The sequence below is a fragment of the Peromyscus eremicus genome, chromosome 5 (genome assembly GCF_949786415.1).
Source record: "Peromyscus eremicus chromosome 5, PerEre_H2_v1, whole genome shotgun sequence".
NCBI classification, from domain to species: Eukaryota; Metazoa; Chordata; class Mammalia; order Rodentia; family Cricetidae; genus Peromyscus; species Peromyscus eremicus.
In genome coordinates, this window is record NC_081420.1 from 79,695,506 (window position 1) to 79,767,594 (window position 72,089).

The following is a 72,089-nucleotide window of genomic DNA, read 5'->3' on the forward strand; positions in this document are numbered from 1 at the left end:
GCCTCTAAGCTCCAGGCTCACGCAGAAAAGAAGCCAGCATGCCCACCCCTCTGCCAGGCATGGGCTAGCTCTCTGCCAGGCACTAGCTCCGTTCCACATTTGTTTCTCCATTTTCCTTGGGGAACACGGGCACTGAGTACTAAGAACAGAAGGAGGAGTGGGATGAAGCCATGCTCAGCCCACCTGCCTCAGTGGACTGTAGAATTCTGGGTTGAGGCTTTCGCTTGTCAACAGGGCTGGGCTTAGAAAACCACGGCAAGCGTTCTCCCTTTCCTCTCTTATCCTCTGTTCTCTCTGTCCCTTTCACCCCCTCTTTCCCTCTCCCCTCCCTTTCCTCAGTTTTCAAGATAGTGTACAAGGTCATGGGTTTCACGATGGAATTTTCACACACACACACGTCATGTACTTTGCACCCCCACCCCTGCACGCCCCCTGCCCTGCCCACTCCTGTTGGTCTGCCTTTCTCCTAAATAATGCCCCTTCTGCCTTCATGTCACACAGACACCACACCCCTTTCTGTTTCTTCCTCCCGTCTCATGGCCTCCTTTATAAGATTGTCTACACACACACACACACACACACACACACACACACACACACAAAATGTAGGGCACAGCACTGTTATTAATATATATGTGTAGATATATTTGTGTCAGAAACAGGAAAGAAGGGAGAAAGGGTTTCTCTCTATATATGTAATATATATATATATATGTGTGTGTGTGTGTGTGTGTGTATATATATATATATATATATATGAGGTGAGGAAGAAGATATGGTATCTATCTTTCTGAGTCTGGCTTATTTTTCATAACATAATCTTTCTTCCTCATTCTTTTGTTCTCTCATTCATTCTTTTTTCCCTAGTGGACATTGGCTTTTGTCAGGCCTGCATTACAGTGGGGTTCTAAATATAGAAGTGAGATATCGATCCCTTGTCTCCACTCCTGCACGCTCTGTTTTTTTTCCACACCACAGCCATGACCCAGGCCCAGGTCAGGAAGAGGCCCAGGGAACGGCCCTGCCCTGCAGGGCTCAGCCGAGAGCTCTCTTACAAAAGCATCTGGCAATTCTGAGAACGAGAAGGAAGGTCTGGGACGGACTTTTCCCAGGAAAGATGAGTGCAAGCCACCCTGCCAATTTCGTCCTTCCCACCCACGGAGTTGGTCAGCACTGGTTCATTTGGGTACCACAGGCATGCAGAAGAGCCCGGGTGGCCAGCAGGCAGTGGCTGGGGGACGCTCCTTGCTACCTAGCAGGCATTAGGATCTCAGACCGAAACAGCAAGAACAGCAGCAGGGGAGCCAAGGCCTTGTGGGTCCCAGGCAGAAAGTGAGTGACACATGCTGGTGACAGGGCCAACAAACACTAGCCCAAACTGAGCAGGAGGAACAGGGTTCACAAGAGCATGTGGTCTCGGGTTCCCAGAGGCTTGTCCTTCAGAAGAGACTATCTATTGTGGTGGCCAAGCCGGGCAGATGTCCTTTAACGGATTTTTAAAAAGTTAACATCACCGATATTTGGACAAGCTGACATCTACAGACTCCTGATAGGGTTCCTTGGAAGAACCTAAAAGTCACCTCTGTGGGATTCCTGCCAATGTTCATGACTAAATCTAAGCAGGAAGAAATATCAGCAAAACTGAACAGAAAGACAAACTAGAAAACTTCAAAAGGTCAAAGTCAAGAGAGACAGAGAAGGGCAAGGACACTGTTTCAGACTGAAGAGATATAATGGAAATGAAGTGGATCCCGTAGCTCCAAAAGGCAGAAAGTCAAGAGCACCCCAGTATGGGCTGTGGAGGAGGTAACGGTGCCATATGAAGATTATATTCCTTTGACAATTGTCCTGTGGCTAGGTATAAGAATGCACTCTGCTCTCAGGAAGAAGAATAGCTGTGACTGGCAAAGATACATGATGCCTCACTCAGTCTTCAGTGATTCAAGGGGGAAAACCATCTGTCAATCATCTACATATCATATCATACCATATCATATCATATCATATCATATCATATCAATCTATCATCTATCTATCTATCTATCTATCTATCTATCTATCTATCTATCTATCTATCTATCTGGTCTACCTACCTAACATCTACCATTCTATCTTCTGCCTACCTATTAACCTATCTCCTTTCTGTATCTATTAAGAAAAAGAATGATACAATAAATGAGGCAAAATGCAAAAAAAAAAAATTGACATATGCGATAAACTATGTGAAGTGTCTCAGTTCTATAAAAACTGTTTTTGGCATGACTAGGGATTGAACCTATAGCCTCATGCATTCGAAGTAAGCACTTCACCACTGTGCTATGTCCCCAGCCAGTAATGAACGGACTGATGGATAAACAGACAGACAGGCGGATAGTCTTGCAACCATCTTGGTACTTGAAAATATTTAAAACTAAAATTAGTAGTGTTTTTCTAATATGAAAATCTAATGGAACAAGGACAATAGTTATACTATCTTCTTCAAGAGTCAAACCTCGTCATAATACTCAGGAAGTTGAGGCAGGAATATTGTGAGTTCCCATCTGGCCTGAGCTCCCTGTGGACCTTATCTCCAGACCAATAAGTAAACCCCACCCAATTTTGGAAGGTGGCATCGAGATTGTAGCAGCCCTTAGTGAGGGGGAACTCTCTACTTTTCTTAGTTACATCATTGTTGGATGAAATAAATGAGAGAAGCGATAGGTCCCACCCCATTTGAGAGTGCCCGAGAAAGGCATTTGTACTGAGAAGCAGCAGCCAGCCTAGGAGATTCCATAACGACTTTCCTCGTTTGTAGAACACTCTTGAAAATACCAAAATACTTACAGAGAAAATATCAGTTGTTGCCAGAGGCAGGGTGGTTATGGTGTGACCACAAGCTGAGAGAGTGTAAGGGTGGACGACGCAGGGTGTCCTCTGTCCTGACTGAGGGAGAGGATAAGGGATCTAGACCTCAGTTCTAATTCAGAGATCTGAACCCAAAATGTCAGTTGTGCTGAATGTAATTTTAAAATTAAAATTAAATGAAGAGAAAGGAAACATATCAGTTATGCTTTACCTGAAAAAAACTTAAACGTATTTGCTAAACAGGCACAAGATTTGAGTCAATTACGGAGCAAGGGTCAGGCTCTCTAACAAAGGTCCATCCATCTTCTGTCCTGTTGCTTTGGGTAATCTGGAGGAAACACTCACAATTTAACAACTTCCTTGACACCCAGATGTCTATAGTCACCTAGCAGCTTGCCCGAGGACAGGATCCTGCTCTGTGTGGGGGTGTTCCTCTGGCCTAGGAAGTCTTCCTGCAGAGGAGGGTCTCTGGGTATAGATTGGAGGATGCCTCAGATGGTAGAGGTGGGGAAAAAGAGGTTTGTATGAGAAGGCCCAGCTGGCCATTGCCAGAGTCTCTTGGGGAAAGAGAACAGATTGAACGAACATGCATTATGAAGAGGGTTTCTCAAACTGGCTTACCTGATATGGCTGCATACCTCAACAATGACTGCACACTGGAGAGGCTGAGAATCTGGTAACTGTCAGTGAAGGCCTGGAGGATTCCTGGAGGGCTGCTGGTCTTCAACCCAAGATGGAGTTAGGGGCTAGGGGGTGGAAGAGGCTGCATTCTGATGTCAGAGACAGATAGATGTATTTACCAACGAGAAGCAGACAGACAAGCAAATAGCCCTGTTTTTCCCTTCAGACCCCTTTGTATGGGGACCTCTGCCTGCAGGTGTTGCCCATTCTGGAGAGGGTCTTCTCTTCCAGTTAAGGCTTCTTGGCCATGCCCTCACGGACACAGCCAGAGATGTGCCTCTTATGTGATTGCAGATCCAATCAAGTTCAATCAAGTTGACAGTACTGACCATCACAATCAGTGTCACTTGACGGAAGTATCGTAATGAACTGAGCACACTCTGGGAATGGCCCTTACCTTTCTGGGGTTGGAGAATTGATCTTGTGGTGGAGAGAACATTGAGAAGTTCTTTTAGGACCTCTTTGTACAGTCAAGAGCTGACACCCTTTCTTAGAATTGCCTACTATCTTCCAGGATGTATGGTCAACAAGGGGCCCTTGATAATGATTCTATTTACTTATTTCCTCTGCATTTCTCAGGTACCTTCAATGTGTCAGATGTCTACAGCAGGCAATGGATATACAATGATAAATAACGATGTGTGTTGCTCAGAGCAACCCCTAACCTCCCAGAGATTATTCTGTAGCGTGGAGACTGAGATGGGCAGGTGACGGCCATTCCAGACACCGTGGCAATGATTTTCCCCCGTTGTGAGTTAACAAGTCAGATTAGCTGCAATCAGTCACTCTCCTGTGAATCGCTCGGCAAAATGCATTACTCTTCACTCTGACTATGGTGAGGGAACATCATAAAACCTTACGATTCAACCACAGACGGGAAGTTCTGATGAGAAACTGCCTCTGTGGGATTCTAGCCTTTATCCCGACATTAACAAGGAGCTGCAGGACCTAATGGGAGGTGACTTGTAGAGTCACCCCCGCTGAGTATTTCTATATCCTACTTTCGCTCAACGCTCCACCCTTGCTGTCTTAGGGTGTCCAACACAGTACCTCTAGCAAGCTAGCAGACCAGGAGCAAAGTCTTGGTCTTGTGCATGTCCCATGTCCTCCCCGCCTCTCTAGCGGGCACTTTGTGGCTTTGTAAATGGCGCTGCAGAGAATCACACTTAGACTTCATTCAGTTACTTTTCTCATCACTTTGACCAAATGCCTGACAAGGTGTAGCTTAAGGAAGGAAGGGCTTATTTTGTCTCACGGTTTGGGGGGACAGTCCCCCGTGGAAGCAGAACATGCTGGGGAATCCATATCCTGTTGGTCGGGGCTGGAGGCTGCTGGCTAACATCTCAGCAGGTCAGGAAGCAGAGGAAGGGAATGCTGGCCCAAAGGCTTTCCTATTTCTTTTGTTTAGTTGCACCCCTAACCTGTGAGATGGCACCACTCAAGCTCAGGGTGAGTCTCCCCCATGGTTGATCCTCCAGGGGATTAACAGACTTGCTCAGAAATGTGTCTTCCAGGTGACTCTAAATTTAGTGAGGTTGGCAGTGAAGGTTAACCGTCACAATGCCTGTGAGAACGGGGTCAGAAAGAGTGTTGTGGAGAGGAAACAGAATAAAACAGAGAAAGGGGTGGTGGGAGGCACGTGCCGCTCAGAATTGGAAGCTTCTTTAAGAGTCCCCTGATTTCTAATTGTTCATAAGCTGGTGAAAGAACTATACAACAGAAACGGGGAGAGGGTGTTCTAATTTGGTAACCACTTGTTGTCTCTGTTTTCTTTACATCCAACTGGGTTTTCTCCATCATAAATGTGATGTTTGGGCCAGAGAAACCCTGAATATTCTAGATTCATTGACTTCTGGGGTAAGAATCTCCCTGAATTTCTCTACTGTTCACTTTGTAATTTGTTTTACCGTTCTCTTCGACAGTTAAAAGAATTTGTGAAAATTACTAATGCAAGAGGCGACTTTCCATAAACATCCTATCATGTATGTTTCCTATTAGGGTTTCTGACATTCCTCATGTTTTCAAAGGTAATTGGAAATGCTGGAGACGATTTAAGGGTCATTATTGTGTTAGCTGAGAGAAGAACTAATGATGACTTAGCTACTGGGCTATTGAGCTGATCACAGAACCCATTAGCTCAATTAAGTAAATCAAATAGGAAAAACATTCTGACTCCAAGAGCCACCCACCGCTGCGTATTGCTTGCCTGAGAGCCTTGTGTTTCGTGGGACATTCAGATCGTTCATTCTGTGCGGAAGACAATGGTCCGGCATTCGATTGCATAGACCACTGACACAGGCTCACTGATAAGCTCCAGGTCATGTGAAACAGCAATGTTAAGAAACTAGCAAGACCAGAAGCTGCTGTGTGAAGCTGAGGCTTTACTGGAGTAGGCTTTTCTACTACAGAGGCCGGGCTGGGAAAGCAGCATGTGGAGTCTCCTCAGTCTTGAGTCCCGTGCAGCCTGGTTCGTGAGGAAGCAAGGGCATGCACCGACACAAGTATTTTTGATCCAGTTCTGGGTTTCAGCATTCAGTTAGGGAACAGCACTTAAGCTTTCAGAGACTAAGCCCTTTAGAAAATGCTGAGGTTAACTCGCAGTTTTATGCTACGCACGTTGGCAGTTCCCAAGTTGATGGAGGTGTCTTGTGGAGGGAAGGGAGTACCGCAGCTCGTGTTATTAATATTTATTGTATAGTGATTCAACTTGGACCATGCTGTGGCCAGAGAGAGCTGGTGCATTGGATAAATGTTTAATTTTGATAGAATAGTGACTACTTCATCCAATAATATAAAAAAAAAAATCCAGGAGCTGATGTCATCGGTGCTGGTGAGTGTGGAGCAAGTGGCTTTTCTGCGTAGTCAGCACTGCATATCTTCATGGTGTGGACCCTTCCCTCAAGGCTGAAATCACAGTTCAAATGTGGTGGCTTTGTCTGGCTGCAGGAAATCCAACACCAGGCTGCTTTAGTGAGCTGGTATACTCCGGTCTCCGGCATTACTGGATGTGACCGAAACTAAACATTAAAGAAAAAAGTGGAATTGGACTTTAAGAAATTAATCCTTAAATTGTTTACTGAAATGTCTTCTTTGTTGTTAATGCTCATTTCAAGTTGGAATGGGGTGTATGGTGGCCTTTTTGGAACGTCCTTGGGAAGAAGCCCTCAGAAAACAGTAGGGTTCCAGAGGTTTCTGCTAGTCAGCTGCCTCTCCTCTGCTAGACGCTCAGGGGGAAAGAGTGAGTGGTCAGGTCAGCTGGTCCTCCTGGGACTCCTGTGGAATAAGCAGGCTCTGGACACAAGTCCTCTTGTCCCTGCTCTTCAGTGCACAGTGGAGCAGTCCCCTCCAAAATTCAATCCAGTGACAATCATTGAAGGTGCTGAAGCTGGGATCCAAAATGCCCCCAAACCCCTGTGCGCAGGCCTCCCTAGCTTGACACGATTAGAGGGTGGTAGGATTTTTAAGAGGTGGGACCTAGTGAGGGTCTCCTAAGGTCATTTAGGGTGTATTCTTAAAGGCAACTGTAGCACTTGGGTTCCCTGCCTGAGGAGTGTGTATGCATGTGTTATATGGGCGCGCGCCCATATGTGTGTGTGTGTGTGTGTGTGTGTGTGTGTGTGTGTGTGTGCGCGCGCGCGCGCGTGCGCGCGCGCGCACACACGGGCGCACACGGACACCAAAAGGTTAATGGTGGCTTAGAATTCACCAATTCATTAAGACTATCTGGCCATTGAATTCCAGGGGCTCCGACTATTTCTGCCTCCCCAGTGCTAGGACTATACACACTTACTACCATGTCAAGCTTTGTATGTGAGTCCTCGGGATCTGAACTCAAGTCTTCATGCTAGTACAGCCAATAGTTGATTGACTGAGCCACCTCCCCAGCCCTCTCCTCCCCTTCTGAATTCTCATCCTGGCCATGAAATAGGAGGTTTTGCTCAGCTGCATGCTTCCTAAACAGTGTGTCCACCACAGGGCTACAGTCAATGGCCCAACCAACAGTGGACCGGAATCTCTGCAGTCAAGCTAGGGTTAACCTTTCTGACTTATAAATGGGTTATCTCAGGCATTCTCAGGTAGCACAATTGGTAGTTGCCTGTGGGTCCTTTAAACACACAGGACAACTATGGAATAGAAGAGGAGTAGCTGCTCACATGTTCCCCCAGGCATCCTGCTGACTCTTCAGGCAGGGAGGGGTGGATTAGCTTTCTCTGAAGTCATCTTTTCCTTCTGGCTCGAACATCCCCTCTGTGTAGCCCGCCCAGTGCTCTTGCTAATCCTGCCTTCCTTCTAGTCTAAAAAGCTACTTGTTTCTCCACCTCCACGTTCACCTGTGTCACTGTGGCCAGATGTACAGTCTGGCACATTCATGCCGAGACAGTCATTGCTGGAAAGAACACAGAATACTGAATCAGAAAATTCACAGAGGATTTAATCCTCATCTAATAATGCCATGAAAGGAGCCAGGCTTGCTTGCCCTGTTAGCTATATCCTACAACTCATTGGTTTTGAATCCATATCTACTTAAACATCAACTTCTGTGCACAGGGCACAGTATCTGCTGAGCGGACAGATGAGTAGATAGATGGCTAAAGTTCTACCACACCCGTGGACCAGCTGGCTTCCAGCTCAGTTTTCAGCCTCCAGAGCTAAGATCCATTTCCCTACTGCCCTGCTTTTCTTTGGGTTCTCTGTTGATTTCCAGAGATGGCAGGTAGCTTCTTGCACCATTGAAGGGATTTTGGCAGGAAATTCTCGCTCTTTACCTGTCAACTACCTTCCAGGATCTTATGCCTGGGGAGAATGAGTGTCAGAAACGCACCTTACAATTGCTGACAGTTGGTAGAGCAGCACGTGAGCTGGAGTGGGAGCATTTGTCCCCATTTCTGCACTCTGATCTGAGGCTCATCGAGCAGCTGCACGGGGACTGGAGATTGGCAGTGCACGTTTGTGGAGGGGGCACATGAGGGGATTGTACCGACTGCAGCAGGTGAGCTCTGAACTTGTCTGCCCTGCAGGTGGCTTCTCTCCAGCAACCTTTTAACTATTTGTGATGCTGGAGGCCCCAGCAAGTGCGCTCCTTCACCGTGTGCACAAGGCCAGCACTCCAGGACTGAATTGTGGGGAACTTCATGTTTATTTTTCAGTAAATGTTAACTTGCAACTCAAAATTGGCATCCCAGAGACCTTCTGTGCTATTTTTTTTAATCATAAAAATGGTATGGAGGCTATAATTCTAGTATTCTCTCTCTCTTCCTACCTACCTACCTACACACACACACACACACACACACACACACACACACACACACACACAATCCACTATATTGTGAAGAACTTGCAAATTAAAACAAAAACAAAAACACCACAAGGCTAGATTGAAGTAGTCAACTCTAAGGAGTCTTGCCCAGATCCAAAGTCTATACATCTCAACAACTTTCATACAGTTAGAACAGCCCCATTCTGAAGCCACGGGACCTTTACATTATCAGCTACATATTCATGCACCTATCTACCACAGAAACAAAAGTGGAAAACAATTTGTCTTATACCCTTTTTCCTGACTCAAGGGTCTGTCCTTCCTCATCAGCTAGTATGGTCCTTTCTTATTCTCCTTTCTGCATTGTAGACTATATCCACACATACATTTTATACATATGTAGATGCATACATTGCTGGTTAGGATCTGTGTCTGAGAATGTTTCCTTTCTAAGTTTGGGTGACCTCACTTAGTGTACATTCTAAGTCCATCTGTTTTCCTGCAAGTTTTGTGATTTCATTTTTCTTTAGAGTTGTAGAGCATTCCATTTTATGTTTGTACCAGATTATCATTATCTATTTATCTGTTTATGAAAAACTAAATTGGTTCCTTTCTTAGTCAGGGTTTCTATTGCTGTGAAGAGACACTATGACCACAGTAACTCTTATCAAGGAAAACAAAGGTTTAGTCCATTATTATCATGGCAGAAAGCATGGCAGCACACAGGCAGACATGGTGGTAGGAAAGTAGCTGTGAGTTCTACACCTGGGTCAGCAGGCAGCAGGAAAAAAGAATGACACCTGGCCAGACTTGAGCATCTGAAACCTCAGAGCCCACCCTCAGTGACATACTTTCTCCAACAAGGCTACACCTCCTCCAATAAGACCACACCTTCTAGTAGATTAACATCTTTGGCAGAGGAAATTTTCAGACAGCCTAGTATTGACTGTGTTGCTTGGTTATTAGTGGCCATGATTATGCAGATCTATAATGTAAAGGAGCAAGGTGAGCAAGGAAAAATATAAAATGTACAGTTTGAGGAGAAAAGGGGCACCAGGAAGTATAAACAGATTAAAGAAAAGCCTGATACTAAATGGAATAAAGGGAATGGTGACCTCAGAGCAAGACCCAACCCAGGTGAGCTTCCAACTTGTGAAAAGGAATTAGAAAAGTGAAAAGGAATTAAAGATGAGCTTAGGGCTGGACATGGTGGTATACAACTTTAATCCTGGCACTCAAAGCAGAAGCTGGTGGATCTCTGAGTTCAAGACCAGCCTGGTCTACATAGCGAGTTCCAGGAGAGCCAAGTTTAAGCCATGAAGGAGACCACTGAAAACAGAAAGCAAGTGAAAATATAATTGAACAAAGGGGACCATGTTCCAGCTCTAGCAAGCAGCAGAACTTGGCAGCTTCACCATGTAAAGCTTTAGAGTCAAGCATAGAAAAAAGGAGTTATAGAATCTCCCTCTGTTATTAAGGGAAGCTGCTGAGGACAAGCATATGTCAGAGGTATCCCTCCATGGAGGTCTAGAGAGGCCACTGTGTGAAGCCATGAAACTTGCATTGTCTTGGAGACCCCAAAATGTTGGAGATGCCAGAGCTGTGCAAGATATCTGCTGAGAAGTGCTGGTATCATGCAATAGAACCAGCCCAAGAGAAAGAAGTGTGTTGCAGTCAACAAAGCTGAAAGGAGATGGAGATCTGAAGAGTGCTTTGACATCATACATGGAGATGCAGAGTTTGGAGTTTGCTCAGCTGGTTTTTGGTCTTGCTTTTGTCCAGTATTTCCTCATTATGTTCCATTTACTCCCTTTTGGAATGGTAATCCCCATAGCATTATATGTTGATAGTGTGGAGTCTTCTTTTTTATTTTGATTTTACAGGGGATTACAGTAAAGAATTTCCATGAGTCTCAGAAGAGACTTTGAACTTTTAAACAGTGCTGAAACAATGATAGACTATGGGACTTTTGACGTTGGACTAAATGTATTTCTGCATTATGATATTGCTACAAGTTTATGGGGACCAATGAATTGAACACAATGATTTGGAAGAAAATGGTCCCAAAGGCCCATGGAGAGTGGCACTACTAGGAGGCGTGGCCTTGTTAGAGTAGGTGTGGCCTTGTTGGAGGAAGTGTGTCACTGGGGGTAGACTTTGAGGTTTCAAATGCTCAAGCCAGGCTCAGTGTCACTCTCTCTTCCTGCTGCCTGCTGATACAGACATAGAACTCTCAGCCACCTCTCTGGCACCATGTCTAACTGTGTGCCGCTATGCTTCCTGCCCTAATGATAATGGACTAAACCTCTGAACTGTAAGCCAGCCCTAATTAAATGCTTTCCTTTGTAAGAGTTGCCATTGTCATGGCATCTATTCACAGCAATAAAACACTAAGATAGCGGAGTAAAGCATTCTTGGTTCATAGTTACTTACTTTCAGAGCCCAAAATATTTCATTCCATACTTCCCTGGCTTTTTTGGTTGATGATGAAAATCTGGAATGATTTTGATATTTCTAACTTTGTATGCAAGGCCCCTGACTTCTGGCTTCTGAATTCTGTGGTATCAGAGATCACAGTGTGTCCAGGTTTCCCGTGGAAGCAGAGAATACATTGTGATCAGGCCTCTAGTCCCAGTAGCCTCAGAGGTCAGTGCAGGGCCCAAGGTTTGGCTCCAGTGACCTCTAAGATAAATGTGGATGTGTGGTTCTGACATTTGGGGCCCCAGAGGTCACTGCTGCAGGGTTGCAAGTCTGCATTGCTGTGGTCCCAGAAGTTACTTAAGGCCTGAATCTCAAATCAGAGACCAGACCTTAAATATCACATAGTCTGGGTATTATGCCCTTTTTGAATTTACAAAATCCAGGCAGTGACTGGAGTTTTGACTCCGTCTGTTTCTCTGATGCTTACTGTGCAGTACCACCTTTGGTCCTATCAGCATGGCAGTGGGGGATCATCTCATTGATTCCCCTTGCCAATCACCCCCAAGTTTTACTAGTCCCCTCCTAGCTGTCCTTCTAGGAAATGTCATAGGAAACATTCAAATAGGCTCAGAAAGGGGGGAAATAAAAACTCACTCTAACAGATATATGAAACACAACCCAGAATATGACATAGCCACCACACTTGACCTGTTGCCAACCAATCAACTCCCCTAGAAGGGAACCTGAAATGACAGAGATAGCTGATGTGTCTGAGGAAGAAACCAGGGTGTCACTTTTTAAAAGATTTAATGATCATATAGATTCCAAAATCTGAAATCTTATAAAGATTGGGAAATTCAAATAAGCAGACCTCTAGTAGATTCTTCAAAGGGAATGTAACAGAAATTTGAAAATGAAAGTCCAGAATATGGAGGAAAAACACACCAAGAAGATTGAAAAGGGACCAAACAGAAACACTTAAAATGAAGTATTTGAACAATCAAATAAAAAACTGGAACAACAGCATTATTAGCAAACAACACCATGCAGAAGAATGAATTCCAAGGGTGGAGGACAAAGTCAAGATGATAATTTAAACAGACATATATGTAAGCAAAAATTAAGGAACATGAATGATATTTCCAAAGATCTAAGATGTATTCAAGAGGTTAAACCTGAGAATTCATAGTGTAGAAGAAGGAATCAAATCGAACAGACAGACCACTTAATGGAATTATAGCAAAAAAACAAACAAACAAAAACAACAACAACAACAACAACAAAAAACCCCAAAAAACATAAAACCTCTGCAAACCTAGAGAAAGAAGTAAATGTCCAAAAACAAGATGTATACAGAACTCCAAGTGGCCATGACAAGGAAAGCTCTCTGTGACTGAGCACCACCAGGGTCTCAAAAACGCCAAAAATGAATGTCTTAGTTACTTTGCTATTGTTGTGCTTATTTTGAGTTTATGAATTTGGAGATAACAGTCTATCACCATCATGGTAGGGAAGCAGGGCTGCCGGCAAGTATGGAGGCTGGAACCGAGAGCTTACCTCTTTATCTATAGACAGAATGCAAAGAGTGCACTAGGAAGAGAATGTGGTTTTTAAAACCTCACCACCTTGCTCCCAGTGATGTACTTCATTTGGCAAGGCCACGCATCCAGCTCCTGGGGACTGGGGACTAATACCCAAGACTATGGGCAACATCTCATTCCAACTACACAGCATAGAAACAGTTCAAAAGGCAGCCCGAGAGAAATTCCAGCTTGGGTTTTGTCTGGTTAGTCTGGGGATGTGTCCGGTGTGTTCAGTGCTTCTTAACCCTATACCTATTTCTCTCTTGGTTCATTTTTCTCATTCAATACCCATCCCAGGTCCCATGTTTCTCTAAGTAAAACAAGGGAAGGATCTCAGGAAGTTGTAGAGCTAATAATCTACTGAACATATTAAATACATTCTACCCAGGATCTTAGGAGGATATATTTCCACAATAAAAACGGTTTAAAAAATTATCCACGTCAAAAGGACAATTTATTTATAATTATCAAGTCTGAGCTAGTCATTAGCCTGTACTTTTAATCAGTGTGTGTATTTACTTTAATTGGGGTTGTAACTCCAGGACAGACACGGGTTTTCTGCTCTTCACATGACTAGAGGAAAGTAGAAACTTCACAGATTTCTATTTCCTACAATTAAAACAAAAAATAAGAATTGACAGAAGATGTGACATTCAGATTTCCTAAGACATTGTGGAGAGGAACGTCTGTCTCTAATCACACAGACTGGCAAGGGATGAAAATTTCAGTCAGTTGATATTTTTGCCTTTCATTATTTATGAGCTAAGCTAGCTCATCTTCCTCCCTTTCATTATTTACATGACATCTAATGGCTGGTCTGATTGACTTTCAACATTTGCGGGGGTTGCTTCTGGCTGGATGTAGCAGAACTGGTGTCTACCACAGTCCTGCTTCATCAGCAGGACCTTTATGTTTTATAGGGACTAGCATTTCAAAAGGCATTTTTTCCCCACCCGACTGTGGTGGCTCACACCTGTAATTCCCGTGCTCAGGAAGGTGCGGAAGGCGGAGCTCTATGAGTTGCAGGACACTTGGACTATATGTTGAGTTCTGAGCCAGCCTTGGTTACAGAGTGATACCCTGCTTTGAAATTTTTAAGTCAATTTCTGTTTTCCCCAGTTTAATTCTCTGCTTGCTCCCATAGAAAGTGTGAATGAGCTCATTTACCACCACCAACATTATCTATGATGAGAAAATGAAATAAATGAGAAACCATATGACTTAATTCAATTTCTATGTTGTGAAATACATGTAATTGTATTGTGTGTGTGCCTGGGTGAGTATGTATGTGCACCACATATGTATAGCAGCCACTCGGAGGTCAGAAGAGATCTTAAATCCCTGGAACCGGAGTTATGGATGATCTTGAGCAGCCATATGGGTGGTAGGAAGTGAACCCAGGTCCTCCGAAAGAGCAGCAAGTGTTCTTAACCTCTGAGCCATCTTTCTAGCCCCTATATTGTGTTTTAAGAAGATATGCTCATCATTGATTTTACCATTATTTTCCTTATAACCTGGACTCTAAATACAAGAGAAGGATTTGGGTGAAAAAGATTTTATTTGAGCTTGGCGTGGTGGCACACGCCTTTGATGTCCGCACTTGGGAGGTAGCGGCAGGCAGGTCTCTGTGAGTTTGAGACCAACCTGGTCTACATAACAAGTTGCAGGACAGACAAGGCCAAGTGAGACCTTGTCTCAAAACAAAATGACTTTATCTGATAAGAACTAAAGAAAAAACGGTCATAATGACACATACTGTCTACTGCCTGGCTGGTCTCAAAAGTCATAGCACAGAAGCTAGCGGAGGTGCATTCCAGTAACCTCACCTTGTTCCTGGAATCCACTCAAAAGGGAAGATAACTACACGCATAACAACTTGAGGGTTACTTATGAGCCTGTCACAAACTCAGAAAGGGACGGGGATGGCAACAAACAGAAATAGCTTTCCTAGGGACACCCAATAGTTTGGCTGCCACCCTCATCTGTAAGGACAATTTATGCAGCTCAAGGACAGTGATTGGTGTCGGCTCTACCTTCCATGCCAACGGAACCCAAGTGTCCATGTGTCTTTTTTTTCATGAGTCCTATATGGGGAAGTTGCAGCATTCTGGGCACTACACACACCACACACCCTGTGTAAGTTATTGGGGTGTCACCGTACAGAGCAACTGATGGCAGAACCTAAGGGCAGACGGGCTCTTCTTGGCTCATGGTTTCCTAGGGTCTTGGTCTATCTCAGTGGACCAGGCAGGGCAGAATGAGATGGGCTATAGAGCTGAGAGCATGTAAGGGACAGTGACTATAGATGTGGCAGTTGACCAGGGAGCAGAGGCCACACTACAATCCTCAAGGACCCACCACCAGTGACTTGCTTCCCCTAGCTGGACTCCACTGCCTCCTAAAATTTTACTACTAGCTGGGGACCAGCATCCACAACACCAGCCTGCAGGGGACAGTTCAGATTTAAACCATGACATAGCTATCAGCACATTTTCTTGTTCTCAGAGCAGAGTAAATGACTAATTAAGACAATTATCCCCTCCACCTACCCATAAGAAACTCAGTATGTGAACAGAGTTTTCTTGAGACTGGTTCAGAAACTGTACCACCATGGAATTCTAGCCTTTACCCCAACATTAGTGACTCACTGTGGGGCCTAATAGGAGTCAACAGAAAGAAGATAAAGCAGAAAATAACCAAGTCAAAAGCTTTAAAAATAACAACTACGCTTTTAATGTTTCATCGGGCAGTAACCACAGTATGTTAAAGCTGAAACAGATATTAGAGGCCATAAAATAAGACCTGGAGAAAGGGGAGTCACATGAAAGCCCTGAAGTTGGAATCGGATGCGGCAGATGAAATGTTTCAGGAGCACGGAGGGTGCTGTGGCAGCTAAGATGACATTCATAGGCCATTTCCCTGAATGCCAAGTTCTGAGTGCAGGGCAGGGTTCTCCATGTTCCTGGGCTGCAAAAACCACTTGTATTTAATGCTTAGGTGTCTCTAACATAACCAGAGATGCTGACCAACCAATTACAAAAAATAAATTTGAATCAAACAAAATAAATGTGTATACATAGAAATACAAAATTTTTCTATATAAATACATACAAATGTACATATGTGTGAGTCAGTGTTCTCTAGAGTAACAGAACTGACAGACCTGTGTATTTGTTGTATGTATATAATATATTTTCCATATATATATATATATATGGAATTTATATATATATGGGATTTATTAGAGTGGCTTACAGGCTGTGGTCTGAGTAGTCCAACAGTAGATGTCCTTCAGCAGAAAGGTCAAGGGCCCAGCGGTTGTTTTGTCCATACAACTGATGTCTCAGCAGTCCCAATCTGGTGCTGGAGTCCCAGGCAAGTCCTAGAGGGCTGTGGATCCTCGTCTATGTCATAATTCTGTAGAAGTGGGTTCTAACACCAGTGAAGGGATCCCTCAGCATCAGGATAAATGAACTTGCCAGAAAGATTGAGGACAAACTGGCCAAGAGCAAAAGCTTCTTTTTTTTTTATATATCCTTTTATGTGGCTGCCACCAGATTTCGGGTGCTCTTCCCACCTGAAATGATCCACGCAGGAAGCTCTTTCACAGCAGGCCCAGCTCCGTGGGTTTTGGTTGATTCCACAGGTGGTCAAGGGGACAACCATGGTCAGCTATCACAGTGTGAAAACATTGGGATGAGGAAAGGAGATTTTTTTATTCTACTCTGACTATGAAATGTGTGTTTTTATAACCGAAAAACAAAAGTATAAACATAATAAAAACACTATTAAAATGGAAAACAGTACTTCTCTTGAGGAAATGCTGTGATATTTATTTATAGACCTCCTCTACCGCTGGAATGGCTTTGGGTTAATACCTAGTATGAAGAAAACACAGAAGCAATTCGAAAGAAGAGCAAGGCACATGCATTTCTGCAATCCCAGAAATGAATATCTTCAGGACTACATCATTTCTGAGCAAAATTAGATGCATATTGAGGTGTCCTCAAAGCAGCAAAGCCTGGAAATGTCTGTCACAGGAACTGACACAAAACAAAACACACACAGGGGACATTTTCTTTCTTTCTTTTAGAAAGAGGTAACTCTGAGTAGAGAAGTTCTCTTGGGTAGGCTGCCCAGGAGCGTTCTTTACTTATGGATCATGTGTTGATGACTTGCTGAGATCCCTCCAGAAGAACCAAAATGGCCTCTTTCAGTTAAGTTAGGGTAAGCGGTCAGAAGGCATCCAGTGTCTTGCTCTTGTTTTGTTCCTAGTGGGACTCTGAGGTGAGGACAGCCTTTCTATGGTTGGTAATAAAGCTGAGAGTTTAAAACTTATGGAGCAAAGCAACTGGGCCAGAGAATTTTAAAAAGGGGGTATCTGAATTGAAAAGGAGGAAATCAAATCACTTCTGCTTACAGATGAACTAGTCACACACATACAAACACACACACACATATACATTCACACAAACTCACACAGACATACACACACACACACACACACACACACACACACACACACACACCTAGATGCCTTCCCAAAACTATTAGACTTAGTAAAATAACTCAGTAGCGTTGCAAGAGACAAGGTCAATGTACAAAGATCAGTAGTATTTTGTACACCAATAACTCGTCAAAAGGAAATCAAGAAAGGGATCCTATCTATGATATCTATAAAAATAAATAGGAGTAAGTTTAATGAATTTGGTAAGATAACTCTAAAATAAACACTATAGACATTGATGGAAAATTTCAGCAGGATTCACACACATACACACACACAATTGGAAGACATCTCATGTTTATATACTATAAACTCTTGCTAAAGTGTGCACAACCTACAGGGCTAATGGCAGTCTCTGTCAGTACACCAATGATATTCATTAAAACTGAAGAAATAAATCCCATCCCTATAAGATTCACAGCCACAAAAGACCCCGAAGAACCAAGGCTTTTGGAACAAAATGTGGCAAGCATGCAGGAGAGCTACTGCAGCATGCTTCTGTGCATACAGAGGAACCCTGCACTGTAATGAGCACAAACCAGACAACATACAAGAGGAAACTGGCTCAGGCATTGGGAACAGTGCAAGCCTTACCATCCCTGAGATAAACAAACTTTTACTCACACCAGCCTTCTGCTTTGTTTCCTATCACAGCAGAGCTCAGGCAAAGGTGACAATCATGGTGACTTTCCTGCAGAAACAGATGCCTGGGAACTAAGTTCAGGGCACTTGTGGACACAGTCTATAAGCCAGGATGCCAGAGGAGGAGGCTTACAGTAGAATGAGTCTTCATGAGGTCCGCTGGTCACAAACTGAGGATGGACCAGCAGTGGAGAGGAAGTGGGATTGACTTGCTAGAAGCTGGGCTGTGTTGAGAGATAATGGAGCCTCGACTCAGCAAGAATGAAGGACCTGGTTAACACTTTGACATTCAGTACCAGAAAATTCTCCCTGAGGTTTAGTCGATATGTGTGCTAAAACAAAGAAATCACATCTGTAGAAATTTAGTGTGATTAGCTAGTGAGTGACAATCTACACTATTCACAGGACAACAGCAGAAGCCTTGGACTCTCAGGGATGCCATTCATGCTGGCGAAGACACAAGAAAAATCATTAGACATGGGCGGAGGAAAGCCCACAGAAATCTATCACACATGGTTAAGACAATAAACAGACAAACAAACGAATAGATAATGGATATCCAGGCAGGCTAGATACACAATATTAAAGAAGGTCTAGTAAATATATTCAGAAATTAATGGCTACTGTGGTACATGCAGGTAGGAAATGATGAAGAGGAAGAGGAAAGATTATGAGTTCAGTGCCAGACTGGATTATCACTCTCTCTCTCTCTCTCTTTCTCTCTCTCTCTCTCTCTCTCTCTCTCTCTCTCTCTTTCTCTCTCTCTCTCTCACACACACACACACACACACACACACACTCATATATACAGTCACACTTCAAATTTTTTTAAAGAATATTGTTTCTGTAATGAAATATTAGGGAATCTTAGCAAGAAATGGGGGTGGGGAACTGGGTGAGGTGGTCCATGTCTGTAATCCCAGAACAGCAGGCAAGAGCAGGAGAGATATAAGGTCAAGGCTAGCCTAGGCTATGTAGTGAGATCCTGTCTCAAAAATAAATAAATAAAAAATAAAAAAGGAAGAAGGAAAGGGAAGAGGCAAGGATCCAAGGATTCCTAAACAAAAGACTACAATAACCTAGTTTGTAAAAAGTCCTCAGAGGGACTTAATAGATTGAAAATGGAGAGTCAGAGAAAAGGACTGGGGACAGAATGATCCAATTTTGTCAGAGAGGACAAAGGTAAATAGAAACACAGTCCTCAGAAACATGCAGCATAGTGTAAAATATCTAATTTTTATGTAATTGGAAATCCAGGCAAAGAGATGAATACACTAAGAAATGATAGCTCAACCATTCATGGATTTGATGGACAGTCATGTCTACCTCCAGGAGGCCCACATGAATCACATGAGAGAAAAATGTAGAGAAACCCAGTGAGCCCCATGGTAGGGTGAACATCTGAAACACAAAGATAAATACATAAGTCCAAAGCCTACATGCAAGGTGATGCAACATAAGTGACAGCTTCTCAGCTGAAATAATAGAGTCCAGAAGACAGTAGAATAAAAAAAAATGAAATGCTAGAAACAAAGCAAAACATTATGTCAACGCACAATTGGACATGAATTAAAAACACTCCACCAAACCAAGACTGAAGCAAAGACTTTTTCAGATGAATGAAGCCTAGGAAATTACGTCAGCAGAGTTGAATTGTAAGAGCAAATAATAGAGATGTTCTTGAGCCAAAAGGACAGTATGCCACATAGAGGGGGAGGTCATGGGAAAGAATGCAGTCCACTAAGAATGGGAAATGGAGACATAAGGAGCTTTGTTTCTTTCCGCTTCTAAGATCCTACAGGACAGCTACTAGTTTAAACTTGAAGTGATGTCTTTTATTTATGTGTATACATCTCTGAGTGTGTGTGCATATGTGTGCAAATACCCACAGAGGCCAGAAGTGGTCAGATTCTCTGGATCTGGAGTTATGAGCCGTTGTAAGCTGCTGCCATACTGAGAACGGAACTCAGGTTCTCTGGAAGAGCAGCAAGCACTCTTCACCACAGAGCCGTCCTCCAGGCCTTGGAAATAATATTGTGAGTTAAACATCAAATCCGTATGTAGGCATAATATGTGAGCCTCAGGACCATGGCAGAGAGCAGGTGGGACCACACTGCTGTGCATGTGCTTGTACACCGGGAAATATGAAGGCACAGGTGCACTGTGTGAATTGGAGAGTCAGAAACAGAAGCAGGAGGTGGGAAAACATTGACTCAGTACAGACTTGGAATTGAACACTGCTTTCACTGTTTTGCAAAGTCAGCCCGTCAAATGGTAGCATCATCCTGTGTGTAGTTACAGAAAGAGTTCTTGCCACGTAGGTTTTTTTCTGGTGCTCAGTTTTCACTAAGACACGTCTCTGAGTAATGTCCTGATGTTATATTTGTGTTGGCAAAGAAATCCCTGATCTAAAACAGTGTGCTTCGGGTACTGCTTAGATCAGTGTGCCATTCTCAAGAAGACAAATTAAAATAAAAATTGAGTCACTCAATTCTTCAAAAATGGACTTTGGTAAATTTAGGCTATTCTGTTACGTCTTATATTCATCACTAGAAAAAGGCAGTTACAGCCGTCAGTACATTAAATTCAAGTGATCTAAGTGTACAAATAAAAAATTTGAGATTTTTAGAATAAATGTTTAAAATGTAAGATTCAATTTATGCTACTATATAAAGGAGACATCTTTTAGCTGGATAAGATGGAGACAACGTTGGGACTAAAAGAATGGGAAAAGTGAATATAAAAAATGGCAAGCATGGCTGTATTAATGCACAACACAGTTGATGCCAGGAAACAGAGTATTATAAAAGGAGATAATTGGTATGGGCTTAAAAACCTAATTCATTGAGAATATATAACATCCCCACATGCATTGGACTTAATACAGTCTCAAAACACAGGAAGTAAAGTCCCACATCAGAGGAATTCTACATTCACTGTTGGGAGAATTCTAGAACATTCTTTTTAGCAAGTATTAAGTCATACATGGCCTGAACATTGTCAACCAATATGACTTCACTGACATGCGTAGAACATGAAAACCCTCTTCAGAATGCACATTCTTTTCAACTATGAGTGGTTGACAATAAAGCATATATTGTCTTAGTTTGTTTTCTATGTTGTGATAGAATAACCAAAAGCAACTTAAGGAGGAAAGGTCTTATTTCTGTGGATAGCTTATAGTCCATCATGAAAGGAAGTTGGAGCAGGAACTCAAAGTGGGAATCTGGAGGCAGGAATTGGGTGCATGCAGAAACACTACTTACTCTCCATGGAGTATTCAGTTTGTGTTTATATACAACCCAATATGCTGGCTTGGGGTGGTACCACTCACAGTGGGATGGGCACCCCACATTAGTCATCAATCAAGAAAATGTCCTGTCTGTATGTGGTTCTTGAACTTTTTCTTTGGCTCATTTTCCTCTGCTTATGTTGTCCTGTTCTGATTTATTTGTTTTCATTTTCTCTTCTTCTTCATCATTATCACTATTATTATCATTATTAGATGACCATTTGAATCCTAATTAGAAAGAAAGAAAGGGTGTGGATTTGGCTAGGTGAGGAAGTGGCCAGATATAGGAGGGGTCGGGGGAGGGGAAAACAATCAGAATACATCATATTTTAAAAATCTATTTTCAATTAAAAAATGCTCCTCGAATGAAAGAAAATGTCTTAGACTTGCATATAGGCCAACTTGATGGAGGCCTTTTCTCAACTGAAGTCCTTTTTCCATATGACTTGCTTATGCAAAGTTGACCAAAAAAAATCTAATCAAGACAGTCATGAAGTGAGACTCAGTTCCAAACAATTGAAACCTTACGGTACATAATGGCTGACAATATGTTCAAATAGAAACCAATAGCATACCTAGAGAAGCCACCAACATCTGGAATGCTAGTAAGATGTCTTAGTTTGCTTTGTGGTGTTTGTTTGCTTTTGTTTTGGCAACTAGGCACCGCTAGAGTTATCTGGGAAGAAGAACCTCAATAGAGAAAATGCCTCCATCTACATTGCCTGGAGGCAAGTCTGTAGTAGTTCATTTTCTTGATTAATGATTGGTGTTGGAGGGTCCAGTCCATTGCCAGTGGTGCCTCCCTGGGCAGGTGGTCTTGAATGGTATAGAAGAGAAAACTGAGCAAGCCGTGGGACGTGAGCCAGTAAGCCAGTGTTCCTCCATGGCCTCTGCTCCCGCTCTTGCGGATTGTTCTCTGTGACAGACTGTAATCTGCTCGGTGAAATACACCCTTTCTTCCCCAAGTTGCTTTCAGAATGATGTTTATCACAGCAAAAGAAACCAACTAAGATATACAGTATTGTTAAACCTATGAGTTTCTAAAATTATAAGTAAAAACATTCAAATTTGAATTAACAATTAAAATAAAGCACTTTTAAATTTGTAGCATGCAGCTAAAGGAGGGTATAAATTAAAATTAACGATTCTTTTTTTGCCTCAGTAATATAAAAAATTAAAATTAATAAACAAGTTTCCACCTTAGAATCAAAGAATATCGTGTTAAACGGAAAGGAAGTGGAACAAAATACTAATAAAAAAGAAAATATTAATGAAGTAAAAATTGATTCTTTGAAAAGGTCCACAAAATTGGTAATCTACAAATCGAGAAGTAAGGATAAGAAGGCCTAATTTTTGACAGGAGTGGCATGCAGAGGCATTCCATTGTATGCACAAGATAATGTGAAGGAAAATTTTTGCAAATAAATTTGATAATTTAGAAGTGAATACATGGTTTGGCAAACACTTAGCAAAACAGATTTAAAACAGCAACAACAGAAAATCTGAATTGTCATCTATCTATTAGAGAAATTAAATCTCTCAATAAAAGCCTCCCACAACGGCACTCAGAGGCCAGATGGTTCCGTCGGTGAGTTCCATGAAACTGTGAAGCGAGGAATGGACAAGACTCAGTGAACACAGAATGCTGCGGATAATGAAAGAGAGGAGAGGGGAAGGGTCTCACTGAGTAGCCTAAGCTGTCCCAGAACTCACTACATTATTTGAAAAGGCTTCACCAATTCTGACACTGAAACACAACAAATAAATTGTAAGAAAACAAGTGAATAAAACAGTAATCCTCATGAGCACACACAAACACAGTTACTTTGCAAGATGTCAACCAATCAATTCAATGCCAAATCAAAAAGCGTATCAAGAGAAGACTTTGGTGACCAGTGAGTTTAGTTTTAGAATGTACAATCAGGCCAGCCCACAGGATCACAGCTGATGAGGTCACAGGGATGCAGGAAATCAAGATATTTTTACTGTAAAAAAAAATGCTATAGTCTTGTTTATGAGATTCCCTCCAGATCGTAGGCTCACATCTGGGAAAGGGATAAAGCCATACTGGATAGACATACAGGCTCAGGCTTTAGGCATGGTTCATCAAGGTCTTAATATTTTTACTTAGAATCTGGCTATAGAAAATCAATACTGTCCCTCTGTAGGGAACCTTCATGGCATTTTTGTGAGCCTCGTTGAGTTTCTTCTGGTGAGAGACTTCATTCAACTAGGCACAGTAAGTGCACACTTTCCCTTCCCAGGTTCCTTCAATTTAACTTCTCCTGTCTCTCTACCCCATCTCGAAGCACCTCAGAGCAACTCCCTTTCCTCTGGCTTAGGGATGGGGAACAGCAGCCACTGTTGAAAACCTTCCTAGACCTATCTCCAGTCTCCCCTTCATCAGCAGGGAAAGCATCGTTTAAACCATCCGCTTAGGGCACTGGTGACAATCTAGTATGGCCCCAGGAATGACGCAGCCAGAGAGAGTTGCCGCCCAGGACACCAAGAGGTGGAGACTCATGGCACTTGTAAGTCCATCTGCCTGAGATCTAGCGCACAGGCCTTCCTCCTTAAGAAGTCCAGCTAAGAGCATCACACAATACTCCCTTTGCTCCACTCCACCCACAGGTTAAGAAGAGCTGAGGAAGTATCGCAAAGCTTGGTAGTAGACAGAGTCTCTACAGGGACTGTGGAGAAGGAAGACTCCAGGTGAAAATGTAACTAGAAACTCAACCAAGCCCAGCCAAAATCTCTGGCAAATTAGCCCAGGCGTTCCACATAAAGTGTCACTACAGGAATCTGAGGCTGTGGAGCAGGACAGTGGTGGCAACAATGAGTCCCAAATCCAGCCTAGCAGCTGGGAATGTTAATAGGAAGTTCTAAACCCGCCCTGCAGAGGAAACTTGCCTCCAGAGCCCTATGCTTGGGAAAGATGTGTACCTTCATGCTTTGCAACACACCCAGACAGGCAGAGGAAAGTGTGCAACGCATAAGAAGTAGAAATAAACAAATGGATGAACGAATATCAGGAGGCAAAGAAATGATCACAGCAAAAAAAAACCATGACCTGTGGCTAGGGAGACCATGGCTCGGTGGGTTAGCGCTCGCCTTGCCAGCACACAGACCTGAGTTCAGATTCTCAGAACCTACACAAAGCTGGCATGTCTGCAACCCAGGGACTGCAGAGGTAGAGATGGGGGTTGGGAGGGACACCTGGCTAGCCAGCATGGCAAAATGGTGAGCTCAGGGTCACTGAGGGACCTTGTCTCAAAAAGTAAGGGTGAAGAGCAACTGAGGAAGACACAATATTGATGTGTGACTTCCACACATTGTGCACAAGATATGACATAGATACCCCATTATCAAACAGGGAGCTAGAAATACGCATCAAACTTATTGAATACTTATAGTGCGTTATGTTATATCTCAATAAATGATTTTAAGAAAGTCTACCAGCAGAGCGAAAAACAGCATCCATAAATTTAATGTTACATCCGGGCTGGCCTCAAAACTGCTAATTGGTTTACACTCCGATGCAAAGTGGCACTATTAGTAGACCTTGGCCTCAGTGGTCCTTTTCAAATCATGTTTCCCAAAGATCAACTTGTTACCAGAATCATTAGGGTCACAGCAGCCTTGATCCTTGCAGCCTCTATGAGTCAGATTCAGTCTCCAGTCCTCAGTAATCTGATTGACATAATTACTTTTGGTTTTTTTATTCAGCTTGGCTATATTGGGAAGGAAACAAAGAGGTCCAGTGGCATCCTTCTTCCCAAGTCCATATTAAGGATATTGACATAGGTTGGCATACATGACAAGTATACATAGATAAGCAGTTCTGGTCAAGGTGTGGTTCTGCCCATCACTGACCCGTTGTTATCTCATTGTCTCAGCTCCAGTTTCTCCAGCAAGCTGACCTGACAAGTTGCCAGAACTGTCTGAAGTGTCTTCCTGGAGACAAGTTTCTCCTCTGGCTGGCACGAGGTGTCAGCCTTTTTCTTCTCCAAGCCTGAGACTCCTGGGTAATTCCCAGTTCCTTAAAGTTCATAGTTTCAATAGTTTTATAAACAAAGGGAGGGCACACATGTTTCTCTAGAGTATCTTCATTCCTGTCTTGGTGGTTACAAACTTATAAAATACAAAGACAAACAATACGGACAAGCAAATTCATATTGTGTCTTGTTCTGGTATACAGTATGCCTGGCAGCAGACATGCTATTTCCCACCCATGGATGAAGACAGAAGTTTTCTGAAAAAAAAAATACCAGTGTTTTATGAATAGTCCAAGCTCAGGGCTCTCATAACCTCATCTTGATAATCATTAGATAGTAAATTCAGCCCCACAATCTATGAAACTTGCCAAGAATTTACATTATACATTATTATACACTAAGAAGACTTGGCTGTCATTCTACAGTCCACCTTGTTCCAGACACTCTGTAAGGCAGATAAAGATGAGCCCCTCAATATTCTCAAGCCTTCAGGAGAAAGGGAGGTCTTAGATCTTGTACCTTTGCTGAAATAGCAACTGAAATTGTGATGCCAGCACACATGACCATGTAGAACCAGCTAGAAAGTTCTCAGCCTCACTCTGATCCAAGAAGTAACTCTGGACTGCTTAAGCTTGGATTGAATTATATGTGCTTAATTAAGCCTACGGAAGGCAGAAAAATCATCCTCAAATAGAGAAAAAAAAATAGAAATCAGTTATCAAGATGGCCTGACTTAATATGACCATCTCAAAATTCACTGAGTGTGAGTGTCCTGCACACTGGAGTCTCACAGGGTCACAGGCAGGGTCAGAGCTCTAAGGGCATCTGAGGAAACACCCAGGTTCCTGTGTTATAGGACCAAGAATTGCACCAGAGGTACACGGTTGAAAACAGAAACAGAGTCAGCTTATTAAGAAGAGAAATGGACTCCCAAGAACCCAAGTGGGCTCCTGAGCTTGCAAAGGCGAATTCTCCAATGCACTGGCACAGATCTTAGAACCCTTTGTAGATACATACAGAGCACCATCTCTCCTGTTTGTACCCTCTGGGCTTTCCCTGGGAATGTTCTATTTGTTAGACACGGCCCAGGTGGGGAGAGGTTTCCACCCATTTTTTGCCAGTTGCTAATTTAAAAAAAAAAAACTTTTTATTGATTCTTTGTGGATTTCACATCATGTATCTCAATCCCCTCCATCTCCCTGTCCCTTCATATCTGCCCTCTGCCCTTGCAACGTTAGACCAAAATAAAATAAATTTTGAAGGAAAAACAAGAAAACAAAAGCAAAAATAAAAACAAACAAAACAAAAAAGGAAAAAAAGTCTTGCTATGGAAGCTATAGTGTGACACAGTGAATCATACAGTATACCCTTTAGCCCATACACCTTTACCTGTAAGCATTCATTGCAATGAGTCATTGATCTGGTTCTAGGCCTCTGGCTTCTGCTACACCCTTGGTATGGACCCTCACTGGGATTCTTTTTGGATATCCTGTTGTTGCCTTGTGTCATGGAGATCCTGCAGCTTTGGATCCGCAGATCCAGCCCCTTCACATGCTCCAGTAGTTCATACATGAGGTAGATATTGGAGTGGCCTAACTCACAGCCCTGATTCTGAGTCTGGGCGGTAGCTGGGTTGGTCAGCCTGCCAGCTTCCTCTCATCATCACTACCAGAGTGAGCACTTCAGTACTGCCCTGGCTAGCTCATCCACTGTAGCAGGTAGCAAGGAGTAGGGCCAGTTCTCCTGCTCTCATGCCCTTGGTCCTGGCTTACCTGCACCCACACCACCAGGACCAGCTCTTCTATTTGGCTCAGGTGAGGTGCAGGGTCCACTTTCCTTAGTGCTGCAGTTGGTGAGGTGCAGGGCCAGCTCTCCCAGCTGCTGCAGGTGGCAAGGGGTAGGGAGGCATCTTTTTCTCACCCATTCTACCACATGGCAGACAAGGGGGATCAGTTCTCCTGTTCTCACATACTCAGGGCCAGATTACCTGTGCCCCTTGTCAACAGGGTCAGCTCTATTTTGCTGTCCAGGTGAGTTGCAGGGCCTGCTCTCCCAAGTGCTGCAGTTGGTGAGGGGCAGGACCAACTCTGCAACCCTATCACTGTCTTCAGTGGTAGCAGAAGCCACAGACATCGGCACAGACCGAGGCTGTGGCGGGGCCACAGACCCAGACATGGCCCTTGGCAACAGCCCAGGCCTGAATATAATCATGGCCCTAGCTGGTATCGAAGGTCACCCAAATTAGCCCTAGTGGCAGCATGGCACTCTGAGCACCAACATGTCCCAAGGTGGCAGTGCAGACCTTGGGCATCTGCTAGGCCTTTGATTGTAACAGGAGCCATGGACATCGACACAGACCCTGGCTACTGCAGGGCCATGGACCCAGACATGGCTCTCAGCTGCAGTTCGAGTTCGACATCACCATGGACCCGGGTAGCAACACAGACTACCCAGATCGGCATGACCCAGCAGCAGCACAAACCTCAAACACCAAAATGGTCTCAGGTGTTGGCCCAGACTACATGCCTCTGCATGGCCCTCAGTAGCAACTGAAGCCACCCATATCAACACAGAGCCTGGCTGCCGCAGGGCCACAGACCTAGACATGGCCCCCGGTAGCAGTCTGGCCCAGATATCACCATGGACCTGGGTGACAGCACAGGCCTTCCAGATTGGCATGGCCTCCATGGGGGCACGTTCCCCAGACACGGACATGGCCACAGGTGACAGCCTAGCCTCCAGGTGTTCACAGGGCCCCTGGTGGCAACAGGAGCCAGGCATATCAACATCGACCATCATGGCTGTGTCATGGCCATGGACCCAGACAGGGCCCCTGGCAGCAGTCTAGGCCTGGGTGTCACCATGACCCTGGTGGCAGGCAGGCCACGCATGTCACCTGGCCCCTCACTGCTCTCAACTCTCCAGATCTGCCGCTCTCCCCAGCACACAAACCTCTCCTCCTCTCTGTCCCTCCCATTTCCCTACCACACGCTCACCCACCATAATGGCGCCTGGTTGTTTTCTGCTGACCCAGGGCAAGTGTCCTGAGGTGTCAGTTGTTAATCTAGATGTCACTCTCCACTCTCCTGCCTCAGCAGCACCCTCATGTCACTGTCTGTGGTGACAGTAGTGGTATGTGCTCCATTTTTGCTCTGATGACTTACGTCTTTTTTCCCCTTAATCTGACCCAGAAGTCTGTAGATTGCACAATGTCACATAAGTCTAAAATCTAGGACATTCCAAAGTGTGCTCCTCCTTCTGGGAGGAACCCAGAATGGCCCTGGAAGCCAAAGAGGGGACAAATACAGGTGATTTGGGATAGAAGAGATTGATTGGAGAGGGCAGAAAGTGTCCTCCCAAACCCTTTCTTTGTGTCCCATGGGAGTGATGTGTACCTACGCTGATGAGGACACTTGTGTTTTTAAGAGTTCTTCCTTGTTAGCACAGTGGGCAGCCCATCAGTCTCACACAGTTCTCCCTGAACATGTTTCTCCTTTCCTGGCCTTCATGGTTATAGACTGAGAAGCTCTGTAGAGTCAGGTCAGCTGTGAGAAGAAAGTAGTGAAGAGAAGGAGTCAACGTTCTTGCTCACCTTCTGACCTGAGTCTTCAGGTAAAGGATTTTGGAGTCTTTCCATAGTCAACCATCCGGAAAAGAAAGCTCTCTGGGGTGGGTGGGACATTTGGTGACTAGCCAGGGCCAATGCTAGAAGCATTGGGCTCTATGGGGTAGCCTTCGGACTTCTAGATGATGAAGAGAGCAGCCTGGAGAGGCAAGTTGAGGGTGGAGAGAGAGAGCCACCTCCAAAGTCACCTGGCTGTACGCAGGAGGAATTCTGGATGTATACACACACACACATGTATACAGAGTATACACATGTATACATTCATGCACGTACATGTTCACACATGCACATCCCTGTGTACACAGGCATGCATACTCATGCACGTTCATGTACACACACACACACACACACACTTTCCTTCCATGCCTGCTTGATCCCTTATCTGAAGCTTTGGAATTCATTTTCAGTCCCCTTCACTTTTGGTGATATTAAGAAGGTGAGTCTTTCACGTGCTCCACTTTCCACCCCAGGAAGGACCTCTCCTTTTGCAAGGTGCATTTCACCATTTATGAAACTACTTCTGCTGTCTAATAGAACACATCAAATCCTTAAAACACTCCTTTTGCTAGGTGGTTGTTGATTGTGTTGTCAACTTTCTCTGGAGTTGGCACCAAAACTTTCCTCATTCTCCTTAGAAATGCCGCCATCATCCTGTAGAACCGTCATTATCTCCCAGAGTCTCAGTCCTGACATCTGTTAAGTAAAGGTTTATTTTTCACTTGAAAAGTCAATCTACACAGCTGACTGACTCCTTTGGAATCTCGCAGCTTTCTCTTGTCAAATATTTGGGATAATGGACTTTGCTTTTAGAAAAATATTTGGTTTTCACGGAAAAGAAAAATTCTTTATTTATAAAAAGAATTACTATGACTGTGTTTCTTTTCCTTGAAAAAAATAATAAAAATAAAACACAGACTCCAGTTCTTCTTATCTATTGGTTTGGGGGAGGGGTGGGTAAAACAAAAGAAATTGAAATGGTTTGTTTCATTTCAAATGACAATTTCTTCCAACAGCCCTGAAGGTTGAATGGATCTTAGAAGTTCCAGATAACTTGTGTGGGAGAAAAAAAAGTCACAACATTGAGATGGGTCCAGGGAGGAGGTGAGAGGCCCTTACCCATCTCTGTCTGGTGACCGCTCCCAGAGCTCTGACTGACACAGATATGTACCACAGCCCAGATGACAAATCTCCACATACCCCCAATGTCATTGGACACAAAATGAAAGAATGAACATATCATAGAGAGTGTTCTCCATGTGGAGCCTGTGCCAGAAATTTGCAAGTGTTATCTCGTTATGATCTGGCTATGAAATGTCCCCAACACTAATACGTTGAAGGCTTTCCCCCAGTGTAGGTGGGTTAGGTCTTAAAGGCTGTGGTCTCGTTAGTGGATAAGTCAGTCAGTGAAATTGTCTCTTAACTGACAATTGGGAGGTGATGGTAGCTCCAGGAGGTGAGGTCTAGTCAGAAGGCTATACAACATGGCATTTGTCCCTTTTACCAACTTGTCTTTTTCTTTCTTTCTTTTTTTCTTGCTGTTTTGCTATATGACAATTTCAAACTTGAAATTTATTTTTCTGATGAGAACAAGCACCTCAGTGGCTATGCACACTTGTGAACCTAAAAATACCTAGCTGCCGGGAGCAGCCTTGGTAGTCACACTGCACGCTGGGAATGTCACCTTGTTTTCATGCGGCTCTGCCATGTGTTGTCAATAGTGTGTGTCTGGACACAGGATCTACAGGATTTCTGTGGTGTTTTCATGTATAGAAGCCTTCTCTGCTGATTCTAACGTGGGGCTTGTGAAAAGTACTGTCTGCCACAGCATCTGGACATTATACTCACTGCAGGGCTAACAGAAGTCGCATGGAGCCGGAGGACCTGCTTTCTCCCAGTCTTGCCTTGCCTTTAGTTAACCATTTCACACTGAAAAAGAAAGTGTGTGGCTTCTTTCGACTCCACTCTCTTTTGGGTGCAAAGATGGAAAATAATAGTAGTCACCTTTCCTGTTGCTATAAAGACCAAATAAATCATGTATGTGTCGGCTAGTTTTTCTGCTCACTTGACACAGGCTAGAGCCATTTGGGAAGAGGGATGCTCAGGTGAGAAAATATCTCCACCTGACTGGCCCATGGGCAAGCCTGTGGTGTATTTTCTTGGTTAATGTTAAATTGACGTGAGAGGGTCCAGCCATCCCTGGGCTGGTAGTTCTGGGTGCTATAAGAAAGCAAGCTGAGCAAGCCATGAGGAGCAAGTCAGTAAGCAGGACTCCTTCATGGGCTCTGCATCAGCTCCTGCTCGAGGTTCCTGCCTTCAGTTCCTGCTCTGACTTTAGTTGGTGACAGATGATGAACAGAGCTATAAGATGAAGTCAATGCCTCCTTCCCCAAGTTGTTTCTGATCATGGTGTTTGTCACAGCAATAGACTTAACTAGGCCAATGGAGAAGGAATTTGAACACTAGAAAGGACTTCCACTGAGGCTCAAGATCAAACTCACAGCTGTTACAACCTGGCCAGAGACTGTCATGGATTCTGATGCTTTTCAGGTGACAGCCAACATCCCAGTACCCACACTTTGAGTTAAAGAAGCCTAAAAAGAGAAAGTGTGTGTGTGTGTGTGTGTGTGTGTGTGTGTGTGTGTGTATGTGTGTGTGTGCCCATGCTCATATATATGTGGGAAATGTGTGTGTTCACGTGCATTTGGAGGCCAGCGGATAACATCATGTGTGTTCCTTGATCACTTGACACCTTATTTTTTTAATATATATTTATTTACGTATTTAGTGTGTATGTGTCCGTATGTGTGCCACAGCTCACATGTAGAGATCAGAGGACAACTTTTGGGAGTCAGTTCTCTCTCCTTCCACCATGTGGGTTCTGAAGACTGAACTTAGGCTGTCAGACTTGACCACAACTACCTTTACCCACCGAGCCACCCTACTAGTACAACTTATTTTTGAGACAGTTGAACCTACAGCTCACCAATTCAGCTAGGCTGGCCATCCAGCACACTCCATAGACCCTGGTGCCATCTCTACCTCCCCAGTGCTGCTATTACAGGTCTATGCCCCTGAACCCAGCTTTAACATGGTGCTGGACAAACTTGAGCAAGCGCTGTACTGACAGAGACAGCTCTCCAGCCCTTCCACCTTCTTTTTGAGACAGGGTCTCTAACTGAACTGGTCAGGGAGCCCCAAAGATCTTCCCATCTCTCCCTCCTTAGTGCTGGGATTGTAAATTCAGACTGTTATGCTGGTTTTTTTAAGTCTACATATCTTATTCAATCATCAGAGATCCTCGAAACTCCAATAGATCATTTCTCTCATACCATGTTCTCCCTCAATATTTCAAAAAATTATTTCTTTGATTTTTTTGAGATTATAATATAATTACATCGTTTTTCCTTCCTTTTTCCCCCTCCAAACCCTCCCATATGCCATACTTGCTCTCTTTCAAACTCATTGCCCCCGTTTTATTAATTGTTGTTACACACATCTCTGTGTGTATATGTACATATATTCTTTGTATATATAAATACAATCTGCTCAGTCTGTATAATGTTACTTGAATGTGTGTTATCAGGAATGACCATTTGGTGTTGGAAAACCAATTGGTGTGCATATCCCTGGAAAGAATACTTCTCCTGCTCTCAGCACTCCTTAGTTACCTGTGCCAGCCATTATTTACTCTTGGTGAGCAGGTTTGAAGTCCAAGTTAAAGAGCTGTTGGTTGCCGCCAAGGTATGTTGGTTGCCGTCCTTCTTTGGAAGCCTGCACGGAGCCGTCTGGTTCTATGAAGATGCTGGGGTTTTTTTATATGGGTTTTGTGGGGGGGAAGAACCTTGGCCCCTTTGCATATACTTTACTGACAGAGCTATCTTTGTAGGTTTTGAGCAGTTTTAATGTTCTTAAACAGAAAGAGAGTGCTCTTTAGAAGACTGTATACCTCACCGAATCCCTTATGTGAGGACAGACATGATCTGACAGATGTAAGAAACAATCTGAGCACTGGGTACTACGGCGGCCACTGTCTAATATCGCAGGGCACCAGTGCTCCAAGGGCTGGCTAAATTCCGCCCTTGGCTTCACATTATTTGCTCTGGGTTCGAGATCCAAGGATGAGCGATTGCACTTGGGTCCTATGACTACACAGAGGATGCCGGGGGCTGGGTGGAGGGTCTCCTCTACTCATCTCTCACTCTTAACAGGAAAATACTGTTGTGCATAGTGGGCAATGTAGAGATGGATGGAGGTTAGACAGTAAAACCAACAACAAACACACATCCCTGACCACCCCCATCAGCTGGCTCCGCCTGCTCCCCGGCTTTGGAGCCATGCCCCCCTCATCCACATGAGTCACATTTCACTTCTTTTTGAGTAACAAGTTTCTACTTCAGGCCACACAACGGGCATACCTATAATTCTCTTTACCATTCTCTATCTTCCCTTTGCTTGATCCCTTCTCAATCTTTAAATCTCAGCTTCAAGGGACCCTGGGTAGGGGATATTCCTGTGGCTACCTTTACTTTGGGCCAGATCCAAGTGAGTCCCTGAAATGATTAATCTTTATAACTGACTTGATGGGATTTACAGTAACCATGGAGAGAAACCCCTAGGTATATCTTTGAGGGATTATCTAGATCTGTTTAAACGAAGTGGGAATACCTACACTAAACCTTAAATGTGGGCAACATCCCATGGGCTTGGGTCTGAGACTGGATAAACAGGAGGAACCAAGGTGAGCGCCGGGATTTATTTCTCTCTGTTTCCCGACTGTGGATGCCACGTGAGGAGCTACCACATGCTACAAGCATCATGCCTTCCCTGCCATGGTGGGCTGGACCCTCAAACGGTAAACCAGAGAAAAACACCTTTCTCTCTTAAGTTGTTTTGTTAGGTATTTTGTTGTAGCTATGAGCTAAGTAATTAACATTGCCCTTGACATCCCTCTCCCCATACATTTGCAAGCCCCCACATGCACATTGCATACTCCCCCACATATTGTATACTCCCCCATATACACACACAGTGTGCACTCCCCCATATACACACACAGTGTGCACTCCCCATATATACACACAGTGCACACTCCCCCATATACACACACAGTGTGCACTCCCCCATATACACACACAGTGCACACTCCCCCCATATACACACACAGTGTGCACCCCCAATATACACACACAGTGCACACTTCCCCCCATATACACACACAGTGTGCACTCCCCCATATACACACACAGTGTGCACTCCCCGTATACACACACAGTGCACACTTCCCCATATACACACACAGTGTGCACTCCCCATATATACACACAGTGTGCACTCTCCCATATATACACACAGTGTGCACTCCCCATATACACACATAGTATGCACTCCCCATATGCACACACAGTGCATACTCCCCTCATATACACACACAGTGCACAATCCCTCTATATACACACACAGTGTGCACTCCCCATATGCACACACAGTGTGTACTCCCCCATATACACACACAGTGCACACTCCTGTAGTACCCTGTGCAGCTCCTGTGGAGTACTCACAGTGAAGTCATCACTGTCATGATCCGACAACCTTCTGTCCCACCCTCAGGAGGCAAGCTTTAGGAAAATAAGGTCTGGATCCATCTTATTTGTAAATGTATCTCAGTTTCGCTAAATAATCAATATTGATTTATTTGGTGTAGGAATGTGGTTTTCCCACCCTCAGAGCTCTGGAGCAGTAACACTTCTGCTCGAGTGTCACCTGTCCTGGGAGATCACTTTAGACATGGTGTGTAATCTTTCCTTGCCACTTTCTTGTTGGCATGATTCTGGGAACACTGGATGGTGGCTTGGCAGGTGGATAGAATTCTGGGAATATTCAGTGCAGTTCTATCATCCCAGTGTGGGGGAGGAAGAGGCAGGAGGATTCCTAGAACTCACTGATCAGCCAGTCTATCTGGATCAACAAGCTCTGGGTTCAGCGAGAGACCACGCAACAAAAATCAGTGTGGAGATACCTCTGTGTGTTAATCAACCTCTGTCCTACACACTCACACACATGTACATGCACCTGCACACACAAGTGCCCAGATGAACACACACAGCACTATTAAAACTTGATTTCTGGTAAGAGTTTAGGCAAAGTTGGGGGTGTGGAGGACACAGGATAGCAGAATGGAGTTGGGTTAACTAAAACTAAGATGTGTGGAAAAACTGTTATAGAAACCAACTACTTTGTGAATAATTATATGTATTTATATAATGTGTATTTATTATTAATATATTATATATTGTTATATGTTATTAATAATATATTATCATATATATTTTAACAAGTTTGGACACAGGTACCCTCAATGGGTAGACAATGCTTTAATAACCTAAAAGACATGAGTTATTAAATGAAAATCTCAGTTCTAGGTAGCAGGCACTTTCCTAGGAGTTATTAGTCATGGAGGCCCCAGAGGTTTCCAAAACAACACAGGCTCCTTTGCCCACCAGAACTAGACGGTAAGACCCTTTTCCCAAAGACACAACACACTTTGGTTGCAAGACAAAGAAAACGAGCTGGAACTAGCCACAAAATTTCCTCCCCATTGCCTAACTTCCATTGTGTCAGAAGGTGGTATGCGGGCCACTGGGGGAGAAAAACTATTAAGGAATTACCTAGTAATGCATTCTGTGTGCTACTGTAAAAAATATGCCAGCCAAGTTGAATCCACAGATGCAATTGTGACACATAGTTTCCGGGCGCAAGCAACTGCTTTTGGATGAGATCTGAGGCCTGCTCCACAAAAGGGAATTAATACCTGAAACTGTAAACCTGCTCAAAAGCCCATGGCTTGAGGTCATAGGCCCTAGGCAGGGACTTACTGCTGTGTTATCTTTCTAAATGGACATGTTGTCAAGCTACTCTCTAAAGATTTGTTTATACTCATAATTATTACTTTCCTCAACCTTGGCCAGAGAAGCTTCTTTCTATAGTAGTCAACAGAGACTCAAAACTGTCAAAGTGCTGAGAATAAATGACCACTGAGTGATCAGCTTTAAGTAGAACATTTATGTCATCCTCACCAGTGTCACATAACACACCCCTGCCAATGCCGAGGGACCATCGTGTAAGAGGGAGAGAAGGAGAAAGGGCTGGGGGATGGGGAGGACTGCTCTGAAGTGCTGTCTTCTGCCATGACACAGCCCTAGTACTGAGGAACCCACTGCAGTTAATGGCAGTCGGTCTGGGATGAGCTCATCCCACAGACACTGTGTTCAGTTTGTGTGAATGTTCAAATGGATGTGTCCCATGCAAATGGGTAATTTCCCCAGCACTCTCTTGCCAAGGTACAATATTCTGCTATGATATAAATAGTGGGGGGAAAATTAGGTTCGTGGAAAAGTAGTGGAACACTTGCTGGGACCATTAACTTGACAGGATCTGGATTCTAGGTGTGTCTAGACACACCTCTGAATGTGTCTGTGAGGAAGTTTCTAGACCAGATTAATTGGAGTAGGGCAATCCACCCTAAATGTGAGTGCCATCATTCCGTGGGATAGGGTCCCAGACTGAGTGAAAAGGAAAGGGTGAGTTGAGCACCAGCCTTCACCGCCCTCTGCCTACTGACTAGGTATGAACGCAACATGACCGGTTGCCTCAAGCTCCTGCTGCCATGCCTTCTCCAGTTTACTAAACTTCAGACTGAGCAAAAATAAGTCCTTTTTTCCTTAAGTTTCTTTTATCAGAGCAATAATAAAACTAACTAACACATATGACCTACTCGCCCGTACAATAGCCAAGGCCACCAAAAAGATTTGGGCTGCTCAAAGGAAGGTCTGTCTTACTTCCTTTCTATGATGTGCTATGCTGAGCCTGCATGGGTCGGTTTGTCTTAGAACTCGAGCCAGGCTCCTAAGGAACCCCCAACCTGAGGGTCCAGGGAGCAGGGTCAAGGGTGATTCAAGGGTCCATTTCCAGTCCCTATGGTTCCATCTCCAGTGTTTTTCAAGTGCAGGAAGCTTGATCCCCAGTAAGGAGCCACTGGGACTCACACAAGACTCTGAGAGGTGGGGCCTGCTGTTTGGATCACTGGGACTATCCTTTAGCCTATCCTTGGACTCCTCCGTTTTGTTCTCAGGTATGGAGTGGACACTTAGGCTCTACCCTCCTTTCCCCTCCACGCTCTGCCTTGCACAGGCCCCAAAGCAGGGGCCAGCCAATGATGCGTCAAATCTCTCAAACTGTGAGCCAAAACAAACCTTTCATCGGCACAAGGTGACTGTCTGAGGTACGTGTGGAAGCAGGCTAACACATCAGTTAACAGAGGAAACAAGGCAACTTTTTAAATGGTCAGAAATGAGTTTTATAGATAAACCAAATGGTAGGCCCTCCTCCAGGGTGGGAATGCATGCCTCTGCCCACCTATGTATCACCCTGGGGCAGAGCAGCAGATTGTGCTTAGGGCCTCTGCTTTGACAACTGTTCAATGCCTCATGAAGCTCCCTGAGAAAAATGAGAAGGGGTAGCCTGAACTTCAGAGTATGGGACGGTAATCAGAACCAGAATTCCTAACTTTAAATGCACTTGAGAAAGTGGAAGAGGGCATGGAGCGGAGCCAGAAAGAGGGTGAGGAGAGTGTTCTTAAAAGGTGCAACTCCTCTGGGGAGAGCTGCTGTCTAGAAATGGTAGGCAGATGTAGGGAGAAGGGCCACTGTAAAAGCTAAAACCCCACTCTCTCCAGAATGAATAGCTCTTCTCATCCATTCTCTGGTGGTAATTAATGATGCACCACTATACAACAGATCCCTTACTACTTTAATACAGACTGTTACTGTCTATAGCCATTCCTGACCAGTGTTTAAGTTCTCAGGTATTATCAAACTACATTCCTTACGACATAGAAGTTCTCTGAGGGGCAATGAAGTTGATGTGTTGTTGTTGTTTTAAGAGAATATCTTTCATTAATTCTTTGACAATTTTGTACATATAAGCAATGTATCTTGATCATTTCCAAAATCTACTCCAAACTCCCCCCTTCCTCCCACTAGGCACCCCAACACATCCCCCTGTGTGCTCCTCCTCCATGCTTGAAACCCACTGAGTCCAATTAGTGCCACCGTGCACACAAAATGCAATGTGTGCCTTTGGGGCCAGGACACACTTCATGGGTGGGGGTGGACAGCACCAAGGTTGTAGGGTGCACATTATTCTGCAGCAAAAGCAGTACAAGTCCCAGAGTGCCACCGAAGCTATGCCCACAAGACAGGAAGCAGACTAGGCTCATGACTTCCTGGCCTTGTCTCTCTTATCCTCCCCCACTGTTTCAGCCCATCCTGGGTCAGAGCAATTGTGTAAAAAGATGACTCCTGTCATTTCGGCATCCAGCAGCCTGAATAGTGCTCATCTCAGTACGATTAAAAAAACAAGTCCGACCTATAGAATAGACCGTGAACATACTAATCAGGAAAGCAATTTCCACCTGGGCCAAGAGGCACTGAGGAGGACAAACACTGTACCATTTTCGGCAATTAGAGATGGTTGTCCTCTTTTCTCTGTGTGTGTTAAATGGTGTGTGTACAGCACAGGAAGGAACACCAAATGGAGAGGAGGTAAAGAGCCCCCACGACCCTGGTTTTAGGCTGTGTCTCCTCCAACATAAGCAAAGCCCCCTCTGACCACTGATGCCAGGTCCTCTGCTCATTCCTGACCACAGCAATGAGCATGTTTCCGCGTTCACCTATCAGGCATCTGCTGTCCATGGAGGCCGACAGATAACTTCACCCTCCCTCCCTCCTTGTGATTCAGGTTTTAAAATCTGATTCATCCTCTGGCCTGAGGCTCAATGTTAACCTAAGGCAGGTTCAGTTGGTGTGATTTTCCATGGAGTGATCCTGGGTGGTGAGAGCAGGCTCACTCTTACGCGTAGGTCCATCAGCTGCACTGGGCACAGGCTTCCCAGTCAGGACTTGGAGCCAGGGCCCAGCTTTCTTCCACAGCTACTTTGTCAGCTGTTCCTTGATGGCTTGTCATCTCTCTGCTATTAATTGCTCTTGAAGGGCAGTGGGCTTTTAAATCCAGATTTTGCCTCCAAACACTGGGAGGTAAGTCCGGGATCCCGGCTGTTAACGTGAAGGGTTAACATGATCACTGGCAGAAGCAGAGGTTGGGTGATTTAAGTTGGCCTGGTAGCTTTTCTAATCCTGAAATAGAGGAACAGACGCTGGGTGCAAAGGATGATCCCAGAACCCTTGTGATAACCAGGGCAGCTGCCATTCCTCCTCCTTTCCTGGCTTAGTTAATGGATTGTCTCAATATCAAGGTGTCCTAAAGCTCTTCCTGAAGTCAGAAGTGAGAAAGATGCCAGTGAGGGCCCACAGGATGTGCCCTGATTTCAGAGGCTCCAGAGACCAAAAGAAACAAAACTCAACTTTAGGAATAAAAGGGAACTTTATATAGATTCCTTAGGAGATTTCAAATACTACCCACTTGCCAATGGCAGAGGCGACAAGAACTATTTAAGGCAGAGTTCTTTCGCACCTGGGAGTTTGGAAGGAACACGTAGAGGACTGAGGCCCTGTCAGAGAGTGTGCGAAGCATTCTCAGCACGAGCAGGTTATCTGTCATCTTGACAGCTAGACAAAGAAGTCATTTCTGTTCTTTTAAAGAACAAACAGCATTAAGGCTGGACACGGTGGAGCACAACTTTAATGTAGGACTCTGGAGGCCGAGGCAGGTCCCCTCCTTCTATGTAGTGAGTTCCAGCTCAGCTGGGGATACACAGTGGGACCGTGTCCTGGAAATGAAACAAACAAACAAAATCCCTACCCAAAGAGTTATCGTTCGATATTTTTGGATAAGGAAATGTATGCATTGGGGAAACAAACCACCTTACCTGGCCTCGAAGTGGGTGAGCATATTTCTTTGAGCAACAGTTGCCAGGGCTGCGATCCAGGCTGTAGATATCACCATGGATGGTGAAAACAAGAATGTTTTCAAAGTCAGAGAGCTGACTGAGACATCTCTCTGTGTTTCTAGGACCCTATGCGATGTATCTATCTGTATATACACATACACACATTTGTAACCCCAGTTCTGAGTAGGTGGAGACAGGAGGATCCCTGCGGTTCACTCGTCAGCCAACTCAGCCTATGTGCTGATTTCTAAGCCTTGTCTAGAAAAATGGAACGGAGCAGCCCCTGAGAAATGACAGCCAAAGTTGATAACTACGTGTGTGCACAAGTACACACACAGGTCTTCCATACACATCTCTCTCACACACACATACACACACATACACACACATACACACACACACACACACACACACACACACACGTACACATACCACTACACACTGCACACACAGAAATACTCATAAAAATATTTTTTTTTAATGAGCTAAACACTGCCTGTGGTCTCTGCTCTGAGTCTTGATAAAGGAACGTAGAGCAGGACATACTGTCATTGCTGGCTGGACCCTTCGCCAGTCAGGTTGATGAGGCTGCTGAAAAATGTCAGTGAACACCCAGCTATCAGGACTTGGCACAGAGGCTGTGAGTAGGAGGTTTGTCCCTGACCCTCCGTGAACCAGTGCCAAATATTAATGAGTCATCTCCCGGCTCCATGTGCGGGGTCCGCTGTGACCTTCCTAGCATTCTTCAGTTGATTCCAGTTGCTTTATTTTAGACAAGTCCCACTTTGTAGGGCAGATGTGATTTTTTGCTTTCAAGAGCTTCAGGTGGGTGGGAAGGAAGCCACAGCAAAAAGAACCCAGCAGGAAGTTCCCTTCAAAAAGATCCAGGTACCACCTTGGATCAGGGCTTCTGAAAATCTGAATTCCTATGTGTTCTGAGTTCATCAGCTTACTGTTTGCCAGGAGACTGAAGGGCGACGGCTTGGCTGGTGTTATTTTATAAGTGCAGTTTTACATTTGGCTGTCTCTAGATGAATGAGTCTTTACTTTTCAAGGGGCAAGGTCATTATCAGAAAGGTGGATTCTGCATCTGACAAGGCTCATTTGGGAAAAGACCCTGAGAAATTGTACTTAGAATGTACAGCTTCCCTCCTCCCCCACAGTGTTCTTGGTTAGAAGTAGAGTGGGTAGGGGAGTGGTTGATTTAACCATTTGGGTAAAGACACTATTCATCATTTGAAGGAAAAGAGTAAAAAACATAAACAGACACAAAAACAAAAACAAAGCCAATGTGTGGCCAGAGCTAGAATGCCTTGACCTGCATAGCTTAGGGATTGATCCTGACTGAGGCTATGAGGGAATGGAGAAAGGACAGACAACCAACAGACACATGTACAGAAAAGCAAGGATCGGGTGGGAAGTGCAATCTGATGGAGAGGCACCAGCCACCCAGAAACTCAGCGCGCTTATTCTATACCACTGAGTGAGGAGGCAGGTTTATTGTACAGAGCAGGGCTGGGGAGGAGGCAGGTTTATTGTACAGAGCAGGGGTGGGGGGGTAGGTGGCGAATCGCAGTAGCAGGTCATTTATGGGAGCAGGTTCCAGTTCCAGTCACTTGGGAGGAGAAAGCTGTGGTTGATGGTTTCCACTTACATTGGTTTTAGATAAAAGTTAATCATCCATAACATCCATACTTTGACCAGAGGAAGACTTCATTATTCTTCTGAGCCTGACCCAGGGAAAGGAGGCTCTGCCATCCTCAGGGTTCTGAGGCACTGGGATTCTTGACATGGCTGTGATCATGTCAACAATATGCATTCACTCAGGACTTTATCTACTCTCTACACTGGAAACATACAATTCTTCCACCCTCCTGCTCCACAAATAGATTGAGAAAGAAAGGCATTCCGAATTCTGTTAAAATACACAACACACACACACACACATATATATATATATGTACACATATATTAATATTACACACACATATGTACATATATATTAAGACAAGCTCTTGCTATGCAATCCAGACTGGCCTTCAACTCACAATATTCCTCCCTTAGCCTCTTGAATGCTGTAATTTCAGTTGTGCACCACTACATTCAGCTACTTACAACACTTATTAATTTTATAGTAATAGTATCTATATTCTCCATACTAGGTATACATCAAGGAGTGCCTGCTTTTATTACCTCTGTTTTGTGTGTAGATGTGTGCTGGTGCATAAGTGTGTGTGAGTGTGTGTGTGTGTGTGTGTGTGTGTGTGTGTGTGTGTGTGTTAAGGCTAGAGAACAACCTCAGGTGTCACACCTCAGTTGCCATCTACCTTTTATGTTGAGACAAAGTCTTTTACTGGGATCAGGAACTTGCTAAAGAGACCAGGTGGTTTGGTTGGTGAGTCCCAGGGATCCCAGTTCCAGCTTCTCAGTATTGTGATTCTAAGTGTGCACTGGCACACCCAACATTTTACATGGATTTGCAAGATACAACTCCATCCTCATGCTTTCAAGGCACTTTACCAAATGAGCCACGTGTCCCCACCCCTCCCGGTCCATGTTACTTCTATTTACAGATAAAGAAAGCGAAGCTGTGAGATGGGAGAAGTCACCTGACCAAGGCCACCCACTAAGTACGTCAGCACCACAGTCAGAACAGAAGCCACGAATCACCTGGTGCCAAGGACAGCACTGGCTGTTCTTCCCCACATTTTCTCTCCTGTTTAGATACAAGCAGAAGAATGTCTAATGATGTGACAGAACCTTTCCAAAGGGACACCTCATTGGCCACCAGTACCAGTAAAGTCCAGATCAGCTGGCTGTGGTACTTAAGCTGAGCTTTACAACTGGTCCCCAGCCATATGGCTTGAGTATTTGAGACATGCCTAATTTCGTATGTTTTGCTTTTTAATATGAATTATTATATTGTGTGCCCAAACAATGAATTCTTATAGAGTTTTTTTTTGGTATTCATACATTCACAACCTATGACAAGTCCTCTGGGGTGTGTGTGTGTGTGTGTGTGTGTGTGTGTGTGTGTGTGAGAGAGAGAGAGAGAGAGAGAGAGAGAGAGAGAGAATCAGCTACCATAACTGCCATCTGAGCAGGCAGTACTAAGGGGAACTGCAGGGTTCTGATAAGATAGGTGGATAGATTTAGCCTCATCCGTCCCCTATTCTAAACTATTCTGACTCATGGCCTTGGATTAAGGAATCATATCATGTCAAACAAGTATGTCATTTGAATGTGAAATGCCCTCCACAGGCTCCTGTGTTTGGACACTTGACCTGTGCGAGGCTAGCTCCCACTTTTCTGAGGGTTCCCATGAGGAGGAGAGAGGGATAAGAAAATATTAGATTGAAAGACAGTGAAGAGGAGAAAGACAGAAACATAGGATAGCTTTGGGAGGACCTTGGTCAATATCCAACAGCCTTGAAGGTTTATTCAAAAGGCTTTCTCTAATGTGCCAAGGTTAGAGGCAAAAGATGCCCCCCTCCTTGATAGATCAAAGCATACTCTACAGCCAAGTGTAGACCCTTCCAAACACCTGGTAAACACACCCGTGGCCAAATCATCTCCTTATGCAGCCCTGCTGGGTAAAGCAAGCTCAGATTCTCTGAGTAATTTTGGCATCCACATTGACCCCTACCTGGTGGATTAAAGGTTTCTGGTTGTGGACCTATAGGCAGTAGAGCATTTCTGATGGAAGTGAGTCATTGGAGGCAGGCCTTGAGATTTTACGTCCCAGCCCTACTTCCTGTATGTTCTCTGCTTCCTGTCAGTTCAATGTGATTCTTCCCGGCCATGATGGACTAAGTCCTTTCTTAATCTAGGAGTGAGAATAAATCATTCTTTCCTTAAATTGCTTCCTGTCAAGTGTTTGGCTACAGCAATGAGATTAAACAACTAATCCAGTCAGTTAGAATGGAGCTGTGGTATGGGGCGCTGTCTAGCCAGTGCATGGAACCAGGTAGTCAATTACCTGGGAACAGGCTGAAGAGATGGACTCAGGAAAGCAAGTCTTAGTATGAATGTCAGAATTCAGGAGAGAGTCGAGACAGGGGATCTCAGTGTCTGGTCATGTTTAGTCCAGACAGAATAGGGTCTGAGTTGAAGCAAGTAAATATAGGAAGGAAACAGTTTTCTGTGAAAACTAATGCTTTTCTTTATTCTGGTGAATCTTCACTGTCAGCCTGACCGGATTTGGCATCACTTGAAAAGACACAGTCCTGGGTGTATCTGTGCCTGTGTTTCCAGAGAAGCCTGAAGGAGGAGGGAAGACTCACTCTGAGTGTGAGAAGCTCCACACCTGCTAGCTGGGGTCCCAAATGAAAAGGAGGAAGCTAGCTGAGAACCAGCATTTCCTCTTCCATGTGGATGCAATGTGAGCAGTGGCCTCAGGAGTCTGCTCCCGTGCCTTCCACACCTTGATGAACTTCCCCCTTCAAACTGTGAGCCAGACCTAACCCTTTCTTCTTTACATTGCTTTTGGTCACAGCCGTGGACAATAGTTACAAATAAACAAGGAATAAAGTAAAGGGAAGAGGGTCTAAGATAAGGAGCCTGGAGACAAACCACAATAATATGTCCATTAAATCCTGCCCACAACCCTTGGTCTTGGCTCCCAGTAAGAGAAGCAACATGCTGGTGCCCACCACATGTATTCCTAGAAGGATTCAAAGCACTTCCTTCCTAGGGGCAGCAGTGGACTTTGAGGGCAATGAACTCTGGACTCAATTACCTTGCTGATGTGCAAGGTGGGAGCACCCCCAGTGATGCTCTACAGCTCTGCCTCCATTTCCAGTCCAGCCTATGTCCACACTGCTCAGTACTTAACCTAGAAGTGGTATGGGGCACTTGAGAGAGGAGCAGGTGACAAAGGTCACAATGTCACTGAAGTCCAAAGCCATACTTGCCACTGCTGCCTCTTTCCTCCACTGACACAAAATTAACCACAGAGCATCCAAATAACCACTCAGAGGCTTAATATTACTTATAAATGCTTGGCTGGTAGCTTGGGCTTATTACTAACTAGCTCTTACACTTAAATAAACCCATAGTTCTTATTTATGTTTAGCTATGTTGCTTGGTACCTTTACTCAGTACAGCATTCTCATCTTGCTTCCTCTGTGTCTGGCTGGAGACTCTCTGACTCTGCCCTCCTTCTTCCCATCATTCTCAGTTTGGTTTTCCCACCTAACTTCCTGCCCAGCTATGAGCCAATCAGTGTTTTATTAAACCAATTCAAGTGACAAATCTTTACAGTGTACAAGCTTTATTCCACAGCACTTACTACCTTATATATTCATGTCCATCACAGCCTCTGCTATGAAGGAAAGACTTTGGAAGGATAGGGTACAGAAGGGCATGGTTTTTAGGACACAGAGGGAAATTAAACAAGCTCTCAGAGAGTGGGGTGACAGCTTGCACACTGCCTCCTCCTCTCTCAGACTCCAGTAAGTTTTTTCAGCAGAGCCCAGCAGAGAATGCTCCGAACTCAGGAGGACTTGCTGTAGTTGCTATAGAAGGGGGCAGACCCTCCTTGGAGCCTGCCTGTTGGTCCAGGCTCAGAAATGCAAACCAAGTTTAACAAAAAACTCTAATTTCAGGAAAGATTTTATATATATCCCACACACTCTTTTTTTGCTAAGAAGGCATTGCAAACAAACAGCCATAAAGTGGGAATTATGATGCTGGCATCTTATGAAAGTAAATAGCATGCTTGTTTCCTTGAAAGATTTTATTTTTTATTTTTAGTATTCCAGGATGATACTCACTATGTCACTGAGGATGGTCTTGAACTTCTGAACCTCCTGCCTTTACCTCCTTCATGCTGGGATTATAGGTATGTGCCACCACTGGCAGTTGATGCAGTGCTAGAGACGAACCAGGTCTTCACTAACGAGAGGCAAACACACTACCAAATGAGCCACATCCCTCACCCAAGTGTATGCTTCTATAAAGGTGACTCACTTCGTTGAGGATGCCTTGCTTATGTAACAAGGACTAGGTGGTTGCCAAGTAAGGATAACTGACTTGGGCTCCTGCTTCTGCTGCCCTTCACTACAGTGCAATGGCCTGTGGACCAAAGGTAGATGCTAAAGCAGAAACTCAACCAACAGGTCTTCGGTGACATCTGAGAGTGGGTGAAAATACCTTTGCCAAACCACCTCTGGGGATAATGGAAAAAGCGGGATGATCATGGACACCTAATTAGCTGCACTGGTTTTCTAGGCCTCATTAAAAATCTGATGGATGTAGATCATCAAGGAATGATAAAACATGTCACTCTAATAATTGGTACAAGAGGAAATGCAAAGAGCAAACATAGGGAAATAACTTCTGTCTACACACGCGGAACCAAAGAAATACATACTAAAGCAAAGTAGAGGAACTATTTTATCTGAATTAGCAAAAAAAAAAAGAAAAAAAGAAAAAAAGAAAAAATCACAGTATCAGAAAGTCACTGAAAACAGCATTTTGAATTCCCTTCCGCATTACTGCTGGCATTATATTATTACTGCCAGGATCAGTCTAAACCCTTTTGGGAAAAGCAACTAACGTGACAAACACCAGACAGAGAAACCTAGAGGCTTCATTCTAGAGATTCTCTCCTGAGAAAATAATTCATAATGCACAAGCATGGAGCCAGGTTTTGTATTGCTTTTGCCTTATGAATTATTATGAATGTATGAATGAAGAAACAGCAGGATGCAGTCTGCACGTGGCTGTGGCTATGTATTGAAAATATATAGTGTTGGACATTATACAACAAATTAACATGCAATCACTTAAGAAAAGTGTATGGCAATCAGAAACATGTGATCAAGAATTATTAAAAATAAAACAGTTAAAATGATACTATGGCTACCACTATGGAAATGTGAACACAGATAAGAAGCAAAACTGGTAGTTTTGTTGGGAAGACCAGCTTGATTTTCCTGCAATGGATAACCATCGTTACCATCTCTGTTTTAATGAAAAAGGATTCACAAATGCAACCTTAAGGTCTCCACCAGATACAATGTGGAGACGCATCCGCTCATAAATTTCAGACATAAACAGTCCCAGGAGTGATGGCTGCACTTCAGGGGCTGGGAAATGGCTTTTAAGCCAAGATCTATAACAAGCGTGGGGAGTGGTTTCAGGTGGGCCAGAGTAGAAACTGCACACAGAGAAAAGCCATCGTTCCTTCCAGGAACCGCATTAGCAGGTCCCTATCACTCAGCGCATCAGACGGCCTCGGGCTTCCCAGAACCGCAGCATTCGGGTGGAAAAGCATGGAAAACCAAACCAACAGAGCCAGCCTGAAAGGTTTTTAATTAGATTAGAAGGGTCCAGAGTGATCTGGGTTGTGCTTGAAACCTATTTTTTGCCCATCTATTTTCTCACTCAAATACTACTGGTCTTTGTATCTCTGGGTTACATTCAGCCTGGTTTAATTTAACTTGATATTATTTTATTACCTTATTTTATATCATATAAAATGTTGTCCTCTATAAAACTTACAAATGACTTCCTGGGTGTCTGGAAAGAAAGCTGCCAGCTCGTGTTGCCCAAGCTCACCCACATACACACCACACAAGTCCTTTTGTTCAACTAGAGAAAGATAAACTGTCTAAAAGGAAGGGAAGCTGGCCCATCCCTTAGGATTGTGCTCAGCACTTCTGGTCTCAGGACCCTCTAAGAGGAAAGAGCACAGCTGCCCTTAGGACGCCAAGACAGAGCACAACCCTTTGGTGTTGCTCAGTGTGTGTGGAAGGACCTCCTCCTGTGACTTACCCACTTCCATAACACACTGAACCCCAACTCTGCTGTTCTCAGAACTAGTGGACAGCAAAAGCCCTCGGGTAGATTTTGTAAGACCTCTCCTCTGGAGAGAGGTTTGCCCATTGTTTCTCCCCACCTCCTCCAAGAACCTCCAGGGATCTCTGTCCGCAGGTTAAGGCTTGCAGCTGGTGCCTGGGTAAGCAGCTGTGAGGGACTCCGGAAAGGAAGCTGGTGCCTCTGAGTGCTGGCTCGTTCCTTCGCCTGAACCTCTGCCTTCCCAGAGTTTCTCTTTTCTCCTTTTTTCTTTCTTTTTTATACTTACTGGCTTAATTTTTTTCATCCTATATACATTGGTCATATATTTTCCTCTCTCCTAACTTGTTCCAGATTCTCCCTACCTCCCCTACCCATTCAACTTCATTATCTGTCTCTGTCTCTCTCCTCTGTCTCTCTGTCTCTCTGTCTCTCTGTCTCTCTGTCTCTCTCTCTCTCTCTCTCTCTCTCTCTCCCTCTCTCTCTCCCTCCCTCTCTCTCTCTCTCTCTCTCTCTCTCTCTCTCTCTCTCTCTCTCTCTCTCTCTCTCTCTCTCTCTCTGTGTGTGTGTCTGTCTGTCTGTCTGTCTCTCTTTCCTCTCTTTCTGTGTGTATGTGTCTGTCTGTCTGTCTGTCTCTCTCTCTCTCTAAGAGAAAACAAAAAGGAATCAAAACAGACAACCAAAAAGACAAAATTACCAAAAGATACAAGCACACCAAAACCACAGAGTCTGCTTTGTGTTGGCCAAGCTACTCCGTAGCACGGGGCTTGCCGTGCGGTGGAGTCCATAGATTTTCCCACTCCCGGGAGGTATCGGTTGCAGTTAGGTTCTTGGTAGAGAGTGGGTCTTTGTGCCCACTTCCCCTTCTCTTGCTGGGATTTTGTCTGACTTACACTTGCATGTTCTTTAAACTGCATAAAGGGCACACAACACAGAGAAATGAACTCATTTGAAATATAAAGGATACATTGGAATTGGATTGTAAAATTCCTAATTGCTAAACTCATATTTGTCTTCTGTACTTGGCCTTCTGATATCATGTGGAAACCCAGGAAGTTAGAATTCAGAGCATCAGTTCCTGGCCTGGGCATGACTCTTCCCACAGAAAAAAATACGGTCTTCCTTTGAGGAGGGGTGGTGGTGGCAGCTTCAAAGCTGCGATGATGTGGGGCTTGGTTGCTCACACCTGTAATCCCGGGACTTGGGAGGCCGAGGCAACAGAAAGGCTGTGAGTCTCACGCTAGTGTGGGGTACATACAGTGAATTCCAGCTAGGCACCCGAGTGAGACTTTGTCTTTAAAAACAAAAAGCAGACAAGCAAGCAAACAAACAAACAGGTTAAAAATGGCAAACATATCACAAGTTCAAGACTACCCTTATCCTCATAGTGAGGTTGAGGCTGATCTGGACTATATGAGACTATGTCTCAAGAGAACTAAAGCAGCAGGTCAAGGCAGATGGCTCAGTAAAGGCATTGCTGCTAAGCCTGACATTCTGAGTTTGGTCCCCAGGACTCAAGTATGAAGGAGAGCAGGACTCTTGCAGGTCATCCTCTGACCTCCACATTCATGCCCTGGCACGCTTGCCTCCCTCCAATAAATAAGTAAATAAGTCTAATAAAAAATTAAAACAACAACAACAAATAAAATTGCAAGGCCACTATGGAAAGCAGTGCAGCAGAGCTCTCTCCTTGGAGCAGGTCTGGCACTGAGTTTCCAGGGCTCAAGTGCTGAGGAACCCAAAGTCTTGAAAACCATTCTATCTCCCCTTTCCAGGACAAAGCCTCTGTCCTACGGTACAGAGATGATTCCACCCATGGGTAGTTCTAGTCTCGACCTGATAAACAATCCCACTTATTCCTCTAAGACCCGGTAGCTTGTTTCCTACAACACATAGCCCTTTATAAGCCCCTGTGAAACTCAAATTTATATATGTCAGAAGGAAAGGCTCTGTGCTCTGGGTGGGATGTACTTTCCATAGGCAGAGAGAAGAGGCAGCTGTGCTGAGGCGTGTGTCAGGCGGCCCTCCAACACTATAACAAATGCCTTGGATAATCAGCCTGTGAGGAGATACAATTTATTTGGTTCATAGTTCTAGTGGTTTCTATCTATGACTGGTTGACCCTATTACTATGGGGCCTGTGATGAAATTGTACACCATGGTGGGAGAATATGGGAGAACAGAACGGTGGCAGGGAACAGGGCATGAAGAAAAAGGCATCAAGATTAAAGAATGAATGTGGTTGGCTGAGGAAGTCAGGAATCTCCTCCCTATCTTGGCTCCATGGAGCTAACCACAGTGTGGGCAAGCCTGTGTTCTCCAGACATGGAAGAAGCAGGTGCTTGTAAATGACCTATCAAGGGCCCTGATGCTCAGCCCAGAAGGTGCGTCTCAGTTCTGTTCCAACCCTTTCTGGCCCATTCTCAGAAGTGCCTTTCTCATCTTTTCTAAACTGTCTTTCTTTCTCTATCCATGTGTCTCTGGTCCAGGTCTGAGATTCAAGAAGCTAGAAATCTCAGCAAGGTACCCTTTGGACTCAGATCCACACCTATAACAAAACCACTCACCTAATGACCGGGAAGTGAAAGAGAAAAAGAAGGAAGTGAAAGGAGGAAGGGGCTAGATCCCATAATCCCCTCTAGGCACAACCCCCAGTGACTGACTCTAAGGCGTATTAATAGGCCCCGCCTCTTAAAGGGCCATCCCTTCCTGTATTAGCTACTTTTCTGTTCCTGTCATAAAATACTATGACCAAAGCAACGTATATCTGGATTAACAGTTCCAGGAGGATAAGAGTTCATCATGCTGAGGAGGCATGAATGGCAGCAAGTGGCAGACTTGTTGGCTTGAGCACAAGGCAGAGACCCCCATACTCTCAACTGCAGGCATGAAACAGAGCGACCAAATTGTATGTGAGGAGAGATTGTGGACACCCAAAGCCTGTTCCCAATAAAGTAATTCCTTCAGCAAGCCCTCACCTCCTAAACCTCCAGAAACAGTTCCACCAAGGGAGGACCAAGTGTTCAAATACATGGTCCTATGGGGGACATCCTCATTCAAACCATCAGGCCACTCAGTAGAAAAATAACTGGATACCAAGCCTATGTCATATAATCCCTTGGAAGACACCTAAGATCAAACTATAGAGTGGGGTGGGGGTGGGAGGAGAAATCGTGATGTCCTAGCCCTTCCCTTAGTGTGGATTAGTGCAGGATGTCAACATTGCTCAGGGAACATGAGTTACTAGATCAGCCCCAACATGACTCAAACCCAGAGCACATGGGAAGCATGGACTTCTTATAAAACATTTCTTTCTCACATTCACGGCTACTTATCAAGAGCTGCAATTGCTTGGTGACTGGGAAATGATGTTACCACTTGAGCTGGTTTAGATCAAGACAAAGTCAAGTGAATAAGGCCAGCACCTGCAGCTAGACTCCCTCATAATGCCTTCCTTCTGTGACCCTACCTCATCCTTCACATCAGCGCTGCTCGGGAAGACCTTCCCGATGGAACCCAGAATCTATAAGGGTAACCTTAGTAATAATAATCCTTTTCAAAGGCTGTCATCTTATCCATGCATTGCAATGCTAAAATTGCAGTCAGAATCTCTCCATGCTCTCTCATCTCAGAACTGGAAGTTCAAAACAGTAAGTGTCACTGGCAAGGGATTTGATTAGGTACAATTGTACCATCAAAGCGCATGTGTTCCTATGCAGTTACCTCCAATAACACCACATTTTTGTCCTTACTTACCCCCTCCCAGGAATAGCTGGGCCTCTCACTTCAAATTTCATCTCTGAGGCCTTTTTTTCTAGTTACGATGTCTCTTTAGATATTCAACAGAACTGACTCATCTAAATTCTCTAAGGAAGCATGTCAGTTGTTTGCTGAAGAACTCTTCAGGCTTGTCTGTTAGCACGCCTGTGTGTATGAGCATGCCTTATAACTGTAACCCCGAGGAAAACAGGAGTGAAAAACAAAACAAACACTTCTGTGAAAATGAGGGGGGGGGAGGGGGGAACAGGAAAGTTCTGAGCGGAGCTCACAGGAGAGACTCTAGCTGGAAAGTCAGGTTGCAGAAAAGAGGAGCATCCAGTGACATCACCAGTCCTCAGATAAAGGAGAAGTCCTCTGTGTTCTCCCTCAAGAAGGAGGGAGCCACTTACTCCAGCCAGGGTGATGTACAGAACCAGGTCCAGATGGGAACTTCCACTACCAGGCGCAAAAATCCAATTCTGATACAGTCACTCATAAAGAAGTGTGATAACAGCTCCACATGTTCCACATCCCTGTGGGGTAGCTGGAAAGATCTACTACAATCCATTTCTTCGTAGTTTCTTTAGCTTTAAAACTGCCGAGAATTGTACCTTTTATCCCATAATAATATAAGGTAGCCGTCTGAGTACCCGAACCATTCCCTGGCATACAAGTGCCTCAAATAAGTACTGAGGAGAGAGTTGACTATCCGGATTCTGCCAAACAGGGATTCTGACTCTTCAGTTCCAGCGGTGGCCACATTCCAGAGCTCTTTGGTGAAGGCCACTCCAGCACTATTGTCCCACAAACTACACTGTGCAGGGAGACAGATGTGGGCTGTACACAGCCAGCACAGCCAGCAGCCCCTGGAGACACTGGAAGGCAGATTCTTCACCTCCTTGCAGACTGTCAGGACAAACAGATTCCATAACTCAGCATTTTAACCAACTGCGATGGTTCATCTTGATCGTCACTTTGACAGGATCTAGACTCACCTAGGAGACAAACCTCTAGGCACGCCTGTGAGGAAGTTTCTAGATTGAGTTAATGGAGGTGGGAAGACCCACTGTAAATGTGGATGGCAACACTGCATGGCCTGGGAGTGCTGGGCTGAGTAAAAAGAGGAAAGTAAGCTGAGCGCCTACACCCACTGTTCTCTGCCTTTGGACTAGAGATTCCATGAGCCCAACTGTCTTAAAGCTCTTGGTCCATACCTTCCGCACCATGATGACGTGTGATGCTGATCCCTCCTTACATTACTTTCGTCCGGTATTTGATCTCAGCAATGAGAAAAGTAGCTAACACACCATCCCTCAGGAACTACTTCACAATAAGAGCAGTGGGAAGTAGCCAGGAGTGGGAGTTCCAGCTCTTCGGGGCTTCAGAAGGCTTAAGATCCACATGGACAGTTTGAGATCCAAGGCATTTCTCAGCCATGCCCTGAGAGCCAAGAATTATGGCTGAACTCATTGTGATCAAGGTGGTCGCATAGCTGTATACCACACAGCAGCATATTCCACACAGCACCATATACCACACAGCACCATGTGCCACATAGTACCATATACCACACAGTACCATATACCACACAGTACCATATACCACACAGCACCATGTGCCACACAGTACCATATACCACACAGTACCATATACCACACAGTACCATATACCACGCAGTACCATGTACCACACAGTACCATATACCACACAGTACCATATGCCACGTAGTACTGTATACCACAAAGTACCATATACCACGCAGTACCATATACCACACAGTACCATATACCACACAGTACCATATACCATATAGTAAAGAACCAGAGCAAAGAATAATCCAGAGTCCAGTCTGGAGAAGCAATTAGGAAGCAGCTTCTAAGAGGACATGAAACTCCACAGAACTTCCCTTCACATGAGGCTTGGACTTCCAATATCTGTGCTCAGCATCCAACTGGGGAAGTGGAAGGAGGCTGGTGAATGTTCCCACTGACCTAATGCATGGACACACTATAATTAACTGGGGATATGGAACATGGATTTCCACAGGTCAGCAGTTGCTCTTGAGGAGAGCTGTGTTTGATGTACTTTGCAGTCTTTATTAACGTCCTTAGAGAACATCTCAAATGTTGTGCTTATTGCCTAGCAAGTTTGTACAAGCTCTTGTTTTCTACAGTTTCTAAGGCTCATGATTTAAAATCCAGGTAAAAGTAACTCAGTTGGTAGGGTCTTTCTCCAGTATGCACAGAGCCCTGGGTTCCATCCCCAGCACAGTGTAGACTGGATGTGGTCACACACTCCTACAATCCCAGAATTTGACAGTCGGGAGAGTCAGAAGTTCAAGGGCACCCCTGACTACATAAAGAATTTAAGGCTAATCTCCTGTAGCCAGGCAAGGCTCCCTTTGGCAGGACTGAATTGCATTTGGTTGAGTTGTTGGTCGAGGGAGTCTTGAGGAGATTCCAAAACAACCCAGCCTGATGCTAGGACAGAGGAGTGCTCTCTGCAAACGGACAGCTGTGACCCACTGCTGAGGACAACACCCACACAGTTCGTTGAACATGGAGAGGTTGACCTGGTGTCTGCATGGAGCCTTCATCCCTCTGTTCTAGTCTCTTTAGTGCAGGAAAGCACTCTGCAGGCTACCAAAGAGTAACGTGGACACCAACCCAACCACAAAACCTTTGGCCTGCAATCTGTCCTGCCTACAAAGTGTATTGGGGCAATGGTGGCAGAGACTTAGTGGGAGTTACCAGCCAATGTCTGATTTAACTTGAGGCCCATTCCACGAGAGGGAACTCATGCCTAACATCGCTTGAATGGCCAGGAACAGGAGACTGGATAGTCCAGAGACCAAGGGTAGAACCAAACGTGACTGACCTAAAAAAAAAAATCGGTAAAATGATTCCTAATGATATGATTCCTAATGCTTCCTCAGCCAGCAGATGGGAGTGATGCAGAGACCACAGCCAGACATTATACAGAGAGAGATTCTAAAATGGAGGTCTCCATCGGGTCCTTGCCCTCAGAGCTTGGAGAATCCTACAGAAGAGGGGGCAGAAAGACTGTAGGAGTCAGAGGGGATGGAGGACACCAGGAGAACATGGCCCAGTGAATCAACTAAGGAAGGATCATATGGGCTCACAGAGACTGAAGTACCAAGCACAGGGCCTGCATGGGTCTGCACCAGGTCCTCTGCATATATATTGTGACTCTTAGTTTGGTATTTTTGTGTGACTCCTAATTGTGGGAGAGGGTGTGTCTCTGACTCTTTTGCCTGCTCTTGGGACTCTTTTCCTTCTGTTGGATTGTCTTGTCCAGCTTTGGTGTGTGAGGGCTTTTGCCACGTCTATTGTATTTTGTTTTGTTGTTGTCTCTTGGAGGCCTGTTCTTTTCTGAAAAGAGGTGGGGGGTGTGGATCTGGGGGGGAGGAGGTGGGAGGAGGGAGCTGGGAGGGTGGGAAAACTGTGGTTGAGATGTATTGTATAAGAAAATAATCTATTTTCAATTAAAAAAAAAAAAAAGAATTTAAGACTAGCCTCGGTTACACGAAACCCTGTCTCAAAGCCCCAAACAACAATAACAAAATAATAACCACAAAGAGAAGTAGAGTCCAGGTCTTGGAGAGCCTTGATCCAAAAGAAGCCAGCAGGGACCTTGGGTGGCAGATAATAGGACAACCAGAAAATAGTGTGGAGTCAGTGAGGACCCCTGCTCCTGTGCTCCTGTCTACCAGAGACACCCCCATACCCAGTCATTGTGTTTGTAACTGAGATGCTTTATTAAAAGGAAAAGATGGAATGTTGGAATGTCCTTGAGTGTTGACCTTAACCCAAGCTTTAGACCCCCTAAAACAACTTTAAATTGGTGCTCAGAAATGCGGTGGTTTGCTAATGAGTGATGAGGCATGATTTGTGATTGTGTATATATGTGTATATACATACATATATACATACATATGTACATATATATGTAATACCTCACACACATATATAACCACACACATATATTATATAATATATATATTATATATATAATATCTATATATACACACACACAACATTGGTCCAGTGAAGGATGAACAGATTTTGTATCCTGCTCTGCTCGGTGTTTCATTTCCTAAGCTTCAGGCAGACTTCACTTCCAGTGTCTATGACCGACGTAAGCTTTGAGGAAGAGTCAAGCACCTACCTTTCTCCCTCTCCCTTTCCAGCAGTTATTGCTGTGCTCCAGTCTTATTACTGCCTCAACTGACACTTGTTCCTTCTGCTCTGTGGGAAGCTGCCAGCCAGCTCTGGGTGGTCAGCTTCTCCGTGATCTGCTGCACAGTGAACAGCCCCAGGCTTTGGAACGCATAGAAGTCACAGAAATTGAGTCAGCAGGGATGGCAGCCATAGTGAGTCCAGATGACAAGAAAATCAGAACTTCCTGGTTCCCAGGTCCCATATATTCTTTCCACGCCCTCATACTTACAGCTTTATCTTCTTCCTTAATTTGCTTTTAAGAGAGAGACGATATCAATGAATGCCATGTAAGACTTCTCATGGGAATATTTATACACACATACAAGCGATATCACTGCCTTGACCTTGAAATTCTCCACTGAGAATGTTTATAAAGATGTAAGTCAAAGAAGTTCATACCCAAGATCCAACAGCATATTTATAAAAAGAACATTTAATTATTAAACACACCTTTACCTGATAATTAACCAACACTAAAAGCTATCCTCTATCAGAAAACAAACAGCACAAGTGTAAGCAGGGAGTTTCAGAGTTAGGTTCTCAACAGTGGCTTCTGGTATGCTGTTTTTCTATGTTCTGTGTACCTGCTCACTTTAAAACTCAAAGGCTTTTGTTTTGATGAAAGATTTACTGGAAGCACAAACCAGAGACCCAAAGCAGCTGACCTGATTTGCTAAACACAAATCTTATTAGGTACCAAATTCAACGACAGAGTGTGTTTTACATCCATCTTTTCAAAAGGAAGGCTCATTCACCAGAATAGACTATAAGCTTCCTAATAATAACACAATGCAAAAATGTATCAAGCCATTGGCAATAGAACAATGCCAGAGACTTTAGCTACATGCTGTAGTTCAGACCTCACAAGGTACTAGGCCAGACAGCTGACAACGGGACAAGAGCCACAGGAATGTCAGTCAACGAACTGGAAACAACTAATTCCAACTCATTTTCAATTTTACATCACCCGGTTGCATCCTCAGAAAGAGTCTCCCATTAGCCCAGCTTGGGGTGCACGCCTCTAACAGTTTACCATGCCAAAGGAAACAAATGAGCTCAGGAGAAGAGCCTCCGGGGACACTGCTGTGTTTCTGTAGGACAGTGCGCCAATCTGTCCCACTGAGGCACCAAGAAAATCAGAGCAACATCAGAAAGGCAAAGCACCAGGTGCTCAGGAAAGAAAAAATGCCAAAACACACCCAGGGAGATTGGGTGAGTTGCCAAGTTCATATAACTACCAATTTTTGTTTATGGACAAGATAGAGCACGTCAGGCATGGTGTGTCATATTACTACTGTGTGTATGTGTGTATACATGTGTGTGCAGATACATGAATATACACATGGAGACACAGAGGACAGAGGCCATAGGTCAACCTTGGGTATTTCTAGCTAGTCACTACCTACTCTTTGTTTCATTTGGTGTGGTGCTTGCTGATCAGGCTATGCTGAGCAGCCAGTGAGCCCGAGGGTTCTGTCTGCCTCCATCTTCCCAGTTCTGGAATTATAAGTGTACACCATGACAGTCAGCTTTTTAAACGTAGGTTTTGAGGATTGAACTCAGATCCTCAATCTTTATGAGCAGGCACTTTTCCTGGTGCGCCATCTCCCTAGTTCCAGGTCCCTAGCTCTCTGTCCTGCTCCCCCGCTTCCTGTGACTTCTCACTTTGAAGCTATCACATGGAAACCCAAAGGAAGACTCCTCTTTTAGGTGGCAAAACCAATCAATTTTATCCCACTTCCCCATTAATACAAAAAAAATCTTTTAATAAGCCAGGATTCATAAATGATAAGATGTGTCAAGTAATGAACAAATGAATGAATGAATAAGGAATAAATGATACAGAATTGAAAGATACAGGTCTGGTTTGCATTGCCATTTCTGCCATATAACTGTGAGGCTTTAATTACACCATGCAGCTAAAGCAACTTGGCAGGAGGCTTTGCCCTGAGTAATTATTTCATGCATGTGGTGCATTATAATGTGATTATTAGGGAACATATTCCATTGTGATAAACAAGGTTTTTTTTTAAAAAAAAATAGTAATTGAAGATAATTATTAAGACTTCCTGATAAACAAAAATTTCCTAAAACTGCTTTCAACCCTGCCTTTGAGCATTCATTACCCACGAAAGTAGACTGTCACTAGTTCCTCTGAATTGAACCATTCCTTAAAGGCTTAGGAAGTTAGAAAAAAAAAGTTTCAGGAAATTCCTGAATGTTACAAGACTCACAAAGCTCCTCCCCAAGGTTATACAAGCAGAAATAATTGCTGGAAAGAGTTGCTGGACCAGTGAACTGGGGCCACTCTGCCTGCAAGCTAAGTACTGAGTTCAACCTTTATGAGGATGCAGCTGCCTTTGAATCAGCCACACTCACATAAGTAACCCCTCACCCTGCAAATAACACGGATAAACTTAGTAGTAGGCCCACCTGGACTCAGGCGGAATCACTTCTTTGGTCTATAATCATGTCCTATCTGGAGTGATCTGATACTTGTTCTCCCCAGGAAAACTCCCACAAGAATAATAAATGGAAAAACATGAATAGGCAATCACTAATTATGCTATAGTTTGAAAAATTGCAAAACTAAATTACAAGATACTTTTAAGTTTAATATCTTTGTTTATCAAAAGAACTAGCAATGAGAAGGAAGCCAAGAAGGGGAAAGGTTTGCAGTACATGCCCATGTCAAGGGCTCCTGCTTGAGCACAATCAGTTCATTATGTCGTTATCTAGTGTTGGCCAGGGGAGGCTCGTGGAACAGTCACGTATTACCTCACAGTTTCTGAGTGCTGAGTGTCTCTGGTTTGGCTGTCTCATGGGATGGCAGTGGGATGGCTGGGAGCTGTGTTCAGTTCAGAACCTCACTCTCAAGGCTCTCATCTCTCCCTTGTGGCCGTGGGAGTCATGAGGTACTTGCTGGCTGCTGGCTGGAAACATCAGTTTCTTGCAATGTACCATTCCCCTAGGACAGCTTAGAAAAATGACAGGAGGTGGGGGGAGTAAAGGAGGGTGGGAGAAGGAAGTATGAACCACGGTCTTTTTATAACTCAATATCAGAGGTGAGAGCTCATCATTTTTGCAGTGTTTTGTTCATGAGAAGAAACTCACTGGGATTCTAGTCACACTTCTGGGAGGTAAATTTTGAGGTGTGAACCCAGGAAGTGAGGTAATAGAGGCCATCTTAGCAGGTCATGGAAGCCATCTTAGTAATTGTCTTCTGCCCTTGCAAAACAATAAAAAAAGGACAAATATCACAATGGAAAAATGGACCAGGAATTGAAAGAGTATTTTAAGAAAAATACATCAATTGTCAGCAATGATTTGTAGTTCAACTATATTTCCTGTCTAGTCTCTTCTTCCTGATTCACCCAGATATGAGCAAGCACCAGTTACTACGCTTTCTCCGCCATGATAGACTATGTCCTTAAACTGTGAGCCACCATAAATCCTCCCTTCCTTAGTTGCTTTTTGGAGGTGTCTGGCCACAGCAATGAGAAGTGTATTTAATGTGATGATTAGAAGGAACATTAGAAGGTGTGAAGGGGTTTCTGGAAATAAGGTAAGAGAATGGAGAGATTTAGAAGAGCAAGAGTATTGAGTGCTTTATCATCTATATACTGAAATTTCAAATATACTGCCATGTTAATGTCATGATGCAAAACACTTATCTCGAGTCTACAGATCTGGAAAACATGGGCCCTGGTTGAGGAGTGCCAACCCATTCAATGTCCAGTACTGTGCACTGAATAAACATTAACAGAGAAAATAAAACATCTAAGCAATAAACTCATGCGACCTTGCGAAGGCATGCAGGGGCCACAGGAGAAAAGAGTTCACGCCCTTTTGTGACTTCATAGAACCTGGGGTTGGGAGTGGGACTTGGTGTACATGTCATCTTTACTAGTCTGAAACTTTCAATTCCTCTTTAACCCTAAGAATGAGAGAGTCTAGTGGAGAAAGCACATGAGTAGACAGTGAGAGACGAGGTAGTCTTCTGTGTGTGTGGTGCTTGATATCCCTTAATGGGTCCATTTCCACTGCTCCTTCCTTTCCCTGACATCATGTTCAACTGGCTTTTTTGTTGTTGTTTTGTTTTGGTTTTTTGGTGCAATTTGAAGTCCCTTATTCTTTTACAGCCTCCGCACTGAAGCACTATGACCTAACACATGTGCAGAACAAACACAGTAGCTATGCTGAGTTCATTCAGGAGCAGGGAGTGTTTGGAAGCATTAAGTCATAGTAGTCAACCAGTAAACGGCACCCTGGCCAAACATTTCAAAAGCAGAACCCTTGAAAGGCTTCTCCGGTGAGCCACAGCAGCAGCCTCTCCCACCACACTCTCCTCTCCCATAGTACACGGCTTTACTTGGCCGGATCTCATTTGGTGTTTCCCACCTTTATTCTTTCTGTTTTCCAACTTCGTAGGAAACTCTGCTTCACAAAGGGAGTTTTCTACATGTTTCCATTGTTAAGAAATCATGTGAGACTAAGATTAAGGACTTAAGACAGCTCAGGCAAATGCTACTTTTTTCTCCCATGTCAGTTAAGAAAGGCTGCCAGGGAGGACTACCTATTTTTGTTGAAATTACTAGTCTTAAATTAGAATTAGTATTTGGCATCAAGCATTAGGTATTCATGGTTTAAAACTGATCTGTCTTGGGGAAATACTAAATGGTGAAATAACTCCTGCGTGAGGTGTGCTTTGGCCTGTGTGCTGTACAGTACATGGAATGAACGCGTCTCGGGGTTGGGCTCACATGGTGTAAGTGGAGGGGTCTCCCACTAAGCGGCTTGAGTCAAACACTCGTTCTCCGTAAAGCGTTCAAAGCCTACACGCTGGTGTCGTTTTTTGAAAATGAGTTGTGAGATTTTCATTATACATATTTATTTACTCTGTCTGTATGTGTGTACTGTGTGTGGGTGTGCACACACCAAAGTTAAAGGACAACATGAGTGTGTCAGTTCTCTCCTTCCACGATGAGGGTTTGGGGGATTGAACACGGTGCCGTCACCCACTGAGACGTCTTGCCCGTGGGTGTCGTTTTTGAGGCCAGCTTCATTGATTAGTAGATGTGGTTGAGCCACAGAGGCCTATTTGTGAAGTGTTCAGTTGGGTGAGCCTTTTCTAGCAATTTCCATTTTTTTTATCAAGAGAAAAATCGAAGCTATTTTCAACGCGAAAGCAAACTCTGAATAGCACCCACTAGAATTAGTAAAGCAACATTTCATCAGAAAATCACCTGCAAAATTTAGAGCACAATTTACAATTACTAATTGGTGTGTTAAATGGATATATTCAGAAAGTAGCAAGGGGATGAGTCAATACTTCCGAAAGAACCTCCATTTCAGGATTTCCTGAGTGAGTGCTCCAAATTACCAGCCTACCTCCCCATTAGTGCCCGGGTTAGAGAAGTCAGCTCACCCAGACATTTGTTGTGTGCATAATTTCAAAATGAATAAATACCACTTTGGAAATCACTCTGGTTCATTTTGCCAAAAGCAACACCCTTTCTGGGCATGCAGCCACCAGACATTCGCCCTCTTTCTTTGTGACTGTGAAACCCTGAAACATTGTTTGCAGCTCTACCAAAGGACTCATCGGGTCAGAGGATGATTAGGGAGAACGCATCGGCCATTAAAACACAGAAAGGTGATCTTGAAATAGCAAGGAAGTGGAGCTTTTATCTTGGTGTACCGCAAGTAGCTTTTAGTTGTTCACGCAAAGGAAGGATGGCATCCTATCATGGCTCAGCTCTCTGCCATGGGGACCACTTCCCTTCTTACCATCTTTTAGTTGTCTGTGAATGTGGCTGTAAAGCAGCTGCTGTCCATTTGCAGCTTGTACCCACCTACTGTGCCAACTCATCCATACACAGACCTTGAACTTGAGCTGGTGGGTATAATTTGTACAACGGCAGTGAGTGGCATTGGATGGGGGTGGAGAGCTCTGACCCTGTACTGGTTCTATCCTGGATGTTCCATCTCCATCTTAAGATAGGAGGTCCAACAAATGCAGTTTACAACAGGAAGCTCTGAACAGTGCTTAGTATGCCATAGTTAAATACCCAGTAGTGCCCTGGTACTTTGCCAAGACATGTCACTAGCGGCTGAGGGTGGGGCTCTAGAATCTAATCAGCCTGAATTGAGATTCATTTCTGGAGATGTCAGAAGACCCTGCTGCCTCCCCCTTTTCCATTCTGTCATAGTTTGGATATAAAATGATCCCCCTAAATCCTCATGTGCTGAAGGCTTGGTCCCTAGTGTAGCATGTTCAAAGATGGGGTTTGGGGAGGGTTTGAGTCATGAAGGCTATGACTTCATCCATGGTTGTATCTTTGATCGGTTCTGAATTGAATGTCACCTTTGGGAGGTGGTAGAAACTTTTGGAGATGGGACTTAACTGGAGGAAGGAGGTCACTTGAGGTATACCTTGGGGGCACATCTTTATCCTGAGCTAAGCTTCTTCTTGGCACTCTCTCTTTCTGCTTCCTGGGTAGGAAGCAGCCTCCTCTGCCACCTGCCTCTGCCATGATGGTGTTTCTTAGCACAATCCCACAGCATGGCCACTAGTCAGTCTAACATGGACTGAGCTCTCTGAAACCTTAAGTTCACATGAATCTTAATTCTTCCTTTAGTTGTTTACCTAGACATTTGCCTCCTTTTTTTTTTTAAATCAGTGAATAGCCACATGATGCTTATTATATAAGCATCCAGGGATGCTTCCTGAGCCGTAGAAACTGCTCCATGAGAGGATCTGAGCAGCAGGCTGCTTACAAAGATGCCACTTTCTTTCCTGTTCCGCTTCTGTTAAGGGAGGCACCTGCCTTGTTGGCGGATACCTGGCTGGGATCAGTTTTTCCAGGTGTGGAATAGATGGCTGCAAGAAGCCAAAGAGATTGGTTAGGTGCCTTGTTTCCTTTTCTACACACACACACACACACACACACACACACACACACACACACACACACTGAATTGTCCTAGAGATCTTTGGACTGTTTCTCTCCTATTCTTCTGTCTCCCTTCTCCTGACCTACTGAGGGCTGTGATGTGTCCCTCCTGCCTCCTGCCTGCTCAGCATGATGCTGCTATGACAGTTCCTGTGATTTGTGGCTGCCTGGACCTGTTTGGACTATATTATGACAGAGCAGGATCAACATAGCCCCAAGGAGAATCTGTAAATGAGTTTTCGTCTTGCATGAACATGAAGTGTTTCTGATCTTTATCCTAATTGAAATAGAAAAGCATCCATTTTACAGACGGATAGCTCTGCCCAGTGGATCCTCAGTCTCATTTGCCGGCCTTTCCTGGAGTACCATGATTGGCACAACAACCATAAAGGGAGCTGGGACTCAGCTAAATTGGTGATATATGAAGTCATCGCCCTGGATCTATACCCTTTCTGCAGAGACAGAACTGCTAACTTACCCGTGTCTATATGGAACAGCACACCTGCATTTTCTAGAACACCAGTCTCTGCCATCAGATGCCCTTGGAATCTGAGATTCCTTGTTATAAAAAGTTTCCTCTGTAGGCCAAGGGAGCACTGTAAGGCCATTTTAAGTGTGAAGTGTGTTAATTCCAGTGATCCCTGAAGAACTGAGAAGTGACAGGAGCGAGTTGCCAGTTGTAACTGGTATCAAGCCAGAAATCTCCTTATCAGTTTCCTAGTTGCCTTAACCCCACCCCAGCAAGGGACCATTCGGACAAGGCTTTGTGTCATTCAGACTCTGCAGCCAATCACTTTTCAGAAAGTCTGTCTGTGTCTACTTTTTCCCTTTGCTCAGTGTGTGACCTTGCTACTGAAACAGCTGGAGGTCACTTGGGAGAACTCTCACAGGGACAGTTGGATTCAGCTACCAGGAATGCCAATGTGCTGGCCGATCAGCTCACACCTGTGGCAGCAGCAGCAGGGGGACTTTTCAAGGATACTCTGCTTTCTTCTTGCTAAACCATGCACCCTAAACACAACCTCAGCTGGCTTTGTTCAGAAAACCACAGCAGGCCCACCCCATGCTCCATTTTGGTAAATAAAAATTTATTGTGGCATGGCCTTACTTGTTAATTCTTCTTCTTCCTTCTCTTTCTACCTGTTGGGGGAAACCCAGACATGTGGCTTACCATCTCTGCCAAGCTTTTTTTTTTTTTTTTTTTGAGATAGGGTCTCATACAATCCAGGCTTTGGACTCATTATGTAGACCAGGATGACCTTTAACTTCTCTTTCTCTTGCCTCTACCTCCCATGTGCAGGGAATGTAAGCATACAGTACCATGGCTGACTTATGACATTCTGGGAGATTGGAACTCAGGGCTTCCTGCATGCTTGGCAGGTGCTCTACCCACTGAGCTACATCCCCAACACATTCCTGATACCTCTTGTGTTACTCTAGATCACCAGACTATCAAGACAGGGTTAAACGAGGAAGGTATTTTATGAAATGAAATGTTTGTGAACAAAGAATTAGAGAGGAGTTCAGGAAAGTAGGGGAAGATCTCAAATGTGAACCCATCTGAAAGAGAGAGCAAGGGAAGATGGGTAACTCACCAGCCCATCAGTCAAGCTGTCCAAGGAGACTCCACAGGGGTGGTAGATGTCTTGATTTCTCAATGTTAACTTTGTCAAGAGAAGAGTTTTCTGTCTCCAAGAAATAGACCCCCCCACCCCCACCCCCGACACACACACTCTAGTCATGCACTAGGAACTACAGAGCATGTGTGAAGGAGGGCTGGGCTTCTGGACTTGAAGCAGTGGGTTTCAGAGCCAGTATTCGGGTCCTTGTCCCTCACCCCCACCTCCTCATGGAAGTCTTTAAAGGACAATTTCATGGCTGCCAGTGGATTCAACACAATTTCAATCAAAATTTGAAGTTTGTTTTTACAAAATTAACAAGTTAGGACTGGAGAACTGGCTCAGTGGTTAAGTTGTCACTCTTACAGAGAACCCCAATTTAATTTCCAGCATCCATGTGAGGCAGCTCACAAGCTCTTCTAACTCCAGTTCCAGGGTACTCAATACCCTCTTCTAGCCTCCTCATGCACCTGCACTTATGAACACAGACATAAATAAAAATTGAAAAACAAAACAAAACGTCAAGAGAATTTGACCAGCAGATTCGAAATGCTTACCGAATTATAAAACACTTAGACCCCTAAAAGAATTTGGTAAAAGAGCAAAGTTGGAGGAGAAGGATGACACAGCTGTCATGGATTACTGTCACATAAATCTGGAGCAGTCACAGACGCATGGAAACCGGTGAGGTCGGCCTACCAGCTCACGGCACAGACGTAGACCCATGTGTATTGTTTCTTGGCTTTTGCAGAGGGCACAACCAGCCTTGCTTAATGGTTAGAACATCGTTCTTTCAACAAATACACTGGGACAGCTACATGCCTGCATACAAAAGCATGGACCCTCTCCTCACATCACACATCGAAGTAACTCAAACTGGTCATAGTCGTAAATGAAAGTCAAAACCCAGACAATGTTTAGATGAAAACATGAGGCCAACATGAGTTGGCAAGAATTTCTTAAGGCATAAAAAAAAAATTATGAACCGCAGAAAAAAGTTTGTTAAATGAGACATTACCCAAGTTGGAGATGTTTGCTTTTGAAATGCATTGGTTTGACAGTGTGAACACGGGCCTGAAACTAGGAGGCATGTTTGCATAACCTATATGGACAGCGCCAAAAGAGGCTGGTTGTAGTGGCCCCATGCTGGTAAGAAACGCTGCACACTCAGACACAGGGCCTTCATGGGAATACCAAAGAGCTCACGCAAATCAGACACAAGGACATACATTGCCTATGATTTTAACAGAGAAAGATTTTGGTAAGATACTTCACCAAAGAAGGTACATGGGTGCCAAAACAGGAGCACACAAGTAACCAGGGAAATGCAGTGTTACCACAGGGAATGGCCACACACACCAAAATACTCTCACATTCGGAAGGCTGGCAGTACCAAGTGACGCAAAGACTCGAGATGGTAAAATGACGGTACATCTCGGAGGGAAACAAAATGCTACAACCGTTTTGAAAGACAATTTTACAGTTTCTCAAAAGGTTAAAGGTACAGATGCTATGGAGTCAGGGGAACTTCCTCTTGTTTCCATATTTCCTTAAAGAGAAAAGGAAAAGTTATTCACACAAAGGCTCATACAGTAATGTCTGTAGCAGTTCTACTTATAATAGCCCCAGTTAGAAGCAACCTAGACTTTTTATATCCATAGAGTCAGAGAACAGAAGTACTACTGCACCATGGGAGAGAGAAACTACGGCTGTACCCAACCACACCAACCTCAAAGGGATTTATTTATTCTGAGTGAGGCTGGAAATGGTGTAGTGAGCCTATCTCTGAAATTCTAGAAAAGGCAGAAGGACCACAGCAGATCAGTGACTTTGGTTGCATGGTCGGGAAAGGGAAGTTGTTCAAAGTGATAGGTGTAGTCTGTATATCCTGGGTGATGGGAATTAAATGGCTTTACCTAACTTAGTTACCTAACTTAGCAGAACCTAGTTATGCAGATCTTTCATCCAGCTACTCAGGAAGCTGAGGCAGGAAGGTTTGCAAATTCAAGCCCTCTGACTAGGTTACAGAGTGAGTTCAAGAACAGCCTGGACAACTTAGTGAGACTTTGTCTCAAAATAAAGAGCAGAAATGTGGCCTGGGACATAGCTCAGCACAAGGGCTCTTGCTTAAACATATGGAAAGCCTTAGTCCAATCTCCCAGTACTGCTGGGAAAAAAGATAAACCTCACTGAATTTTACACACGTAATTGGTGACTTTTATTGCCTATGAATCAGAGGAGCTGGTTTTTAAAAAGCAAGAGAAAGTAAAACAACTTCAGGGACATGAAATGAAACTTGGAATGAGATTAATAAAAATTGACCCTTATTTAATGGACCGCACATTCGGTTCTCGGGTTTCTAATGGTTACCTTGAAAATGGAACTCTGGTCATTTGCAAAGTTTATTGTTCTTGATCCCAAGACACCCACTCCCTCCGTGCAAGACTCAGTAGAGACTCTCATTAATGCTCATATAGTTAAAGGCCAATGATGGAAGTGACTTTTTGGGGATAGCCATTGAAATGCTCCGTAAACAGGCCTTTATGCTCTGAGCTGTTTTAGTCTGATTACATTTAGACTATCTGGAGACACAGAGAGTATGTAGCCACCAATTTTTTTTCCTAAACAGAGTGCTTCGGCACATTGAAAATAAGCTCAAGGTTACATTTTTTGGCACAGAGAGAGATGTGCTACTCAATGTTACAGATGATGGAGTCCCCTATACCTGAGCACAACATGTAGCTCCAGGCAGGAAAATCCTATTTATTCGCACAAATCCCTCTAACAAGGGGGCCGTGAAGCTTGTTCAGTGGCGAAGTGCTTGCCATGCAAGTGTGAGGGCCTGAGCTGGATCTCAGAACTCAAGTGAGAAGCCAGGCATGATGTCGTGTACCTGTAATCTCTGCACTGGAGAAATGGAGAGAAGTATATCTCCAGGCCTGCCAGCCTAGACTACTCAGGGAGCTCCAGGCCAGTGAGGGACCCTGTCTCAAGAAACAAGATGGCGGCACCTGAGGAACAACACTTGAGATTGGCCCTGGCCTCCACAGACATGCATTCACAAACACGGTCCCCCTGTCCTCCAAAGAAAAAACTCACAAGAAGAGACCACTCTTCCAGATTTGCCTTTAAGCATCCTCCTCCCACTGTATTTTCAGCAAAGGAAGCATAAAGGGCTTAATGGCTTTTAGCTGTTACCTTCTCTGCTGCCTTTTGGAGACCAAGGAACTTCAAGCTGATATATCCTTTTGGAGGACCAAGTGTTTTAAGCACTGAAGATATTCCAACACAACTCTCTAAAGATGATGACAATTTTTAAAAGTTAATAATTCATAGCTTAAAGTGTATTAATAATTTATCAGATGTGCCGGTGTATCTATGACTGTATGTTTACCTCCATTTCAACATATGTTAACCATCTACATTTGACATCTTTTCTGAGCATAATACTCGGGACAAATGACCTGTTTGCTCCTTCCCACACTACACAGGCTTGGTCCTGCTTCATTAAAGTAGGACCGGCATGAGCTTGGGAGATAACCTCAGTGGGGACAGTGCTTGTTATACAGGGATGAGGATCTGAGTTCAGAGACCCAGCATCCAAATAGAAAGATAGGTGTGGTGTGTGTACTGTAATCCTAGCCCCAGGAGACAGGAACAGCCTGATCTGCAGGGCCTCCTTGCCAGCCAGTTTAGCTAACTCAGTAAGCTCCATGTTCAACAGGAGCTTTACCTCTGGCCTCCACAAGCACATGCGTGGCTCAACACACCTTTGTACACTTGAACACAGACACTGATACATACATATTGGCACATACATACACAGACACAAAGCAAATCATGATTTCTGTCTGCCAGAAGACTTCTAAAAACCATCTTTATTTCAATTCCCCTTTTTGCAATATCATGACAATAAAATTAATACTATGTAGTAAATAATATTCAGGTAAAGGCAATAAGATAGAATTGTTTATGACTTTCTCAAGATCACAGCTGGTACACAACAGAGCTTAAAGAAGTCTGTGTTCTTCCAGTGGTTACGGGAGGGATCATGTGAGCAGGTGGTCATCTCGAACATATGTGATCGACAGCGCTGGCAGATTCCCATGCACCAATTCAATGCCACATTCATGCTGGCTTGAGCTATGTTATAGGAACATGAACGTATGGGATATGTATGTTTTTATTGCCATTCAAGAGCATGCATCAACCTTTGATTTGAGCTTGACAAGTGCAGTGTTGTGCTCCTGAGCAAAGGTGTTTAAAATTCATGTTTCAGGGACTAAAGAAATGGCTCTAGTTAAGGGCAGTTACTGCCCTCACAGAAGACCCAAGTTTGTTTCCCAGCACCCACCTCAGATGACTCATAACAGCCTATAATTCCAGCTCCAGGGGATCCAACACTATCTTCCAGCCTCCATGGGTAACTGCATGCATGCATGTTTCTTTTGTTCCAGTTGGACAGTGTGTGTGTGTGTGTGTGTGTATGCTTCACACACATACACACATAGATAAAAATAAATAAAATTGATGACTCCTCTGAGAAGAACTGCGGAGTTCAGCACAAATGATAAGGGGATGCTTCCTAAGGGCCAATGATGTGGAGATGTGTGGTGATATTTTGTTTGTGCTCTAAGAAATAAAGCTTGCCTGGAGATCAAAATGTGGAGCTAGCCACTAGTTAACCATAGAAGCCAGGCAGTGGTGGCACACAACTTTAATCCCAGCACTAGGAAGGTGGAGACAGGAAGTGATATGGCTGGGCACACAGAGGAATATAAGGCAGGAGGAGACAGGAACTCACCCCTTTCAGGCTGAGGAGTTGGTGAGGTAAGAGGTGGCTATGGCTTGCTCCTTTGCCTCTCTGATCTTTCAGCATTTACCCCGATATCTGACTCCAGGTTTTTATTAAGACCAACTAGAACTTGTGCCACAGAAATGAGCTAAGAGCCACTCTGTATGACGATAGGATCTACTTTCCCAAGAGGCGCCTCAGAAATGGGACACACTGTTGAGAATGCAGCTCTGTTGGTGGAGCACTTGCCTAGAATGCATGAAATTCTGGGCTCAATTTCCAGAATTGCATAAACTGGGCATAATAGTGCATGCCTGTGACCCTAACACTTGGGAAGTGGGGGCATGCTATGATCTCAAATCTCCTGACCTTTGCTTTCTCCTAAGTGGCTACCACTAAGGTCATACACCCTACTCATTAAACCCCTCTCTCCCTCCTCAACACAGAATAAACTTGCTCAGGTTGCCAACTGACTAGAGGCCAACACTCACAATCAAGCATAAGGGGTCAGTATTGAAAAATGTGAATGTTTCTTTTGTTCCAGTTGGACATTTTGTGTGTGTGTGTGTGTGTGTGTGTGTGTGTGTGTGTGTGTGTGTGTGTAATCTTGTGACAGATTTAGAGGGAAATAATGCCATGTCTTTAAGACCCACATTGAGTCCTTAGAGTGGTGTTGCCTATTTCCACACAGACAAGTAAGCTCCTTTCTCATTTCCACAGCTCCCTAGACAGGTCTGCTATCATTACTCCGGACAGAGCCCAGGGGACCCTTCGGACATTCAGCACTAAGGGTAGCAGCACCAAACTTGCTCTCAATGAGCTCTGAGAAGTTAATCTGACCACATACACTCCCTTGATTTGCATGTTATTGACTTGAGTTGCTTACCTGCGTTCACCTGATAACAGGATCATCCAAGCAGCCTCTGTAGGCAGCCAAATCCTCCTGTCCCTGATGTCGGCTGGCAGCCAGGAGTTTCTGCCAGGAGTCTGGGAATTAGCTGCCTTGATTCCTCCCAAATGGCAGGACCACTGTGACCAACAAAGACCAAGAAAGCCAAATCCAGCTGCCAGAGGCAACACAAAAGCCATGGAAACTCATCATCCTCTATTTTGACCGGCACTTGTCAGCGGCGGGCTATGTTTTTCTCTGTCTCACGCCATGTCCCCACACAGCTCCCCTGAGCTGGCCATGGGTAGCCAGGATCTACTTTGGTTCTGCTGTGATAGCTTGCCATGATCACTGGGCTCAGTGCCACAGGGTAGGTGGGCTCTGATGTGATTGTTCCTGGCTTGCTCTGGTCCATAGGGTGTTCGTGTATGAGGGTTAGATGCAATGTCCTTCACATTCCCATTGGTGTTTATGAAGACAGGGCACCCTGGCTCTGTCAGAGTGCTCCCCAATAACACAGAGAGCCTCAGCCCAGCTTGGGGCCCTGTGTTGAGCTGCCAAACACTTGACGTCAGATGCTGCATGCTGCGTCTTTTGAGATGTATCCCAGCTACAAGTCACCAGGCAAAGTTTGTCCCAGAAGAAAGTCACTCTGTTTCCAGGTGTGCTAGGATCTCTGGGGCCCAGACCCTTCACTGTCTCTCCCAGGTTCCTCTTAAATTTAAATTTTTTAAAAAAATTTTCTTACTGGTATATATACTGTGCTGAGCATATCTCCTGCCCTCCATTTCCCATTGCATGCCCTTCCCTCCCACTTCCTCCCCCCATAAATATGCTTTGTTCCCATAGACAGTTGCACCACTACTTATTTAGTCTATACACACATAGTTTATGGGGCTATCTACAATCTGGGACCCACAAATGAGAAAGCACATACAATATTTGCTTGAGACTGGCTTGATTCGCTTAACATGATTATCTCTAGTTGCATCTATTTTCCTGCAGATGACAAGGCTCCAGTCTTCTTTATATTTGAATAGAATTCCACTGTGCCCATACATCCCTTTTCCTTGTCCATTCCTCTGATGTTTGACACCTAGGTTGGTTCCATAACTTAGATACTGTGAATAGTCCGGCCATAAACGTGGATGTGTATAAATTTGGTGTCCTTCACAAATACCCAGGAATGGCACAGCAGGGTCATTTGGGTCACCTATTTCCTTTCTGTTGTTGTCGTTGGTGGTGTTTGTTTGTTGTTTTTGTCTCTTGCTATTGTTTTGGCTTTGGAAACCTCCATACTGATTTCCACAGAGACTGGAGTAATTCTGTTCTTACTGTATCTGTACGAGAACATGCTTTTTTTCTTAGTGGATGATGTGTCTTTTTGTTATTGTAGTAGTTTCTTTTTGTTTTTGTTTTTGAGACAGAGTCTGGCTTTGGAGCCCAGGTTGGTTTTGAAGTTGTGATGTTCCTGGCCTCAGCCTCCCAAATGGGACAACAGGTCTGTACCACCACACAGGGCCTAGTGCATCTTCTACTTGTCACATCTCCTCATCGCCCTGAACAAAAACAGCAGCCCAAGGACTCCGCTCAGCAGGAACATCAGATGGAGGGAACCTCAGGCCTCTCCGTCTAGCAGAAACAACTAAGTGAGGAACCTTGGGGTCTCTCCATTTAGCAGGAGCAATGGAGAGAGGATCTTTGGAGTCTCTTCACCCAGCAGGAGCAACAGAGGGGAAAAAACCCTGGGGTATCTCCACTCAGGAACGGGGCAGCAGAAACCTGGGGGTCTGTCTGCTCAGCAGAAGTGACAGACAGGACCCTTGGTGTCCTGACACTCTGGGTAGCAGTCTGCAAGCCTCCCTCCTGGCTCTTCACTCATGCCCCAGTGGCTGGGATAGCACCTATCCACTCAGCACCAGGAAAGTGCAAGATATCTCCATCTCTTCTCAGCTCCTCTACTCTCCTGGGTCGGCAACAACAGAATCCGGTTCCCTGGTTGTCCCTTTGTGGTGTTTTATTCACTCTCTTCCCCTTCAAGCTTTACTTGAAATGTGTCAGTGCTCCAGGTTGCTTCCCAGCCCTTCTGACAGGAGATTTTTTTTTTTTAATAACAAAGAGGAAAAGGGTCTGTGGAAATGTCCTGCTCCCTGTTGCATCCCACAGAGCTCTCTAGAGGAGAAAACAACAAACACCTTAGAATGAAAGCCCAGAAGGACATGCTCTTTCTTTGTGTTGGGGCATGGATCCATTTCGGTGGAATAAAAGAGGCTGGCG